This window comes from Erpetoichthys calabaricus, chromosome 9, assembly GCF_900747795.2.
Source record: "Erpetoichthys calabaricus chromosome 9, fErpCal1.3, whole genome shotgun sequence".
Taxonomy (NCBI): domain Eukaryota; kingdom Metazoa; phylum Chordata; class Cladistia; order Polypteriformes; family Polypteridae; genus Erpetoichthys; species Erpetoichthys calabaricus.
Window position 1 is genome coordinate 191,637,282 of NC_041402.2, and position 72,089 is coordinate 191,709,370.

Here is a 72,089-nt window from a genome sequence, read left to right on the forward strand (position 1 = left end):
CGCCAGCCTCCGTTCGAGTCGCTCTTCCTGTCGCCACGTGTTGGAGCGCACCTTCCCTCAGCTTAGCTAGCGATACCTGTTTGTTCAGCAGACATTATCATCTACAGATTGTGAAGGAGTAACGTTTAACGTTTTTGAGAGAGAGATGTGTGTTTCTGAGGGTAGCTGCTCATTGGCAGAGATGTCACGGCCACCTGCTCTTCTCTGGGGGCGGCATTATTGGCCAAAAGGCTCAGTACAATTTATGTGTAAGCAGCGGGGTTCAGAAAAATATCACTCATGAATGAAAAAAGTAAAATTCTCTGATTTTTATCCACAAATGCTTCAAAAATAATTTTCAGACAGTCCTTCTGTGACGTCATCAGGCGCAGCAGTTGAAATTTATGAGGCAATAACAAAAATAAACCTAAACATTACACCGATAAGAATTTCTAGGAAGATAAACAACTCATTTGCAATTTATAATTTCGTTCCGTTATCAATCCGAATGCGTTCTTGCTCTGAGCAGAAAACATCCCCACCTATCACTTGTACACTATACTAGTTCTGGTTTTCGCAGCGTAATTATATTAAACTAATAATGAGAAAACGGCTTATTACTGCATCTATACCATATTCTTGTGTAGTTGATGCTTATAAATAATTATATGTGAAGAGGTATTGCTGTTTCTCTATATATGAATAAATCTATGCAGAATCTATCTTAATTTTTCTCTATACGTCATTTTAATTTTCTATTTAAATAGGTTAACATATTCAGATATGTTGGAGGGCGGCAAATTGAAGTCCCGCCCCGCCTCGAGCGACACAAACTCGAGCTACGCCGCTGGCTCTTCTCCCCACGCGGGGACCGCTCTCCCGTCAGAGCTGAACACGATCAGCTACAGTGGCAACGCTTGACGTGGGAGCGTACCTACCGTCTGCATGACCAGAAGTACATTTCTTTATTGATTTTTAAAGTTTGTCCTGTTTCACTACTAAATGTGCAGCTAGTATTATATAATAATAATAAATAATAATAATAATAATAATAATACTGTATGTCCTTCCTTCTTATTTCACGTTGTGAGGTTCCGAGCCTTTCCTGGTAGGCAGGAATCACCCCTGATGGGAGGAGGCCAGTTCTTGGCATCGACACAACAGAACAGAATTACAAACAGGATGGCACGATGGCGCCGTGCTCAGCATGTCTGTGGTTCAAACTGCATGACTGACTACTCTCTAAATGGTGTGTTTTTTCTCTCAGTCTCTCCACATTTTGAATTGGCCTTCCGAGACTGTGAATCCGAGTCTGGTGGGGTACGAGAGTCGCTCTCGCAGCCCACAATCCTGAACAACATTGATGACTTGGTTTGAGAAAACTATAAGATCATAACACGTATTTGTACATAAAAACAGAAAACAGAAGTTTCTAGGGAGTTGCTGCAGACTGTTCTTAACATTATGACAAAACAGACTGAAAATAATCAAGAATTAGCACACTGCAAATGACCAAAAAACACAATCAAAGTCTTAAGGATCGGCTGCTGCATCCGCTTTGCTGCCACAGAAAATATGCAATATGTGTTCATAATTTTATAAATTGTAGTGAACCTCCCTGTAGGCATCACAGCAGGCGGCTGATAGCAACTCGACTCCCCTGAGTGACGCCTCAAAGATTTAGAGCATCGGCCGTCATCGGATATCACGGCAGACTGTGGCGTGAGCATGAAATTTAAAAGTGTCCTGTCAAAGCGAAATGAAAGAGAGAGATACTGAGAGACCCAGAGGGACAGGAGAAATACGGAGGAACCACAAAGTGAACGGCCATCAAACTGGGGGTGTGAAGGGAGAAACGAGACAAATCATAAACAGACAGATAGATAGATAGATAGATAGATAGATAGATAGATAGATAGATAGATAGATAGATAGATAGATAGATAGATAGATATGAAAGGCACTAGATAGATAGATAGATAGATAGATAGATAGATAGATAGATAGATAGATAGATATGAAAGGCACTATATAATAGATAGATAGATAGATAGATAGATAGATAGATAGATAGATAGATATGAAAGGCACTATATAATAGATAGATAGATAGATAGATAGATAGATAGATAGATAGATAGATAGATAGATATGAAAGGCACTACATAATAGATAGATAGATATGAAAGGCACTATATAATATAGATAGATAGATAGATAGATAGATAGATAGATATGAAAGGCACTATATAATCTAGATAGATAGATAGATAGATAGATAGATAGATAGATAGATAGATAGATAGATAGATAGATAGATATGAAAGGCACTAGATAGATAGATAGATAGATAGATAGATAGATAGATAGATAGATAGATAGATAGATAGATAGATATGAAAGGCACTATATAATAGATAGATAGATAGATAGATAGATAGATAGATAGATATGAAAGGCACTATATAATAGATAGATAGATAGATAGATAGATAGATAGATAGATAGATAGATAGATAGATAGATAGATATGAAAGGCACTACATAATAGATAGATAGATATGAAAGGCACTATATAATATAGATAGATAGATAGATAGATAGATAGATAGATAGATAGATAGATAGATAGATATGAAAGGCACTATATAATCTAGATAGATAGATAGATAGATAGATAGATAGATAGATAGATAGATAGATAGATAGATAGATAGATAGATAGATAGATAGAAAAGGCACTATATAATAGATAGATAGATAGATAGATAGATAGATAGATAGATAGATAGATAGATAGATAGATAGATAGCACCTTTCACTCTGTCTATCTATCTATCTATGTAATAAATAGGTAGATAGATAAATACATAGATATGCGAGGCACTATGTAATAGATAGATAGATAGATACGAAAGGCACTATATAATATAGATAGATAGATAGATAGATAGATAGATAGATAGATAGATAGATAGATATGAAAGGCACTATATAATCTAGATAGATAGATAGATAGATAGATAGATAGATAGATAGATAGATAGATAGATAGATAGATAGAAAAGGCACTATATAATAGATAGATAGATAGATAGATAGATAGATAGATAGATAGATAGATAGATAGATAGATAGATAGCACCTTTCACTCTGTCTATCTATCTATCTATGTAATAAATAGGTAGATAGATAAATACATAGATATGCGAGGCACTATGTAATAGATAGATAGATAGATATGAAAGACGCTATATCACTCATACATAGATAGATACGAAAGTTATTGGAGATGTCCGTCAGTCTCACAGGGTGACCGGAGCTATGAGGGTTACATAAACTCCCTTAAAATGCTCTCCATGGCCTCCTATTGATCCGGGTGTCCTGGCACTTGTTGTTTTATAAGACTGGACGTGCTCAGGCTGGCAAACGCGTTGGTGACGTTTCAAGTCCTGTCGGGCGCGTCTTGTTTTTCAGTTGTATCGCCTGCAGTTAAACAACCGGCTGGTAGCAGGAAGCCCAGTAGCGGCACTCAAGATGAAAAACTAAAGAGACTCCTAACGTAATTATCTGCTTTTTTAAGCCACACAAGGTGGGCCAGATGCCCAGAGTCAGAGGCTCTGCCAGGTATGAAGGGATTCCCCAGGATTTCCAGTGTGCCGTCTCGTGTGAAGCTCAGCCTTCCTGCTAGATATCATAAATTAAAGCCTTGGAGACCTCAATCCGTCCTGACCTGCTAATTATGCCTCATTAAGTGTAGCAGAGCATAACGCCTGGGGATCTACAGTGCAGTAGCTGGGGGTGCACTTAAATCTGCAGGCAGCTGTTCACATCTCGGCCTGTCAGAAACTTCTTCCAAATGTTTTTTCAGGTCCAGACATCTGCTTCTGTGGCATGCAGAGCCTTGTGAACCTCACGCTGTGTCATTCTCCCCACTGATGGACCCTCAGACCGCCATGCCACTTCTCTCTTCTTCTTTTAATGAATGCTGGCTATCCCTGGATGTGGTATGAAGGGCACTATATAATGTGCATGTGCAGCTCGGGACTGCAGTGCTCACTGACTGCAGGGTTCAAAAGACTGAAACAGTAGGCCTGGCATTATTGACAGCACTTGGGAAAAAGTATTTGCCCCCCCCATTTGACATTCTGCTGTATGTCGTCAGATGCCACACTCTACTTGTGTCTGGGTGAGCTTTCCTCCCACATCCTTTAAGATTTTTGCGTTTATGATATGTTAATAAATGGGCACCAGTGTAAGTGAATGTTGGGGGGGGGGGGGGGGGGTTTAGGAACCCTCTCCTGGATGGTTTCCCACTTCAGGATAGATTTTGTCCCCCAAACGTCATCCTTAACTGCATAAAATGGATCAGTAAATGTGTGTTCGATCAGAAAATTTAAAAAGAAAACAACACCAAATGAGTTAGGAAATTTCTTAAAAGCACAACGTCCAGGTGGTTATGGGGGCTCTGTGACCAGATTTAAAATTTGGAACATTTTCTAAACTTACCTTATGAGGAAGTCACATTTTTATTTATTAAAATATTTTTGCAACAATGAGTCATATTTTAAAAAAATAATAATAGCAACAATGGAATGCAATTCTGTGCATTAGCAGAACGACTTCGACTCAATAATCCATCCATCCATTTTCCCAACCCGCTTATCCAGGGTTAGGGTGATGGGGAAGATGGAGCCAACCCCAGCGTGCTCCTCATATACTTTAATACATTTCTGACTCCCTACCTTGACAGGCTCCTAATCGCGAAGCAGCAAGAAGCAGACAATTTAGTCCACCTCATGGACGCCTAACAAAACTGGACGGTGTAATGAAGACGTCTACATGCCATACGTCGTCATCATCATCATCATCAGTAGCAGCAGCCATAAGAGCTGCACTTCAGAGCAGGTCATCCACCATAAGCTAAGCATGTTCAGGTCTGGCCAGTACTTGGATGGGAGGAAAAGCTTGAATCGCTTCTGGAAGAGGTGTTGGTGACCCCAGCAGGGGGCGTATACCCTGTGGCCTGAGTGTGGACCCCAATACCCCAGTGCTGTAAAAACTGGCGCCATCCCTTGGATGAGATGTAAAACAGACGTCCGGACTCTCTGCGGCCTTAATAGATCCCCAGGCATCCTTCACGTAGAGTTGGGTGTATCCCGATGTCCAGGCTAAATTGCCCACCGCCACTTCTGGCAATTCTGGCTCCCTAATCATCCCCCTTTCCATCTTTCTCAATAATAATAGCTAATGTGTAGAGAGTCTACTGGTCCAAGAATGGCTTCCGTCACATCATCCTCTCCTACTGTCAATGTAAAGTGATTTGGGTGTCTAGAAAGGCGCTATATAAATGTAACTATTTACCTCTCTATCAAGTATTGAGCACAACACAAGGCAGGAAATACCTCTGGACAGGGTGCCAGTCCATCACAGGTAGCACACACACACACACACACACACACCAGGGCCAGTTTAGCAACACCAGTTCACCTAACCTGCTTGTGTTTGTGGTTGGGCCGTTTCTGGGCCACAGAGTGTGTTGCTGAGGCGCACGACATAAACATTTTTCTTTGTGTTCCCGTCCGGACTCATTTTTCGAAACAAAATAAAGATAGGAATCTCAACATGGGGCTGCAGTGATGCGGCCTGACCACTAGAGGGCGCCATAGACATTTGAATAGACCGCCTGTTCTCAGAAACGGCCCCGTGCCCACTGACCTGTAACAGGTGGGCTGGGATTTTTCCAGTTGAGCAAGATAAGCCTCCATGCTCGTAGTGTGGTGTGGGCAATTACAATCAATTTGTCCTTCTGCACTCTAAGCCCACCTGAGAGTTCACCAAACGCCAAAGGCATTCAAAGCTTTTTATCCAGAATGATGTTAATTTGGTGCACGTCCAAAACCTGTGGCCCAGTGAAGCTGGAGATAGAAAAAGAAGATAATTTACAATACAATTTTACAATACCGTGCAGCGGCTGAAACTACTTTCACAGACAGCAGAATCCTTCTCAGGTTCTCTGAAGATTCCCGTGCTGTTGTTACTTGCTGGATGCGGAGAGTCTACAGCTAACTGGACTTCACGATTTTTAAATACAGAATCATTTTCTGAAAGACATGCTGAGATCACAGGCTAACTTTTGCTGGCTGCATCTGAACATTGTGTAGTTTTACTAAATTTCTGAGTCAGAGAAATCCGGAATTATTATACAGTCGTGTAATTGTTACGTAATTTAGCCGTGAACTTGTTTTTAGTGTAACCGAAAGACTAAGGACACGTTTAATCACCAAGAGTATCACCGAGCCGTCTTTCACACCTTTCAACATAAATTAAATTGCTTTTATTTATTTATTTGCCATTAAAAACGTGAACATCATGTCACTTACCCACTCTGATCTTCAAAGAGTAGTAGAAGCGCGCGACCGCGACGAGCAACTTCACAGTAGACGCTTCGTGCTGCGCAGCCGCAGAGAAGAGCGCGGGATGCGAGTGCGGCAGAAGCAGACAGATAACGAGACCCAGCGCTGCATTCTGGGATGGTAAGGGACAGCATTTCCCTTCAAATAAAAGAATGGATGAATTAACAATATAATTAAAATAAATAAATAAATAGACTGTCAGTAAAATATGGACTCATTCTGATCAGCAGGTGCAGGGGATTCCGTGTGTATTCAGACCTCTTCACCTTCTGCACACTTCATTGTTTTTCAGACTTCATTTTAAATGGACGAATTTGTCATTTTTGAACATCAGTCTTCATTCAATAACCTGTAATCGAAAAGTGAAACAATGTCTTCGGAAAGGGTTACTTATTTATTGAAATTCTAGGGCTGCATGTTAGGCTTTTGACTCTGTCTCTCCTACTCATTCATTGGTGAAGAGTCCTGTCGTTAATTTGACAACTCAGACCCGCCTGACCTGCATTGTCTGATTTTTTTTTTGATGTGTGTTGATTTTTCCAGAAGCAAGTTTTAACAATATTTTATTAAAAAAATGCATGTTTTGAGCATACACATGAATAAATGTTAAGCGATTTATGCAACACACATAAGGTGAGTTTTTTATTTTCTTTTTGCCATACATGTTTTTCATATACAGTATTTTGCTGTTGTACACCACTGGTCACCATTGACTTTTAGTATATTATGAACTTTTTATCTTCATTAATTGAGATTAAAAATTTGGACATGAGCGTCAGTAGGCTTTGTGCCCCTAGTAACCAAGTTACCCAAACTGTTCTATAAGATTTCAATAATTATTTACCACTGTTGATCCTTCCGATCATAAAAAGTAGGTCATTACGATAGCCATTGACGAGAAGAATTCCTAATTCATAGCAGAATTACGGTATTTGAGGGTTCCTCTCGTGGGCCTCTTTCTGTTGCACGATTTGGCTTCAATCAGCACATCGTCATCTCATAACAGGGTGAAGTTTAAAGTTTTGGTATTTCCAGTCCAACCATTTTAGTTCTAGACCGTCCTCAAGAAACTGTGACACACAGAAACACACTCATACACCCTTCATCGAGATATCGAGGTTTTCGGTATCGGGGACCCTTAAACGCCGAGATCCGTCGAGACCAGAGATCGAAATTTGTGATGAATCTAAAGTTTTGGCTCATCCCCCATCAAACGGTAGGTTATGGTTTGGGGGGGGGAGGTGTGTGGGGGGCAAAGAACGTTTCTCGATCAACACTACAAAGCAGCTGGGTAAGTAACATGTTAGAAAAATGATTTGTGATTGAAGATCAAATTCTACATTTTACTTCCATTTGGCAAAACTGGCACATTAATTGAACCCACGGTCACTCAGGCGGTGCGATCAGACACTGACTTTGGAGTTCAGCTTGGAAGTCATCCTTGGCTTTTGGTCTGCCGTCCTCACTGTCCTTACGCCCACTCTGCGGTTGTGCTGGGCAGGACGGACTTTGAAGTTGAACAGAAGACTCTTGACAATCGTGCTGGGAGACTTGTTTTATTTTTATGGGCCTTCGACAGAAACGGCCATCGGAGTTTTCATGTTTTTTTTTACTTTCTCGCAAACGAAGTATTGGAATCCTCCAAAAAATCCACTTCGAGATTTTGATGAATCTCGACGTTTTAGACCTTCGAGTCCGAAAATACAATTTTTGGAATTGTGTGTGTGTGTGGCGGCACGGTGGCGCAGTGGCTAGCGCTGCTGCCTCGCAGTTAGGATCGCTTCCCAGGTCCTCCCTGTGTGGAGTTTGCATGTTCTCCCTGTGTCTGGTGCTCCGGTTTCCTCCCACAGTCCAAAGACATGCAGGTTAGGTGCATTGGCGATTCTAAATTGTCCCAGTGTGTGTTTGGTGTGTGGGTGTGCCCTGCGGTGGGCTGGCGCCCTGTCCGGGGTTTGTTCCCTGCCTTGCGCCCTGTGTTGGCTGGGATTGGCTCCAGCAGACCCCCGTGACCCTGTAGTTAAGGATATAGCGGGCTGGATAATGTTTGGTTGGTTTAATCTGCTGATAAGATGTCCTCGTCTAATGCGGTTTATGGCCACAAAAGTGGCTTTCCTTGGTAAATAACACAGAAAAAGGTTTCTGCTACAGAAGCGAACGTCAGTTAAGCTAACACTGTAAAACTGCTTTTGCATTATTTCTATTTCACACACACACACATTTACTTATTTCTTTAATTACACACACTCAGTTTATCTTATAATTGGGAAAGAGGAGTGTAGAAGCTGCATCTGTCTATGGGTGGCCTTCTGGAGTTTTTATTTCTTGGTTATGCTCAATTATAATTGTTGATTTTGGACACTGAAAGGGTTAATTTTGCGATTGTAATATTTAGAATGTCATTTGGGAACGGAAGAAAATGTAAGTTTAAAGGTTAAGTTCTACATTTGACTAGTAATCCTGCTGGCGGACTGTGGCCACGTGTTATACCTTCTTCTTCTTCCCGCTGCTCCCATTAGGGGTTGCCACAGCGGATCATCTGCCCGCATATTGATTTGGCAAAATTTTACCTTCCTGACGTAACCCTCCCCATTTATCCGGGCTTGGGACCGGCACAAAGAAACACACTGGTTTGTGCATCCCCTGTGGCTGGGTTGTGGCTACATGTCAGGCCCGGCCTTAGGCATAGGCAAAGTAGGCGACCGCCTAGGGCCCCGGCGTCCGGGGGGCCCCGGATCAACGGCAGCCAGGCCCCCGGCCCGCCCCTCCCTTCGCAATGCATTCCAAAAGTTTCAAATATCCCAAAAAATGAAAAAGTACAAAAAAACTAAAAAAAGAAAAAATACAAAAAAACTAAGCTGGGCTTAGCTACATACCGCCACGTGGTGCCCAGTGGAAACAGTTCAAACTGGCTAAATTGTAGCAGCTAACTACTCCAGGCGAAAAAGGGACGCAGGGTGATGACCTCGTAACGTTACAAGAAAACGTCTCCTTGGTCTAATTTTCACGCATTTCGCAGAGCTTCCAGGGGGCCCCTGGACCCCTCTTTCGCCTAGGGCCCCATAATACCTAAGACCGGGCCTGCACATGTTATATATACTGGTCAGAAATTCAAATGAGAACTTTGCGGTATTCTGCTGTTTATGGAAGTATGTTTGAACTTGAGCATTTGCATTGTTAAAAGATTTGGCAACACAAACACCACTCTAAGGCAAATAAAGCCGCGTTTGAAGGGAAACAGAAAAAAGCAAAAAAAAAAAAAAAAAAAAGAATAAAAGAAAAAAAAGTTACGGTGAGGTTCTGGCGCCATCTAGTGTCCGACAAAAGAAAAGACGCTTTGGAAGAGGCTGCTCAAGTTGGGTTCCGAAGGGCCACAGCGGTTTGAGCGTTTTGTTCTGATCCAGTTTAAATCATTGCAGGTCACAGGATTCATTTTTCTTTCATTCCTTATATTGTAGATGTTCCATGTCTTAGGGATATCATATCAAAGATGTGAGGCCCCTGAGCAAGATAGTCACTCTCAGGTCCTCACTTTCTTCTGCCTTTCTAAATTAGACGGACAATTCTTGATAAACACTTAACAGGCGTAAAAATGACTCAAGTAATATGGCAAGCGGCTGACTCCTTTCTCATTTGCATCTCATTGTTAATTGGCAGTTGGCTAAGAAAAGAACAGCCAATTAATACTGAGAATGAGACTGTTTAGGACTAAAGGAAGGAATTAGAAGGTGTGAATTTTAACAAGTCAGTTAACTAAAAAAAATCACAAAATTACTGCTTGAGCGGTAAATGGCTTTGAAAGATGAAGTTACTTGTCTTGTGCAGTCATTAGAATGAAAGTCTAACCTGCAGGTCTACTCAGAAGTAGAACAACAATCTCATTTGATAATAGATAGATAGATAGATAGATAGATAGATAGATAGATAGATAGATAGATAGATAGATAGATAGATAGATAGATAGATAGATAGATAGATAGATAGATACTTTATTAATCCCAATGGGAAATTCACATATTCACAATGATGGACGGGCCACCAATGTCTCTGTGAAAACATTACTCGTATTCTTGTGAATACTTCTTTGAAAGCAACTCGGGTTGCTTGTCGTTAGGATTTAGCGACCCAACGTCACTCTGTACGTTATTTGCTTTGTTGTAATTGAAATGCCCAATTTTAACTCCATTCCAGTAAAAATAAGAACAAAAAAAATCGTCACAATAAAGAACTGAACTTCGCTGACCAATCATATTATATCATCATTCTTTTCCACTAAGCCACCAAAGCCAAACAGACCAATCAGATTGCTCAGAGGAGCCGGACACACACACACACACACACACACACACACACATATCACTGGCATTTTATTGTATAGATAGATAGATAGATAGATACTTTATTAATCCCAATGGGAAATTCACATTCTTCAGCAGCAGCATACTGATACAATAAATAATATTAAATTAAAGAATGATAATAATACAGGTGAAAAAAACAGACAATAACTATGTATAATGTTAAATATTAACGTTTACCCCCCCTGGTGGAATTAAAGAGTCGCATAGTTTGGGGGAGGAACGATCTCCTCAATCTGTCTGTGGAGCAGGACAGTGACAGCAGTCTGTATACTGAGGTCTGTCTTTAAGATAGTCCACGATCCATGCCACTATATAGTATATATATATATATATATATATATATATATATATATATATATATATATATATATATATATATAGTATAGTACAGTACATAGATTTTACTTAGTCCGAATATGAAGCACGCCATAAATATGCATGTGATTTGTAAGCCCCGGCTTTTGTGACCCTAACCCTCAACTATATATTCTTTAGTAACCCTCAAGGTTTGAACACAATGACAAAATTTTTTTGAAACAATCAAGCAGTATTATTTAACGATGTACATACAAATTACGTCAAATGACGCGGTGCACCAAAGGTGCTAAAAGAGAAATACGCCTTCATCACACCGTTCACGATTCTGACACGGAGTTCGCCTGCAAAAAATCCCTGCCGCCTGGGCATGGAAAGCGAACTGAATGTGAAAGTTCCTCCGCCACCCTCATCAATGCCTACGCTGGGCACTACAGCCCGACTGCGCACGCGCGCCCTGCCGCGCACGCGTTTGTTTACAAGCGCGACCCACGCGGCGGCGTCATGACGTCACGGTTTCCGGGTGAAGTCTAGCGGCGGCAGGGAAGAGCTGGCAAGTGGGCAGCTGGGTCCTTCGTCTTGCGCTCTGGCTGTCGCCCGAAGAATTGAGCCGTCGGCGAGTTGGGGGAGAACTGTCCTTCGGCATAGCGCAGGTGAGAAGGAAGATCGGCTCGTATCCGACTGTACTTTCCTGTGCCCTGCATTAGAGTGCCGTCCGCTCCGGGCCTCCCACACCAGGGAATGTGCTACGCGTGGGGGGGAGGGAGCGCAACCCGCAAGGCGAAGGAGGCTGACTGCTCGGGGGACGTTTGGGGGGGACGGCGAGATTCATCATCTCCGCTCCGATTTTGTTTTAGGGTAGCTGATCTAAAATATCGCTGACCTGAAAATGAATCCTCTCAAGTCACTAGCCCAGCGCTTGAAAGGACCACAGCTGTCATGGCAAGAGAACGAGAGAGCCCGTGTCACTCGAAGGAGGCAAAGTGTAACGGTAACTGCCGTAATGGAGTGACGGGAGACTCTGGAGCGCTTTATTCAGCAGGGCTTGATTGTCATTAGGCAACTGTGGTGAGGTGAAATATGATCTGACAGATTAATGTGGCACATCAAAAGATGACAGTGACCTCCTCTGATGGACTAAAGACAAGCAGTAACTGGTCCTCTTGTAGCGGCGATGGATACTGCACTAGTCTGGCAGGTCAGAGTGTAGGGCACTGATTGTATTAATGAAGACATTACATAGTATTAATAATGTGATGCTTTTAAGAAATAAGGGGTGGTCACTAGAATGCCATGAGGGGCACACCAAATGTGAAGGTGTACATCTCTGATGGAGATAATGTAGTTACTAAATATTATTAATATGGCAATAACAGATATGGGTCTATTCAAATGGTTCAGTAGGGCAAAGTGTGACACGAAATGGCATTGTGGCATAATAGAGAGTTCAGCAGTTTTCAGTGGGGTGAGGGTCTGCACAATGCACTGTGCATAGTGGTAGCACTGCCATCTCTCAATAAGGAGATCTCCGCTCACATCCCGGGTCTTTCCCTCATGGAATTTGGATGTTCTCCCCATGTCTGTGGATGCGCCAGTTTCCTCCCACAGTCCAAAGACATACATGTTAACTGGACTGGCGATTCTAAATCAGCCCTGATGTTTGTGTGGACTGCGGTGGGCTGGCACCCTGCCCAGGGTTTGTTTCCTGCCTTGCGCCCTGTGTTGGCTGGGATTGGCTCCAGCAGACCCCCATGACCCTGTAGTTAGGATATAGCGGGTTGGATAATGGATGGATGTTTGTGTGGATATGTTTGTCCTGTGATGGACTAGTGTGCCCAGTCCAGGGATTTGTTTCCTACCTTACACCCGAAACTTGCTGGCATAGGCGCCCCAAGATATGGCAAGTTTAGAAAATGGATGGATGATTGAATTGAATGAGACATTAAACCATCCCGATGAGTCCAAGTGGGATACTGGACAGCTTAGTGCAGAGAAAGACAGAAACTGCACTCATCTTCCTCATTATTGGGTTTAATGTCCATTTTCAGATCTAACACAGTTAGACACAAATCCTTTTCCTTCAACTCTGGGCGATCGTGGGTATCCTTTTGGTGGGGGGGAATTTATCTTTTCATATTATGTAACACCACCTCCAGCCATGTCTTCTTTGACCACATTCCATCCACCCCTTTAGTTTTGCATCTCATCACTTGGCCGTTCTGCACCATAGTCTGTTTCTCCTCATCACAACACCAATCACCTCCACACCAAGTCAGATAGGAATTGCAGTGACAGAGAAAAAAAAAGCACAGGTCAGGTCAGGTGACAGTGGGGGGCACGCACTGGTACAGTTCGTTGGCACACTCGCCACAAGACAGAACGGCTTGGGATTACACTTTGCAACCTCCAGGAAGACACGCGCTTCAGGCCCACTCCCTGGAAATGACCATCTATCTGCTGCAGCCAGGGGTTACGTGGGGTCCCCTTGACCTGATCCAGCCGCACGGGTCCTCAACAATGAGGGTCCTGCGAGCCGGATCACCCTCAGGTAATCGTGCCACATGGCCGTAGTGCCGTAACTGATTTTCCATCACAATGCAGGTCATGTGCCTCATTCGGGACTCTGTGAGCAACACAAAGTCACACCAACGGTACCCAAGGATTCTCTGTAGAGATCCACATGAAGGAGTCCAGTCTTCATCTCAGGTCACTGGATGGTGTCCATGTCTCACAAACAGGAAGCACCAGGACTCTAAAGATTTGGACCTTCGTCCTTTTACAGAGATATCAGGAGCGCCACACACCAATATCCTTCAATAAGGACGCGCATTCGCCGCGCTTAATTGAGGTCGCCCTTTTGAAGCTCGCCTTTTTGTGTGCGCCCTTATTGAATAGAGCCCCACACACCCCTTTCCAGCGACCTCCTGACCCCCCCATGCTCTCCTAATCCGTCCACTGACTTCATAGAAAGAGTCACCAGAGATATGAATGCCACTGCCAAGGTAAGTAAACCTCTTGATAAGGTCGACACTCTCTCCGCAGACACTGCTGATGGCCTGCCTAAGAGGTCATTAAAGGTCTGGTTCTTGGTTTTTATCAGGACCCTCGCAAGCCCAGACACTCAGACCCCTCACTCAGTCTCTCTCGAGAGCCCCCATCAGAGCCTCCATTGAAGACCACAGCGTTGACAGCAAAGTCAAGATCGGTAAATCTCTCTTCGCCAACAGATGCCCCCCAGCCGCTGGACCCCATGACCCTGTCCAACACTCTCTCAGTCCATTGAACAGAGTAGGAGAAGAACAGACCCCTGAGTAACCCCAGAAAACACAGAGGTCCTACTTCCACTCCGCACAGTACTCACAGCACCAGTGTGCAGGCCCGCCATGACATCCCACAACCTTTATTTCACTAGTGAGGAGGTCCCTGCCCCGCTGCGTGTCTCTCGAATTCGTGCAAATAATCGGTACTGCAAGCGAACTCTGATACTTAGCGTGATGAGAGAAGTCGCAAAATCAACCGGAATGTTCAAGCAAATTCTAGAAATAAACCCGATCTAAATCCGTTAAGTAGTTCTTTATTGAAAAGCAGACAGATGTTGGATTTTATATATATATATATATATATATATATATATATACAGTGGGTACGGAAAGTATTCAGACCCCCTTCAATTTTTCACTCTTTGTTATATTGCAGCCATTTGCTAAAATCATTTAAATTAATTTTTTTCCTCATTAATGTACACACAGCACCCCATATTGACAGACAAAAAAAAGAATTTCTGAAATTGTTGCAGATTTATTAAAAAAGAAAAACTGAAATATCACATGGTCCTAAGTATTCAGACCCTTTGCTGTGACACTCATATATTTAACTCCGGTGCTTTCCATTTCTTCTGATCATCCTTGAGATCACCTTCATTTGAGTCCAGCTGTGTTTGATGATACTGATTGGACTTGATTAGGAAAGCCACACACCTGTCTATATAAGACCTTACAGCTCACAATGCATGTCAGAGCAAATGAGAATCATGAGGTCAAAGGAACTACCTGAAGAGCTCAGAGATAGAATTGTGGCAAGGCACAGATCTGGCCAAGGTTACAGAAAAATTTTTGCTGCACTTAAGGTTCCCAAGAGCACAGTGGCCTCCATAATCCTTAAATGGAAGACGTTTGGGACGACCAGAACCCTTCCTAGAGCTGGCCGTCCGGCCAAGCTGAGCTACTGGGGGAGAAGAGCCTTGGTGAGAGAGGTAAAGAAGAACCCAAAGATCACTTTGGCTGAGCTCCAAAGATGCAGTCAGGAGATGGGAGAAAGTTGTAGAAAGTCAACCATCACTGCAGCCCTCCACCAGTCAGGGCTTTATGGCAGAGTGGCCTGTCGGAAGCCTCTCCTCAGTGCAAGACACATGACGGCCCGCATGGAGTTTGCTAAAAGACACCTGAAGGACTCTGAGATGGTGAGAAATAAGATTCTCTGGTCTGATGAGACCAAGATAGAACTTTTTGGCGTTAATTCTAAGCGGTATGTGTGGAGGCAACCAGGCACTGCTCATCACTTGTCCAATACAGTCCCCACAGTGAAGCATGGCGGTGGCAGCATCGTGCTGTGGGGGTGTTTTTCAGCTGCAGGGACAGGACGACTGGTTGCAATCGAGGGAAAGATAAATGCGGCCAAGTACAGGGATATCCTGGACAAAAACCTTCTCCAGAGTGCTAAGGACCTCAGACTGGGCCGAAGGTTTACCTTCCAACAAGACAATGACCCTAAGCACACAGCTAAAATAACGAAGGAGTGGCTTCACAACAACTCTGTGACTGTTCTTGAATGGCCCAGCCAGAGCCCTGACTTAAACCCAATTGAGCATCTCTGGAGAGACCTAAAAATGGCTGTCCACCAACGTTTACCATCCAACCTGACAGAACTAGAGAGGATCTGCAAGGAGGAATGGCAGAGGATCCCCAAATCCAGGTGTGAAAAACTTGTTGCATCTTTCCCAAGAAGACTCCTGGCTGTATTAGCTCAAAAGGGGGCTTCTACTAAATACTGAGCAAAGGGTCTGAATACTTAGGACCATGTGATATTTCAGTTTTTCTTTTTTAATAAATCTGCAACAATTTCAAAAATTCTTTTTTTTGTCTGTCAATATGGGGTGCTGTGTGTACATTAATGAGGAAAAAAATTAATTTAAATGATTTTAGCAAATGGCTGCAATATGACAAAGAGTGAAAACTTGAAGGGGGTCTGAATACTTTCCGTACCCACTGTATATACTGTATATATATATATATATATATATATATATATAAAGATTATTTTATTTCAGTTAGTCTTTCCAGCTACTTTAATAGTTTTGTTTAGTTTTAGTTTTTCATTTTGGTTTTGTTAATTATTTTATTTCAGTTTACGAAAATGTTTTTTTATTAATAGTTTCAGGTTTGATGTTAGTTTTCGTTGGGGTGGGTGGCTTTAATTACCTTCGAAATTCCATTTTGGTTTCCCGTTTAGGCACAGGGGGTATCAAACATGTCTCAATAGACGGAGGCCACGTCTCCTGTTTGCCCCCCACATTGCTGCCAGTGTTCAGTAATTTGATTCAATGGACGCGATTGGGTGGGTGAAAGCTGTTTGTTTTTTGACTCTCTTTCTTTTTCTTCTCCGCTTGTAGGTTTCCAACACAATGGAACCAGAGACAAACGCTTTCCATGTGGAATTCCCAAACTTCTCCGGAAGCATCTTGCAGAAACTGAACCAGCAACGACAGCAGGGCCAGCTGTGCGACATCACTGTGGTGGTTCAGGGCCACCGCTTCCGCGCTCACAAGGCGGTCTTGGCTGCCAGCTCTCCGTATTTCTGTGACCAGGTCCTTCTCAAGAACAGCATGCGGGTGATCCTGCCGGACGTCATGCACCCGCGGGTGTTTGAAAGCATCCTGCAGTCGTGTTATACGGGGAAACTGTTACTGCCTGCTGCCGAGATTGTGGGCTTCCTTACGGCGGCCAGCTTCCTTCAGATGTGGCACGTGGTGGACAAGTGCACTGAACTCCTCGAGGGGAACCCATCAGTGTTGTGTCAGAAGTCCAGCCGCAGTAGTGAGCACCAGTCTCCCAGCAGCAGTTGCTATAACCACGTGGGTGAAGGTGCCGAATCTAATGGGGGGCCACCAGACATGACCAAGGCTCAGGAAGCCACTGACCCGAGAGAGACCAGATTTCCTCTCCACACCAATAATCAGGGCCATCTGCACAACACATCCCCGGCAGATCAAGACCACTTTGGCTCAGAAATGACCAGCCAAGACGAGGAGGGGGGGACGAGTGACGGCGCCGATTATCCGTACTCAAGGCCGGTGTACATTCAGCCCAGCATCATGTATCACAAGAGATGGGTCCACGTCAAGAGAGAGAGGTATGAACAGGACGACTACGACGCCTTGACGGTGACCCCGGTGACCGAGGACCCCCAGATCTCTGACTCGGAGCAGACCATCAAGGGCGAGGTGGAGAGCATGTCCTCCAACATTGACAGCTGTAACGCTGACCCTGTTAAAGTGGGCGAAGAATTTGAGGAGAATCCAGTGGTCAACCACTCCTACGACGAGCAAGTGGACTTCTATGGGGCGTCGATGGAAGAGTTTGCCGGTGAACGAACCCAGGAACCCCTCGGCAGTCACACGGAGGACTTGGTCGCCCAGAGTAGCGGCGACAGCACGGAAATCCTGGGTGACCTGCAAGAGGGGTCTCCGCACTCTGGCTTCTCGGCGGGGGTTTATGAACTGTACCCCTGTCAGTGCGGCAAGAGCTTCACGCATAAGAGCCAGCGGGACCGGCACATGAGCATGCACTTGGGACTGCGGCCGTACGGCTGCGGCGTGTGCGGTAAGAAGTTTAAAATGAAGCACCACCTCGTCGGCCACATGAAGATCCACACCGGCATTAAGCCGTACGAGTGCAACATCTGCAGCAAGAGGTTCATGTGGAGGGACAGCTTCCACCGCCACGTGTCCTCCTGCACCAAGGCCCACCAAGCCAAGAATGCCGAGCTTGTGGAGGACGTCTCCTGAAAATTGAACTCTTTGGGGGGGGGGCCCCCTCTCTATGTGTGCGCAGATGAAACTTTTTTGTCATTTGTCATTTGTCTGAAACGTGGAATTATCTGTGGGTCATTCGGGACCCACTAAGCTTTGGGGGAAACTGGACATCCCCAGCGGTGACCGAAATACTCCCACATTTGTGACCGCCCAGTGTTTCAGTGTGAAATCGGTAAGGAGGATCGGCCGTTCGTCTGCCAGGACGCCCCCCCGTGAATGAGCCACGGCGTGCAGGTGCTGTGGAACTTGAGGAACGGAGAGGGCCGGGAAAGCCCACCCACATTGGCGGGGAATGGGCATCCTCCACCCGCCCTGTCTCCGTTTTACATCCCCCATGTGCCAGTCACGTGCTCCGAAATGATTCTGTGGACGTCATTTCTGAAACGGGTAAGGACTTTTTGGCTCAGACGGCGTGGTGGAGGCGCGTGGCACAAAGGCCAGAAGTGGAGACCCTCACCACGGGACAAATACTTGAAGACTGGGGCTACTTGGTGCCAGCCTGTTGTTGTGCTGTTTCTCTTTTTTTTTTTTGTCTGGGTGTATTTAAATGTTATTATTATAAGAAAAATGGAATTAAGAAAAGTGGCAAAAGGAGTACGGCGCGGTGTGAAAATACTTGAAGTGATCCCGACCTTTGAGCTCTTCAAGTGCCACAGAGCATCCCAAAATGGGTGGCTTTCTGGAAGACATTTATTTAAGGAAACCACGATGAGATTATATAAATAGATAGATTTCTATATATATATATATATATATATATACAGTATATATTTTTATTGTGTGTTATCGCACACCTGGTACATTAACTCTCAATTGACTGCACTTCAGGATATCGTTAATTTATGTTGTTACGAGTTTAATAAAGAAAAACATTCATCCCAATGCGATGTTGATTCACGTTTCGGCTAAGGAGTCATTTGATGCGTCTGCAGTGGAGGAATTAATTATAATTCTTTTAATTTAATAATTCTTTTGCATTTATATAGCACTTTTCTCACTACTCAAAACGCTCAGCAATTGCAGGTTAAGGGCCCAACAGAGCAGAGTCCCTATTGGCATTTACAGGATTCGAACCGGCAACCTTCCGATTGCCAGTGCAGATCCCTAATTCTCAGAAAAAATCACTCCGGAGGAAACGTAAAGCAAACTCGTGATTAGCTGAGGAACAGGAGGAAGAGGGCAAGGGTGAGCCAAAGGAGATTTTATGTTCGCTTATTTAGTCACTTATTATTGGCTGACATCTTTATCCAGGGTGACTTCCAATATCTGACGTTCAATTGGTGACATTTCTTTGGTTATGCAGCTGCCACACAGGCAGGTGAGGTGACCTGCTCAGGGTCACACAGGTGCCAGCTGGAATAAGTGCTCCACAGTGCCCACTAGAGGACATTGTCAGGCCCTCAGGCCACCCTCATGAAGTCTGTTTCTGAATGTTTGAGATGTCAGAGACAGTCACACCAGTGGCCTGCCTGCCTGCCTGCTGGAGGTCATTTTGTAGGCTCTGCCAGTGCTCATCCTGTTCCTCGTTGTCCAAAGGAGCAGATACCGGTGGGTCCTGCTGATGGGTTAAGGACCTTCTACGAGGGGTCCTGTCCAGCTCTCCTAGAGGAACTGGTTGTCTCCTAGAATCTCCTCCATGCCCTTGAGACTGTACTGGGAGACACGGCAAACCTTCTGGCAATGACACATAGCTGGAGAAGTTGGACTACCTGTGCCACCAAACTCAGTAGGGTCAGGTATCGCCTCATGCTACCAGTAGTGACACGTAGCCAAATGCAAAATGAATGACAAAACAGATGAGGAGGGAAAAATGTCAGTGGCCTCCCGCCACCTGTTAAACCATTCATTCCTCTTTTGGGGGTCATCTCATTGTTGCCCCTCTAGTGCCCCAAAGCAAAAAAAAAACTGATGAACAAGCCCCTCTGCTACTTAACTGATCAGATCAATAGCCCAGAAGTCTCATTGACTTGATGCTCCACTCTCATTACAAAGTAGTCCTTTCATTTTTTTCGAGCCGTATATACAGGGTGGCCCATATTTATGTATCTGATTGAAAAGACATCATTGTCAGGAAACTACCGATGTTATTATTAAGTAACATAATGGAACATGAACATTAAGAACCTTGAATGTTTTTTCATCCCCTGTTCTCCATGGCGTGGTCCACCAATGCGCCATCCAGATCGATACACGCCTGAAGACGAAAAGCGACATTCTCACAGGCGGCTTGGGCACATCTCTACTGGTATCCTCTAAAATTCTTCTGTGTTAGCAGCACATAGCTCAGCCACATTGTGGATGTGATGTTGGTACACCTTATCTTTTAGGTAACCCCACAGGTTACCTAAAGTCTGGTGGGGTTAAATTGGGAGACCGAGCCGGCTGATCCAGCGTTGATGGAATGTTTCGTTCAACCACTGTCGCACTGGTACGGCGGAGTGTGGCGGTGATGCCATTTTTCAATTTCGTGCAGCTGTTAAAATGTTACAGCCTGTGAATCTACCGATGTTATTATCAAGTAACATATTGGAACTTGAACATTAAGAACCTTAAATGTTTTTCTTAAAAATATTAATTTCTTGATGAGGGCTTTTGGGGCGGCACGGTGGCGCAGTGGGTAGCGCTGCTGCCTCGCAGTTGGGAGATCTGGGGACCTGGGTTCGCTTCCCGTGTCCAACCTGCGTTGAGTTTGCATGTTCTCCCCGTGTCTGTGTGGGTTTCCTCCGGGCGCTCCGGTTTCCTGCCACAGTCCAAAGACATGCAGGTTAGGTGGATTGGCGATTCTAAACTGGCCCGAGTGTGTGCTTGGTGTGTGGGTGTGTTTGTGTGTGTGTGTCCTGTGGTGGGTTGGCACCCTGCCCGGGATTGGTTCCTGTGTTGGCTGGGATTGGCTCCAGCAGACCCCCGTGACCCTGTGTTCGGATTCAGCGGGTTGGAAAATGGATGGATAGATGATGAGGGCTTTGTTTTTCTTTGGATGAACTTGTTTCAATTAAAAATCAGATGTTTCTCGTTTTTTGAGTGCAAGATGATGCGTCTTCTGCAAACAGGGAGGTTTTATCTAACTCTTCTTACAAATCAAGATTATTATAGTTTTGCCTTGTTATATTTGTTTTTATTTCTATATTTTCTCTGATCTTACTTGGAAATTCAGTTTAGTTTTAGTTTTCTTCATCATGTATTTTTAGTTTAGTTTTTATTTTACAAAGACATTTCTGTTTTATTTATATATATATATATATATATATATATATAATCTTATACAGTGCATCTGGAAAGTATTCCCAGCGCTTCATCACTGTTTCCAAATTTTGTTATGTTACATCCTTATTCCAAAATGGATTCAATTAATTTTTTTCCTCAGAATTCTACACACAACACCCCATAATGACAACATGAAAAAAGTTTACTTGAGGTTTTTGCAAATTTATTAAAAATCAAAAAACTGAGAAATCCCATGTCCATAAGTATTCACAGCCTTTGCTCAATACTTTGTCGATGCCCCTTTGGCAGCAATTCCAGCCTCAAGTCTTGTTGAATATGATGCCACAAGCTTGGCACACCTATCCTTGGCCAGTTTCGCCAATTCCTCTTTGCAGCACCTCTCAAGCTCCATCAGGTTGGATGTGAAGCGTCGGTGCACAGCCATTTTAAGATCTCTCCAGAGATGTTCAATCAGATTCAAGTCTGGGCTCTGGCTGGGCCACTCAAGGACATTCACAGAGTTGTCCTGAAGCCACTCCTTTGATATCTTGGCTGTGTGCTTAGGGTCGTTGTCCTGCTGAAAGATGAACCATCGCCCCAGTCTGAGGTTAAGAGCGCTCTGGAGCAGGTTTTCATCCAGGATGTCTCTGTACATTGCTGCAGTCATCTTTCCCTTTATCCTGACTAGTCTCCCAGTCCCCACAGCATGATGCTGCCACCACCATGCTTCACTGTAGGGATGGTATTGGCCTGGTGATGAGCGGTGCCTGGTTTTCTCCAAACATGACGCCTGGCATTCACACCAGAGAGTTCAATCTTTGTCTCACCAGACCAGAGAATTTTCTTTCTCATGGTCTGAGAGTCCTTCAGGTGCCTTTTGGCAAACTCCAGGTGGGCTGCCATGTGCCTTTTACTAAGGAGTGGCTTCCGTCTGGCCACTCTACCATACAGGCCTGATTGGTGGATTGCTGCAGAGATGGTTGTCCTTCTGGAAGGTTCTCCTCTCTCCACAGAGGACCTCTGGAGATCTGACAAATTGACCATCGGGTTCTTGGTCACTTCCCAGACTATGGCCCTTCTCCCCCTGATCGCTCAGTTTAGACGGCTGGCCAGATCTAGAAAGAGTTCTGGTGGTTTCGAACTTCTTCCACTTACGGATGATGGAGGCCACTGTGCTCATTGAGACCTTCAAAGCAGCAGAAATTTTTCTGTAACCTTCCCCAGATTTGTGCCTGGAGACAATCCTGTCTCGGAGGTCTACAGACAATTCCTTTGACTTCATGCTTGGTTTGTGCTCTGACATGAACTATCAACTGTGGGACCTTCTATAGACAGGTGTGTGCCTTTCCAAATCATGTCCAGTCAACTGAATTTACCACAGGTGGACTCCAATGAAGCTGCAGAAACATCTCAAGGATGATCAGGAGAAACAGGATGGACCTGAGCTCAATTTGGAGCTTCATGGCAAAGGCAGTGAATACTTATGTACATGGGATTTCTCAGTTTTTTGATTTTTAATAAATTTGCAAAAACCTCAAGTAAACTTTTTTCACGTTGTCATTATGGGGTGTTGTGTGTAGAATTCTGAGAAAAAAATGAATTGAATCTATTTTGGAATAAGGCTGTAACATAACAAAATGTGGAGAAAGTGATGTGCTGTGAATACTTTCTGGATGCACTGTATATTTGTACTCTCTATATATAAAATCCTAAGCCCAAAAGTGCAACGATTTTATGTCACGCTTTAAATCAGGTTTATTTTAAAACCTACATATATATGTTTGGTATTCTTTTCAGAATTTATCGAACTTTAATGTGATGTTATTAGATTTCTAGATTCTTATTCTGTTTTTAAATTATAAACTAAAAAATATCAAGAACTTGCGTCCCGCGAGATGAGACTTTGTGCCAAGAGATTTAACCACACCCGGTGCCGGAAATAAAAGACAGAGTAGATGACAAAGTAGAATGTCATAAAGAAATCAAAAATGTTGGTGTGATACACATGCAGGACAGGTTAGAGATAATAGAAGTAGGAAAATTCAAAAGTCTCAAGAAAATGATAGTAAAGATTGCATTTGCGCAAACAAACAGAAATTATTACTCAGTGAAATAAAGGAACAGCGGAAAGATCAAATATATTATTTGGATTTAAACTTTAATTCTGAGACTTGTAGATCCTCTAATTCATGTTGCCATCAAGAAATGTAGTGTTTCTTCACAATGAAGAGGCATATCCGTGAGAATTAAAAGTTTTGTTGTTTGGTGAACGTGAAATCCCGCGAGACAAGATTTTATACAAAGAGATTTGAAAAAAGTCCCTCCCACATCTAAAACATTTACAACCACGCACACAGATCAATCATTTCTCATTTGTGTGAATGCTATTGTCAGGTACAGATCGTGTAGAGAGAAAGAAACGATATTCACTCACGGGCAGTTATACAGTGCATCCGTAAAGTATTCACAGTGCGTCACTTTGTCCACATTTTCTTATGTTACAGCCTTATTCCAAAATGGATTCAATTTATTTTTTTCCTCAGAATTCTACACACAACACCCCATAATGACAACATGAGAAAAGTTTACTTGAAATTTTTGCAAATTTATTAAAGATAAAAACAACTGAGAAATCCCATGTCCATAAGTATTCACAGCCTTTGCTCAATACTTTGTCGATGCCCCTTTGGCACCAATTCCAGCCTCAAGTCTTTTTGAATATGATGCCACAAGCTTGGCACACCTATCCTTGGCCAGTTTGGCCCATTCCTCTTTGCAGCACCTCTCAAGCTCCATCAGGTTGGATGGGAAGCGTCGGTGCACAGCCATTTTAAGATCTCTCCAGAGATGTTCAATGGGATTCAAGTCTGGGCTCTGGCTGGGCCACTCAAGGACATTCACAGAGTTGTCCTGAAGCCACTCCTTTGATATCTTGGCTGTGTGCTTAGGGTCGTTGTCCTGCTGAAAGATGAACCGTCGCCCCAGTCTGAGGTCAAGAGCACTCTGGAGCAGGTTTTCATCCAGGATGTCTCTGTACATTGCTGCAGTCATCTTTCCCTTTATCCTGACTAGTCTCCCAGTCCCACAGCATGATGCTGCCACCACCATGCTTCACTGTAGGGATGGTATTGGCCTGTTGATGAGCGGTGCCTGGTTTCCTCCAAACGTGACGCCTGGCATTCACACCAGAGAGTTCATCAGATCAGAGAATTTTCTTTCTCATGGTCTGAGAGTCCTTCAGGTGCCTTTTGGCAAACTCCAGGCGAGCTGCCATGTGCCTTTTACTAAGGAGTGGCTTCCGTCTGGCCACTCTACCATACAGGCCTGATTGGTGGATTGCTGCAGAGACGGTTGTCCTTCTGGAAGGTCCTCCTCTCTCCACAGAGGACCTCTGGAGCTCTGAAAGAGTGACCATCGGGTTCTTGGTCACCTCCCTGACTAAGGCCGTTCTCCCCTGATCGCTCAGTTTAGATGGCCAGCCAGCTCTAGGAAGAGTCCTGGTGGTTTCAAACTTCTTCCACTTACGGATGATGGAGGCCACTGTGCTCATTGGGACCTTCAAAGCAGCAGAAATTTTTCTGTAACCTTCCCCAGATTTGTGCCTTGAGACAATCCTGTCTCGGAGGTCTACAGACAATTCCTTTGACTTCATGCTTGGTTTGTGCTCTGACATGAACTGTCAACTGTGGGACCTTCTATAGACAGGTGTGTGCCTTTCCAAATCATGTCCAGTCAACTGAATTTACCACAGGTGGACTCCAATGAAGCTGCAGAAACATCTCAAGGAGGATCAGGGGAAACAGGATGGACCTGAGCTCAATTTGGAGCTTCATGGCAAAAGCTGTGAATACTTATGGACATGGGATTTCTCAATTTTTTTTATGTTTAATAAATTTGTAAAAACCTCAAGTAAACTTTTTTCACGTTGTCATTATGGGGTGTTGTGTGTGGAATTCTGAGGAAAAAAATGAATTGAATCCATTTGGGAATAAGGGTGTAAGATAACAAAATGTGGAAAAAGGGATGTGCTGTGAATACTTTCTGGACGCACTGTACGTTGCGTTGTCACAATGTATTTCCAAACACAGGATCAAAATTCAATGCGATATTGATGAAAAGGTAAAAGTGAAAAGAGAGCGAATATATGGACACAGGTGATATGCCAGAAGTCTGTAGATATTGTTTGGCTTTAAACAGACTTGTAGATCCTCTAATTCGTGTTGCCATCATTGAGAAGTTGTGTTTCTTCCCAATGAAGAGGCCTATCTGTGAGAAATTAAAGATCTTCTGTTTGGTGAAAGTGAAATTCACTGACGTGAAGTTGCTGGCGTGTAGCGCAGTCCATGGGGTTGGCGAGCGAAGCAAGCAGGTGTTTATGAGAAGCTTGGAATTATGAGAAGCATTTTATTTTATTTATTCATATGTATTACGAATAAATATTTTTGTACATATTTTATTATTATGTATTTTAAGGAAATTTGATTTATTTTACTATTTTTATCTTCAATGAGCAATAAGCCTACAGAAATTAATTTTGTTAAAACCTGTGGTCCATAGTTTAATTACATAAACACACTTTAAAATAGGACATAAAGCTTCTCTGCATCTGATCATGTAGATTAGTGCAAAAGAAATTTTTTCACGGGATAAAGGGTAGAAAAAAAGAATTCGATATTAGAATCAGCTGATCAAGTAACATGAAGTCGGTGTCGACCTGATCGGCGCATGCCCGCTGTCCCACGTTGCACGATTTCAAACCTGTCCCACTGCTCCTCGACTGTCTCCACACTTCACAGCTTATACCGGTCCGTTCTACTTAGACCTTTGCTGCATCTGCTCAAAAATCTGCCCTACCAAAGTTAAACTTAACAGTTTTAGTCTTTGCAGCCACGCTCTTCCAAAGCACTACACATTGTATTATATTGTAATCACGTGACCCAAGTGGTCCAGTCACCATGACACCCTCAATTCTATCCTGATTATTACAAAATACTAAACCCAGAAAGGCCTCACACAACACCCCCACCGCGTTGATGCTTTAACATACTGTGTTGAGAAACAATCTAAAAAATGCTGCTCTTGTGCTCCATTGTTTACAACGTTATTCCTGTTAATATTTGGGTAGTCAAAGTCCCCCGTGACTATAATATCCCCCTGTAAACTTGCCTTAACATTACTAAAAAGATGTGTGTTGAACTGTCTGTCTGCATTGGACGGTCTGTAACACACTCCTAAATTAAGGCCTCTTTCCCCAGATGAATCCAGACGTCCTCACTAAGACGGGGCTCACTGAGAGTACACATTCTAATAGCCGCCCCTAACCCAAATAAGCATCCCCAGGGGCTGAAGCCTACCCTTGCAGCGAGAGGTTGTGGTACAGCGGGTTCACAGCTCAGATGATAATCGATAATTGGCACAAAAAGAGGGGGTCGTGGTAGTGTGGCCGGAGCGGTTCCTGGATTCTACGTGAGCTTATGTGTGCAAGTGAGGAGTCGTCCGCATCCATAATTGATGCAGGGAGCTGCCAATCGCCACACCTGAGCCACGTCCCCATTATATGTAGTAGAAGCACGAGTGTGGATGGGGGAGAAAAAAGAAAGTGAATGGAGGTTAAGGGAGAAGAAGGTGGCAGGAAGAACAAAGCCAGTGCATGCAAAAGCGAGTGGGTGAAGGCAGGCTCGCTAGTGAGATCAGGCAGCTGGAAGGAGAGCCCCCCTGGAAAGGGTGTTTGGCTGATACTCGGTGGGGCTGATGGAAGCTGTCGCTCCAGCCGAGCGATCAAGGAGCTGGATTGACCCAGAAGGTGGTAGGCTTGCCGCATGGGAGTCTCGGACTGGGGAAGTGAAAGCCCAAGCATGAGTGCCCTGGTCACTTGGGAGCCCACCAGAGCCAGGGTCCAGGAAGGCAAACAGACCAGCAGGAACAGAAGGACAGTTGCAGGTAGGGCGACTCCCCTGGTGCATAGCCTGGATGGGAGAAGCGGGGGCGTCGCCAGTTAAAGAAGGCACCGGGTTTTGTTTTAAAGGATTGCTTCCTGCCATTATTTTAACCCCGTTTTAACTGGATCTACAGTGGGTATAGTAAAGAATCCCCCCCCCCCTTTCGAAATATTCCCATTTTTTTTCTTTTACAGCCTTAAATGAAAATGCACACAAACCAATATTTCTTGCCAGCTTTACTTACTCAATGCAACCTCTAACATCCAAGTGAAAGATATCACAGCTACAGTTCAGAGGAATTACAAAAATTCAAAAACAAGAAATACTGAGATGAATTAAGGATCAGCCCCCCCAATGTCAGTGTCATTTTGTTGACCCACCTTTTGCTTTAATGACGGCCTTGAGTCTGTTGGGATTCTTCTCTATCAGCTTTGCACATCTAGACTGAGTAATATTTGCCCACTCTTCGTTACAGAACCGTTCATGTTCGGTCGAATTGGATGGTGAGCGTTGGTGGGCTGCTATCTTCAAATCCTTCCACAGATTTTCAGTGGGATTTAGTTCTGAGCTCTGACCGGCCACACCAGGACATTCACTTTTCTCTCCTTAAGCCACTGGGTTGTCCATTTTGCTGTGTGCTTCGGGTCGTTTGTCGTGTTGAAAAGTGAACATTCTGCCCATCTTCAACTTTCTGGCAGAGGGTAGCAGGTTTTCCTCCAGAATTTGATGGGATTTTTCCTTCTATCCTAATGAGAGACACACCCCCCCCCTTTCACAACAGGATGCTGCCCCCTCCATGCTTTACTGTAGGTATGGTGTGTTGTGGATGGTGAGCTGCATTGGTGTACCGTTTGGTGTTGAGGCCAAGTAGTTTTATTTCGGTCTCATCTGACCCAAAGACCTTTTTCCACTTGGCATCAGAATCTTCAAGGTGCGTTCTGGCAAAGCTCAAACAAGCCTTAATGTGGCCTTTCTTGAGAAGTGCAACCCTCCTGAACAAGCCACCATTGTGGCGTGCTTGTCAAATTGTACATCATTAATGACCACTCTTTGCCATCAGATATTGGGACTCCTTCAAAGTGGTCATTGGCCTCTTGGTAGCCTCTCTTACCAGTTTCCTCCTTGCTCATTTCATCCAGTTTGGAGGATCCAGGGAGGGTTCTAGTAGTATCAAACTCTTCTTTATGATGGACTTTACTGAGCTCCTTGGAACTGATGAAGCCTTTGAGATTTTTTTGTCTCCATCTCCTGCCTTATGTCTGTCCACAACTCTATCCTTGAGATCTTTTGAAAGTGGCTTGCCACCCATAGTCAGTTGTTTGCTGTCAGTTGCACTACCAAGCGAGGGAATGAATGGACCAGGAACAGCTTCACTAATCAATGTCAATGTCAATTTATTTATATAGCACATTTAAACGAACATAGTAATGCTGGGGCGTAGCGCTGCTGCCTCGAAGTTAGGAGACCCGGGTTCACTTCCCGGGTCCTCCCTGCGTGGAGTTTGCATGTTCTCCCCGTGTCTGTGTGGGTTTCCTCCCACAGTCCAAAGACATGCAGGTTAGGTGGATTGGCGATTCTAACTTGGCCCTAGTGTGTGCTTGGTGTGTGGGTGTGTTTGTGTGTGTCCTGCGGTGGGTTGGCACCCTGCCCAGGATTGGTTCCTGCCTTGTGCCCTGTGTTGGCTGGGATTGGCTCCAGCAGACCCCCGTGACCCTGTGTTCGGATTCAGCGGGTTGGAAAATGGATGGATAGTAATGCTGTGGCCAAAGTGCTTTACAAAAATAGAACAAATTAACACACAAACACACCCACACACCAAGCACACACTAGGGCCAATTTAGGATCGCCAATCCACCTAACCTGCATGTCTTTGGACTGTGAGAGGAAACCCACACAGACACGGGGAGAACATGCAAACTCCACGCAGGGAGGACCCGGGAAACAAACCCAGGTCCTCAGGTCTCCCAACTGCGAGGCAGCAGCGCTACCAACTGCGCCACCGTGCCGCCTAGAAATAAAATATATGAACATAAAATAAAATACATAATAAATAGAAGTAATGTAATATAATCATAAAGAGGAAGCCATCAGTATTACTGAAGGTAACTGAATGCAAGTGAATAGAAATGAGTTTTTAATCTCATTTTAAACAGTTCAATTGTAGACAACTCCTTTATATGATGAGGTAAAGAGTTCCACAGGTGAGGAGCAGCAGCTGCACAGGTCCTGTCCCCCTTAGTTTTACACTTGGTACGAGGGACAACCAGAGACAGATGACTAGAAGATCTAAGCACTCTAGATGGCTGATGTAAAACACACAGTTCAGATAAATAGGCAGGAGCAAGCCCATGGAAAGATTTAAAAACTAGCAGCCGGATTTTAAAATCAATTCGAAAATTGACAGGCAGCCAGTGTAAAGAAGCTAAAATAGGAGAGACAGAGTCAGACTTTCTTGCCCCAACCAGAAAGTGAGCGGCAGCATTTTGGACCAGCTGTAACCTGTGTATCAAGGATTTGTTAATCCCAGAATACAGCGAGTTGCAGTAATCGAGGCGAGAAAAAGTAAACGCATGAGTAGCTATCTCAAGATCCCTAGAAGATAAAAAAGGCTTTATCTTACCTAATAGACAAAGTTGGAAAAAGCAACTCTTGACTACAGAATTTACTTGTTTCTCAAAAGAGAGGTTACTGTCAAAGGTAACACCAAGATTGCGGACTTGAGGTTTGGAAAAGACAGAGAAAGAGCCAAGAAGTCCAAGACCAATTTGGGCTTTAGCTGATGGCCCCACTATAAGCACCTCCGTTTTATTTTGATTTAGGTCAAGAAAATTATTAGCCATCCAGGTTCTTAGTTCAGACAGACAGTTGTGGAGTTGATTTGTTGTAGAGTTGCAGACAGGAATATAAACCTGAGTATCATCGGCATAGCAGTGAAAAGTAATGTTAAATTTCCTAAAAATTGCTCCAATGGGGTGAAGGTATATGGAGAATAAAATAGGACCCAAAATGGATCCCTGAGGAACACCATATTTAAGAGGAGCAGTAGATGAAGAAGAGGAATTAAAAGTCACTGAAAGTGTCTACCAGTTAAATATGACCTGAACCAGTTAAGAGCTGCATCAGCAATATCTCATGGTCAATGGTGTCAAAGGCAGCGGACAAGTCAAGGAAGAGAAGGAGACTGCCGCATCACCTGAGTCAGTAATAAGAGAGATGTCGTTGAACACTTTCAAGAGGGCCGTATCAACACTATGATAACGCCTAAAGCCAGATTGGTAGATCTCAAATAAATTATTGGAGTCAAGGTGATCAACCAATTGATTATAAATAATTCTTTCTAGAATTTTAGCCAGAGATGGCAGTTGGGAAATTGGACGAAAATTGGCTAAAACTCCAGGGTCTAATTCTGCCTTTTTAAGACAGGGGTGGACTGCAGCATGTTTAAAAAATGAGGGCACAACTCCCGAACTAATAGAATCATTGATGATGGCTAATAAGGGTGGGCCCAACACATCAAAGGCTTCCACTAAGAGACGTGGTGGTACAATATCCAGAGAACTGGGGGCTGGTTTAAGGGTGTCAATAGTCCCACTCATTACAATTGATCACAGGTGGAGGGAAGCCAGTAATTACAATGGGAATGGTGGGCACTGACACCTGATTGAGTTGGGGGGGGGGGGGGGGGTCCTTTATTAATCTCAGGATTTCTTGTTTTTGATTTTTTATAATTCGTCTGAACTGTAGCTGTGATATCTTTCACTTGGATGTTACAGATTGCATTGAGTAAGTAAAGCTAGGAAAAAATAATTGTGTGTTTGCATTTAAGACTGTAAAGCAAAAAAATGGGAATATTTTGAGGGGGGGGGATTCTTTTCTATACCCACTGTAGATCCAGTTAAAACGGGGTTAAAATAATGGCAGCAAGCAGTCCTTTAAAACAAAACCCGGTGCCTTCTTTAACTGGCGACTCCCCCGCTTCTCCCATCCAGGCTATGCACCAGGGGAGTCGCCAGGGGGGGGATTCTTTTCTATACCCACTGTATTTATCTGCGGTGGGCTGGTGCCCTGCCCGGGGTTTGTTCCTGCCTTGCGCCCGGTGGTGGCTGGGATTGGCTCCAGCAGACCCTGTGTTAGGATATAGTGGGTTGGAAAATGACAGACTGACTGACTGTATTTATAGGATTTTAAGGCCTCACACAACACCCCCACCGCGTTGATGCTTTAACATACCGTGTTGAGAAACAGTTTAAAAACTGCTGCTCTTGTGCTCCATTGTTTACAACGTTATTCCTGTTAATATTCGGGTAGTCAAAGTCCCCCGTGACTATAATATCCCCCTGTAAACTTGCCTTAACATTACTAAAAAGATGTGTGTTGAACTGTCTGTCTGCATTGGACGATCTGTAACACACTCCTAAATTAAGGCCTCTTTCCCCAGATGAATCCAGACGTCCTCACTAAGATGGGGCTCACTGAGAGTACACATTCTAATAGCCGCCCCTAACCCAAATAAGCATCCCCAGGGGCTGAAGCCTACCCTTGCAGCGAGAGGTTGTGGTACAGCGGGTTCACAGCTCAGATGATAATCGATAATTGGCACAAAAAGAGGGGGTCGTGGTAGTGTGGCCGGAGCGGTTCCTGGATTCTATGTGAGCTTATGTGTGCAAGTGAGGAGTCGTCCACATCCATAATTGATGCACTCCAGCCGAGTGATCAAGGATCAAGGAGTAAGTAAAGCTGGAAAAAATAATTGTTTGTGAGTTTGCATTTAAGGCTGTAAAGCAAAAAAATGGGAATATTTCGAAGGGGGGGGGGGGATTCTTTTCTATACCCACTGTAGATCCAGTTAAAACGGGGTTAAAATAATGGCAGCAAGCAGTCCTTTAAAACAAAACCCGGTGCCTTCTTTAACTGGCGACTCCCCCGCTTTTCCCATCCAGGCTATGCACCAGGGGAGTCGCCAGGGGGGGGGATTCTTTTCTATACCCACTGTATTTATCTGCGGTGGGCTGGTGCCCTGCCCGGGGTTTGTTCCTGCCTTGCGCCCGGTGGTGGCTGGGATTGGCTCCAGCAGACCCCCGTGACCCTGTAGTTAGGATATAGTGGGTTGGAAAATGACAGACTGACTGACTGTATTTACATTTTTCACTTGTTTTTAATGGATTGTTTATTTAATGATATTTTTAATGCACTTGCTATGATGTATAAAATCTACAAATTATCCTCTTTAATAAAACCTCTGTGTGCGTCCAGTGTCTGTGTGTGTGTGTGTGTCTTCTGGTGAAGTGCGCATGCGCGGGGTACAGTGCTTCAAAGCAGATGCTTCAAAGGCCGCCTGACGCGTCACACAAGGCAGAGAGGGCGGGACCTATAAAATATCGTGCGGCCGATCCAATCGGATTTCTGTAAATGAGGAAAGACTTAAAAGAAAAGGCACGAAAAATCCAATCAGGTACTGAGACGCGGAGACCAGCTTCCCCAAAGAGGTGGGATTAGTGTTTGTGGTTGTGCAAGTGTTCACTCTGAGGATGTCAGATTTGCGATTAAGAAGCCTGGCCCGGTAAAGTGTAAAGTGTCAGTCGTTGAAGGGGTTTTCCTAAATATACAAATTTTCATGATATTACAATAGGATGACTTTTAAAAGTAGATTTATTTTCGTGCACATAAAATCCGTTGCTGGGGAGACGCCACACATACAATAATCAGCTGCACGCCAGCACAGATTAAAATACTTGCTGGGGAACTGCACAGTACTTGCTGGAGAGACGCCACAAGCACGATTATCAACAGCACGCCACACATTACATCAGTTGCTGGGGAGAATCTGCTGATTGCCCACTGTTGTGACAGAAAATTAAATGCATATTACGGACATCAAAGCCAGTATTACTGTCAGAGAAAATTACAGGCATTTTACGTAAATACAAACCAGTATTACTGTGAGAGAAAATTAAAGGCACACAATACAGTGATGCATATTACAGCCACATACAAGCCAGTATTACTGTAACAGAAAATATTACGGATGTACAAGCCTATATTACTGTGACTATCTACTAACAACATCCATCCATCCATTTTCCAACCTGCTGAATCCGAACACAGGGTCACGGGGGTCTGCTGGAGCCAATCCCAGCCAACACAGGGCACAAGGCAGGAACCAATCCTGGGCAGGGTGCCAACCCACCGCAGGACACACACACACACACCCACACACCAAGCACACCCTAGGGCCAATTTAGAATCACCAATCCACCTAACCTGCATGTCTTTGGACTGTGGGAGGAAACCCAAGCAGACACGGGGAGAACATGCAAACTCCACGCAGGGAGCACCCGGGAAGTGAACCCAGGTCTCCCAACTGCGAGGCAGCAGCGCCACTGTGCCGCCCTACTAACAACATGCCACCCAAAAAAGAAGAAAAAGAAAATGAGCGTCAGAAAAACGGTAAAAGAGAAAGACTCAGAAGAGCAAACAGATCTATAGAGGAACAGGAAAATGAGCGTAAAAAAAAAATTCTCAAAGAGAATGCACTACTGTTCTAGCGCCTGTTATTGTAACAGGCTTAATGTCTAGTTCTCTATATTTTTCTTATTATATTTTGCTCAATCTGAACAAGATGAATTCAGATGTAGGAGGCATTACAGTGGAACCTCGGTTTGAAAGTATAATTTGTTCTGGAAACGTGCTCGTAGTCCAAAGCACTCGTATATCAAAGTGAATTTCCCCATAAGAAATAATGGAAACTCAGATGATTTGTTCCACAACCCAAAACTATTCATATAAAAATGATTAATACAAAATATAAAGTAAAAATACATAAAACAAATTAACTTGCACTTTACCTTTGAAAAAAATCATGGCTGGTGTGAGTGAGTTTCTAAACTCATGTGGGATTGCACCCAACGGGACAACACGCGGAAGAGCGTCCCAAAGCAATCGCAGTCTCCCCGCGCTGTAGCAGTTCTCCGTAAAAGCGAATCCGAAAAGATCACGGACATGCTATAAGTGCCTGCCGTCGATGGGTGATACAAGGAACAAGGAACATTATAAATGTGCAGGGCCCTGCCTGACTGCTGTGTCTGCGTATAAATAATCGCACTGTTGCTGTTTCAAGCTGAATAAAGCTTGTGTTGCTAAAGTACTGAGACTCAGCTTCGTGTTTTAGGGTGCAAGATGGGGACTCGCACATCACAACACACACACGCGTGCGCGCGAGCACACACACACACACACAAGAGCGCGCGCGAACATACATACACATACACACACGAGCGTGCGCGTGCACACACACACACACACGCGCACACACAGTCACAATGCTAAAGCTGTAGTAAACACTTTACACTCGTACGGATGTTGACTATATGAGTGAGGCACGCCGACTCAGATGGAGAATAGGAGACGATTGTCCAGAAGAGAAAAGAACCATCAGCTCAGTTGTGATCACATGACGCTCAGCAGACAAAGCGTATACAGTACATACTACTCGCACTGCAAGACCTTGCTCGTTTATCAAGTGAAAATTTATTAAAAATTTTTGCTCGTCTTGCAAAACACTCGTAAACCAAGTTACCCGCAAACCGAGGTTCCACTGTATAATAAAAAGGCATATCCTCTTCCCTTACACCTCAGTTTTATAGCAATTGTTCACAGCATAGTGCTAAAATTGGTATTACAGCCTGGGAAAGGAAGACTGAGCCATACCTCAGGCTATTGATTACTTTATGGATGGACATCTGGAACAACAATTTGGTTTCCAGCCTGGGAAAGGAGGACATGAGGCAATATCAAAAAACTTTATTATCTGGGAAAAGATAGATTAAAAAGTTTGAGCAAAATTCATTCATCATATTGACAGCCAGCCAATCAGGTTCATGGAACATTGATGTGTTGTGAAACCATGGCAAGAAACTTTAGAATAAATATGCCTCGTCTGAGGAGTGAGTAGGGAAGTAAGGAAGGAGGGAGGAAGAAGAACGGACAAAGATGGCACCGGTCGTCAGAAAAGCATCATGAACGTTGACTGCTAAATCAAACGCCGCCCTGGGACATTCATCCTTATCAACTTTTTCTAAAGACTATATATATCCAGACTTTCCTATCAGTACCTATTTTTTATTATTCTTTGTTCCAGTTGTATTATTATTATTCTTGTAATAAATACCATGCTGCTTTTAACTTTCTATGCTTTGTCTTAATGTCTATAGAGTGATTGAAGTAATAAGTTAAGATTTCTTTGAGCACCTGGTGCAGCCGGAGATTTGCCATACGCTCTGTGCTGTTAGGTTTATTAAGGCTGAGAGTGAGAGCTCCACTCAATAGTAGGGAACAGGATGTAAAGAAGGTATTCTTGGCTGATAAATGGCCTATAGTCAAGAGTGCTGAGTCTTTGTATGTTTAAATGTATTCTTGTAGACCAAAAGTAATATTTAGGTCCGAGATATCATTAAAACATTGTATGTTGTTCGTGCCGATACTAAGTAAGTCTCTTGAAGTGCTGAGTGACAGGCCGTGTTATACCTAAAGCACTCGTGTGGTTTAAAGTGCTAAGGGTTAATCGCGTGTGTGTGTGTGTCATTCATGGGGCACTGTTGTGGTGAGGGTCTGTGTGTGTGCGTATAGCTCTGTCTGTGTGTGTTCATCTTAGAGTGCAACAGTAGACCAACCTGATAACGAACTTGACGAGTACACTTACTTTTGAGGGAAAACAGGTAAAGGGCAAGTAGAGGGAAATACCACGATAATACAGCACTGCACTATTTCTTTAGACACTATTTTGATTTTGTTGTTTTTAATAAAAGCACTTTGCACCTTTCTGCACTGTCCCCCTTGCTTCATGATGTCCTCACTGTCCAGCTCATCCGGTGACATTACTGACGGTGTCGGGTTCAAGAGCCCCCAAAACAGAGATGGGAACATGGAGCAGAACCCGCATCGTCACAGGGGTGCAAGGCAGGAAACAAACCCGGACACGGCTCACTGACATGCAGCTCTGTAGAATCGGCGCTTAGCTAAACCCGCATGTCTTTGGGGTGTGGCAGGAGAACCAAAGTCCAGGGGGAACATGCAAACTCCACAAAGACAGACAGAATGGAGATGAGGAGAAGCCGCAGTGCTGTGCTGTGCTGTGCTGTCTTAGTAATTTCCATCCATCCATTATCCAACCCGCTATATCCTAACTACAGGGTCACGGGGGTCTGCTGGAGCCAATCCCAGCCAACACAGGGCGCCAGGCAGGAAACAAACCCCGGGCAGAGCGCCAGCCCAACGCAGTCTTAGTAATTTTATTTTATTTTTTAATATTACTGTCTGATATTGTGCATGGACTTTAAAAGTTGGCCTATCCTTAAATTCCTAACCACACACTCCACCCATTTGTTAGGAACAGAACATCTTGAGCTGAACATTTGGCTGAAATGATCTGATAATTATGTCAGTGTGTGTGAGTTTGAGGACTTTTACAAATGACACACACTGTCGTTCTCATGTTGTAAGTTTAAATTGATGAACTGATGTCTCCGCTGTGGTCGACTGGACACACAATTGTCACATTATGGTCACTGATTTGAAGTGGCCAGTTTACTACGTGTTGGACCTCCTGTGTATTGCTGTGTCTGCACATGGCGTCATTATTGTTATTATTACGTTTGTGACAGTCACCTGAGCCTGCGCTCAATGAAGAGCACTTAAGAAAAATAAAACTACTTGAATGCTTCATCTATATGGGGTTCACCAAATCAAATTCCCCGTGCTCGACACTGGCAGGGCATTTGAGTTTTTACTTACGTATGTCCCTTTCCTTTGTCTGCACCATTTACTAAGCAGACATTTAGTCCAAAGTGACTTACAAATGAGAATGATTTACACTGTGGCAGATTTAGATAGATAGATAGATAGATAGATAGATAGATAGATAGATAGATAGATAGATAGATAGATAGATAGATAGATAGATAGATAGATAGATATGAAAGGCACTATATGACAGATAGATAGATAGATAGATAGATAGATAGATAGATAGATAGATAGATAGATAGATAGATAGATATGAAAGGCACTATATAACATAGATAGATAGATAGATAGATAGATAGATAGATAGATAGATAGATAGATAGATAGATAGATAGATAGATAGATAGATATGAAAGGCACTATATGACAGATAGATAGATAGATAGATAGATAGATAGATAGATAGATAGATAGATAGATATGAAAGGCACTATATAACATAGATAGATAGATAGATAGATAGATAGATAGATAGATAGATAGATAGATAGATAGATAGATAGATATGAAAGGCACTATATGACAGATAGATAGATAGATAGATAGATAGATAGATAGATAGATAGATAGATATGAAAGGCACTATATAACATAGATAGATAGATAGATAGATAGATAGATAGATAGATAGATAGATAGATAGATAGATAGATAGATAGATAGATATGGAAGGCACTATATAAGATAGATAGATAGATAGATAGATAGATAGATAGATAGATAGATAGATAGATAGATATGAAAGGCACTATATGACAGATAGATAGATAGATAGATAGATAGATAGATAGATAGATAGATAGATAGATAGATAGATAGATAGATAGATAGATAGATATGAAAGGCACTATATGACAGATAGATAGATAGATAGATAGATAGATAGATAGATAGATAGATAGATAGATATGAAAGGCACTATATAACATAGATAGATAGATAGATAGATATGAAAGGCACTATATAACATAGATAGATAGATAGATAGATAGATAGATAGATAGATAGATAGATAGATAGATAGATAGATAGATAGATATGAAAGGCACTATATAACATAGATAGATAGATAGATAGATAGATAGATAGATAGATAGATAGATAGATAGATAGATAGATAGATAGATATGAAAGGCACTATATAACATAGATAGATAGATAGATAGATAGATAGATAGATAGATAGATAGATAGATAGATAGATAGATAGATAGATGAAAGGCACTATAGAACATAGATAGATAGATAGATAGATAGATAGATAGATAGATAGATAGATAGATAGATAGATAGATAGATAGATAGATAGATAGATAGATAGATACTTTATTAATCCCAAGGGGAAATTCACATACTCCAGCAGCACCTTACTGATACAAAAAACAATATTAAATTAAAGATTGATAATAATGCAAGTAAAAACAGACAATAACTTTATATAATGTTTAGGTACGGGTGACATGGACAGCCGTCTAGGGTGGCATCTTGCATGGGGCACCCGAACCAAAAATAAATTAGTTAAAGGGCACATGTACACAGAGGGGTGCCACTAAGCACCATTCATGTAACTGCAGGGGAGGATGCATCGGACACTGAGGGGGACCCCCGACCCAATGGTCGTCTGAGTCTAATAATATAGACTTCCTGCTATGGACATCGAGGAAGACCCTCATACCCATGGGCCGTCTATGTCTAATAATACAGATTGAATGCTGTGGCTGTGGGAGACCTCTAACCCAACAGTTGTCTAACAATACATATGGACATCAAGGGAGACCTCCAATTCCATAGTTGTCTAATAACATAGACTGCCTGCTATGAACATCAAGGACCCCCAACCCCAAAGTCGTCTAAGTCTAATAATACAGACTGCCTTTTATGGACTTTGATTGAGACCCCTGAACCAACAGTCATTGAAGTCTAATGATACAGACTCCTGGTATGTAGATTGAGGGAGACCCCCGACTGCAACGGTTGTCTAAGTCTAATAATACAGATGACCCACTATGGGTATCAAGGGAGACCTCAAATCCACAGTTGTCTAAGTCTAATAACACAGACTGCCTGCTATGAACATCTAGGGGACCCTCGACCCCAAAGTCATCTAAGTCTAATAAAAACAGACTGCCTTCTATGGACTTTGAGGGAGACCCCTGACCAAATAGTCAATCTAAGTCTAATAACACAGACTCCCGCTATGTAGATTGAGGGAGACCCCTGACCGCCACGGTTGTCTAAAGTCTAATAAAACAGATGGCCAGCTATGGACATCAAAGGAGACTTCCAACCCCAGGGTCATCTTAGTCTGATAATACAGACTGCTCACTATGGACACCGAGGGGTCCGTCTCTCCCCCCATCCCCATCCCCAGCTCCAAATGGGCTTCGGCCGGCTCCGGTTTTATGCATTTTCTTCTTCAACTGGAGCGCCGGTAATTGAAGCCACTGCTGTGAGTTGTCAGTTGCGGGTATTAAACGAACCGTCTTGTGGGCGCCAGTACAGGGTATGAGCCACCAGGTGGCACCATTTCACAGAGTTTCACTTGACACTGACGTGCTGGTGCGGCACCCACACTTGGTTTCTGCCCTGCAGCTGATGTTGCATAATTTTGTACAATGTTGCTAAGAGTAACACAGTAAATCAACAGATTTGTGTTTTTTAAGGCAGCTTCTCGGTCCGCCGGGCCACACTACCTGCGTACTTAACACGTTTAACAGGCTATGGGACAGAAGGGGATACGAGTTTCCCCACCGTGAAGCCTTCAAAGTGAGAGCTCTCGGTGGGTGAACATACAGAAAACAACGCTGCCAGAATCAGCCACGCTATGATGTGGTGCTGAGCTTTCATCTCAGTAACAAATAATAATAATAATAATAATAATAATAATAATAAAAGTGAGTGATCCAATAGTGACATTTTTGCGGTCAAACTTACTGACGCATTTAATATGGCCTTTATTTTCATAAAAACTTGGCTTTAAATGTTTTTTGCAAGGACAAAGCAGAAAATCAATACAATATCTACAATAGAGCAGCGTTCGCACGTTTCTCCAAGAAAGTTTGATTGGAAATTCAGGTGAAAATAACGAAGCAGGACGGTGAATGAGGCATAAAATACATCATCAGAGTGGCGGATGTATAACGGAGAATTAAAGCAGATAAAAAAGAAATTGGGTATTGACAGACACTATGAGGGGCTCAGAAAATGACAGACATCAAGAAGAGAAAGTAACGCGCAATGTGAAGGTGGGGGGGGTCGTTATGATGGGGGACCATGTAGGAAAAGTGTTATCATTTGTACATGGTGGGACCGAAATGTATACAAATGACATTTAAATGAAAGTCTGAAATGTACACTTTAATCACGTCGTATTTTAAAATTTTAAAACGTGGCGCAGAAGGGAAAGTCAAAGAAAAATGAGTCTTTGTCAAAAACAGTATGGAGGGCACTGTAGACATGAGAGACACTAAAAGATAGATCTAATCGAGATAAATAAATGAAAGGCGCTATACAATAGTTAGATGTGCAAGGCGCTATACAATAGATAAATATATGAAATGCACTATACAATAGATAGATATGAAAGGGGCTATACAATAAATAGATAAATATATGAAAGGCACTATACAATAGATAGATGTGAAAGGTGCTAAACAATAGATAGATAAATATATGAAAGGCACTATACCAGGGTGTCCAACTCTGGTCCTGGTGGGTCGCAGTGGCTGCAGGGTTTTCATTGTAACCTTCTTCTATGTGTGTCTTTGTCAAAAACAGTATGGAGGGCACTGTAGATATGAAAGGCACTAAAAGATAGATCTAATCGAGATAAATATATGAAAGGCACTACACAATAGATAGATGTGAAAGGTGCTATACAATAGACAAATAAATATATGAAAGGCGCTATACAATAGACGTGAAAGACGATATACAATAGATAGACATGAAAGGCGCTATACAATAAATTGATAAATATATGAAAGGCGCTTTACAATACATAGACTGAAAGGTGCTATGCATTAAATATATGAAAGGCACTATACAATAGATAGATAGATAGATAGATAGATAGATAGATAGATAGATAGATAGATAGATAGATAGATAGATAGATAGATAGATAGATAGATACTTTATTAATCCCAATGGGAAATTCACATACTCCATACTCCAGCAGCAGCATACTGATAAAAACAATATTAAATTAAAGAGTGATAACAATGCAGGTATACAGACAGACAATAACTTTGAATAATGTTAACGTTTACCCCCCCCCCCCAGGTGGAACTGTAGAGTCTCATAGTGTGGTGGAGGAACGATCTCCTCAGTCTGTCAGTGGCGCAGGACGGTGACAGCAGTCTGTCGCTGAAGCTGCTCCTCTGTCTGGAGATGATCCTGTTCAGTGGATGCAGTGGATTCTCCATGATTGACAGGAGTCTGCTCAGTGCCCGTTGCTCCGCCATGGATGTCAAACTGTTCAGCTCCGTGCCTACAATAGAGTCTGCCTTCCTCACCAGTTTGTCCATGCGTGAGGCATCCTTCTTCTTTATGCTGTCTTCCCAGCCTAGAAGAGGGCGCTTGCCACAACCGTCTGATAGAACATCTGCAGCATCTTATTGCAGATGTTGAAGGACGCCAGCCTTCTAATGAAGTATAGTCGGCTCTGTCCTCTCTTACACAGATCATCAGTATTGGCAGTCCAGTCCAATTTATCGTCCAGCTGCACTCCCAGGTATTTATAGGTCTGTACCCTCTGCACACAGTCACCTCTGATGATCAAGGGGTCCAGGAGGGGCCTGGTCCTCCTAAAATCCACCACCAGCTCCTTGGTTTTGCTGGTGTTCAGTTGTAGGTGGTTTGAGTCGCACCATTTAACAAAGTCATTGATTAGGTTCCTATACTCCTCCTCCTGCCCACTCCTGATGCAGCCCACCATAGCAGTGTCGCCAGTGAACTTTTGCACATGGCAGGACTCCGAGTTGTATTGGAAGTCCGATGTACTGTATATAGGCTGAACAGGACCGGAGAAAGCACAGTCCCCTGCAGCGCTCCTGTTTATATGAAATATATGAAAGGCACTATACCAGGGGTGTCCAACTCTGGTCCTGGTGGGTCACAGTGGCTGCAGGTTTTCATTCTAACCTTATTCTTAATCAGTGAGTTGTTTTTGCTGCTGATTAACTTTTTTTGCTTTAGTTTTAATTGACGTGACTCAGACCCCTTAAGTTGTTTCTTTTTCCTTGATGAGTAGCCAAACAATAACGAAACACAAAACATGACCAGCCCACCTGAAAATAAAGAAAGGTGAAGATCTCAGTCATGTGGGTCTGCACAGGTCACCAAAACATCTTGATGGTGGTCTTAGAAAAAAAAAACAGAAAATCAACAGTCTGCTGTGGCAGAATGAGAGCAGTCCTAATATTCAATAATGGCTTTAATTAACAACAAGAATCGGCTTCTCATTAAGAGACTGGTTGGAGTTTGAAGCCCCAATTTAGCTGGTCATCTGTCGGCTCGTTTCACGTCTCATTTCTGTTTGGCTGTCATTTAATGAAGAAACAAATCAATTCAGAGGACTGAATCCTTAAAACAGGGTCTTTAAAATGAAGGGAGAAGGAGTTAATCAGCAGTGAAAACTGATTAGGAAAAGCGTCAGAATGAAAACCTGCAGCCACTGCGGCCCACCAGGACCAGAGCTGGAAACTCATGCACTATATAATTGAACGATGGATAAATATATGAAAGGTGCTACATAACAGATAGATAGGAATGGCACCGTATGATAGATAGAACTTTATTTGTCTCCAGGGAGAAATGTGGCCATAAACAGAATCTCTTTAAATAAATAAATGGGTAGATAAATATATATATATATATATATATATATATATATATATATATATATATATATATATAGTACATCACAGCGGTAATGCTATTGCCTCATAGTAAAGAAATCATGGTTGTCCGTCCCGGGTCCTCCCTCTGTGGTGCACTGAGAAAAGTGCTATATAAATGTAATCAGTTATTATTATTATTGCATACACATAATATGGTCTGAACACACACCAGCATAACTGAAAGGAGGATTAAAAAAAAGAAACAAAAGCGCCCAGTCCCAGTAAGGTGATATAAAGACGTATTGATGTTGGTATAAAGGAGCCCCCTGCTTCCCCAGTCCCCCGGGTCGCGTCTCTTGACACATTTCTCCTGAATAATTTGTTGTCTGGAAGTCCTCCATGCTGGTGTGTCACAGAGAGGATGTGCAGTGTTGTTCATAACGGCACTCAGCTTTGTCTTCATTCTCTCCTCCTCTTGACAATTGTTAAGGTCGAGGTCTCATTTGATAAGACACGCTACGGTCAGATGCGGAGAGAGGAGAGTAAAACAAAGACACAAGCTTAGGTAGGGATGATGATGAAAAATCTGTACGGGTTCCAAGCCCATGCGGCCATGCCAGCACATCTGAGTGTTCTACGGTAATTAAACACAATGAATTCATATTATCTCCATATGAAGACAAGTCCACTGTGGTTTGATACTGCAGGTATCATCACAGTAGCACCAGCCAATCTTCACTACATCAGCTGTTGATTACTTTGACCAAGTGGCAGTGGGTCTGAGTGCAATCAAAGACCACCACAAATACTTTCATCCTGCCATAAGATACTGTGACAGCACATTATACTGACTGTCATACACGTGGGCACAGGGGACAGAGTAAGGGCACAGGTGATGGGAATTTCCCGTCGCTCTAGGGGTTGGTACTGTGCCTTTCCTTTTCCTCCTTGTGCAGACCAGAGGTCTGATGCCTTTAACACGAATGGCATCACTTCCAGTATGTGACACCCCCTGGACCCAACTCTTCCTGCCAGAGATCTGCCATGTTAGGTAGTTGACATTGTCACACACGTGGGAGGCAGCTAAAAGGACCAAATGAAGGTAATTCCACGACATGCCAGTGGGTGGTGGGGTGCGCTAACCCTTTCTCTGTTATCCCTGCAGACCAAACACGGGAAATTCTGCCCGATTCCGGCTATGAAGACGTCACTTCCGGTTCTGGCCACCCTGACATCACTTCCGGGTCTGGCCATGAAGATTTCACTTCCTGTTCCGTTCACCCTGACGTCACATTCGGTTCCGTGCCTTAAAACCCAGACCACTTCCTATGTTTCCTCAGTTCAACGGGGGACTCAAGTCTGTACACATCAGTGCAACTAATTTTGCCTTTTGCAGCCTGGGCTCAAGTACATGGGTGGCTGCCCCAAACCTTCTTCTATGTGCCAAGGCTATTTATTTCACAACATTTAGCCTCCATTCTGAAAGGAAAGGTTTACAGTGCTGTTCTGTACACCAGATGCGAGGGTCCTGATCAGAATTGGCTACTGTAAAGAATGGGGGTCAGTACTGGGGCCACTGTTATTTTTTAATATTCATAAATGATTTGGACAGGAATAGAAATAACAAGCTGGTGATGTTTCCCAATGACACCAGACTGGGTGGATTGGTAGATAACCAAGAATCCATTGAACCATCACAGAGGGAACTGGATTATCAAGACAGGCTTGGGCTGATTTGTGGACATTGAAATTTAAAGTAAGTAAAGAAAGTAAAAATAAAGCACACAAGGGTGCAAGATGTAACTTAAGTAGCCCCCCATTTGGCTCTATTTAAAGTGACCCTCACGAGCAGGTCACAGCGTCAGAGCTCAGTGCAGTCCGGGTCCAAATGAGTCATCGACGTTCAGGGGTGTCGGCCTCTTATAGCTCTCAGCCTGGAAGGGGCGGGGTTAGTCATCCTCAAAGGGCAAAATAAAAAGAGGACCCTGTTAGCGGCAGTGCCCCCTTTCACCATGGAGGGGTACTGCGCCCATCTGACTTGCACATGAGCCAACAGTAATGGGGATATGGGTCCATAGCTGAAAAAAAAAAAAAAAAAAGCCGTAAAACTTAGCCGCAAAGGTTTCAATTGAAGAAAACTCGCCTTCTGCATTCATGAGGCATCCGTGTGGTAACGAAAGGAAAACTGAACTCATCACTTCATCATCACAGGTAAGAAGGCATTTCTTGTTCGCTGGACTGGTCACAGCCACCATCACGAGGGGAATTTTGACTCATTTTCAGAGTTATATTCTTTGTATTATGTGACGTTTGCCTCTGCCATTTTTGTTTCTTCAATGGTGATGTTCATCCGTGGCTTGTAACAAATCAGTCGATTCTTTTTTTTTTTTTTATTCCTTAATGGCTCTGCCTTTCCGGCCATTGTATTCTGTGTTGTTATATTTTACACGGCCTGCAGAGCGAGACACAAAGTGCCAGCACAGTGAAAAGAGCCGAGTGTCATTGCACTTTGTACACAGAAGAATAAATCTGAACGGAGCTTATTACACTGTGTCATATCTATATATATAAAAACTCTATGTGCGTCCAGGTGTCCGTGCGTGGGTGTCTTCTGGTGAAGTGCGCATGTGTGGGGCACGGTGCGATGCGCGATATTACTGTCAGAGAAAGTTAGAGGCGTTTTACGGAAATACAAACCAGTATTACTGCGAGAGGAAATTAAAGGCATATTACCGAGGTGCACGCCTGTATTACCGCCAGAGAAAATTAAAGGTATATTACAGACGTACAAGCCAGCGGACGTACAAGACGGTATCCTTCAATAAGGGCACGCACAAAAAGGCGAGCCTCAAAAGGGCGACCTCAATTGGGCGCAGTGAATAAAGGCGCGCGTAAATAAAGATCTGCACCTTTGTTGCTCTTCACATATTCCAGAGCCATTTGAACTAAATTATCTACGAACGCCTTTATTCGCCGCGCTCAATTGAGGTCACCCTTTTGATGCTCGCCTTTTTGTGCGCGCCCTTATTGAACAGAGCCGTACAAGACACTATTACTGTCACAGAAAATTAAAGACACACAATACACGGCGGCAGCCCATGAAGAACGGTCAGCTCAGCAAGCAAACATCAACAAAAGAAAGGGTGAAAGACAAAGAAAAATACGACCAATAAAAAGAATGAGGTCAAGGTCCCTTGCCATTTAATATAGACTGTTCCTACTAATGTTTATGCACTACTGTTCTAGCGCCCGTTATTGAAACGGGCTAAATGACTAATTTCTAATAAAAGCCTCTGATTATTTTGAAAGAGCCAAGCCACCCTTTCTAAGGAGCTACGAATGAGTGGGGGGCTTCGGCCTGGCAGAGGCGTCACTCTTGCTGAGGATATGATAAGAGTGTTTAAATGAGTAAACTCCCCCGCACTCGCTCATACCAACCAATGTGCAAATACACAGGCAGGACATGCAAAACGTACATTGAAACAGAAATATTGAACTTATTAAACTTCTACCTGATTAAATGTAGATGAATTGGAACTGCTACATTGACCCCAGGCTCTGTATGTGTGTGTATGTGTGTGTGTGTGTGTGAAGTCACCCAGAAGTGGTCCGATTACCAGTCCAGGCATCACTCCTACCTTGTGCTTTCCCTGCAATCCTGCTCTGGTGAATAATAATAATAATTCATTATATTTATATAGCGCTTTTCTCAGTACTCAAAGCTCTGTCCACACAGGGAGGAATCGAGAAGCGAACCCACAATCTTCCACGGTCTCCTTACTGCAAAGCAGCAGCACTACCACTGCGCCACCTGTGAACAGATGGATGCTCACACACCTCTGCTTCGGAAACCGCTGGGAGGCCATCTCTCTGTGTGCGAGTCACAAAATGGATGCTGTAAGGGATGTGGCTAATGAACTAAGGAATATAAAAGGCTCTGCTGTGTGATTTTGACCACAAGTTAAATGAACTGGTTAAAAAATAAATACTGCATCCGATTACCTGTTTTTACATTCTGCTAATTACATTCAAACAAAGTTGTAACGCTGTCCAGTTTGGCGAGTCAGGTTTATCATAGCGCATCTTTTCAGGTACGGGCAAGCCACGATTGTGTGCCACATTATGCCACACGCTACATGCTTGCACAACGTGACACAGCACATTAATAGAGTGGAAACATTTTCTATTCACATAAGCAAATTCATTCTTTGTTGGCGTCTTTATAGTGTAGCGTTGACGCTGAGCGCCACAACGGATCGATTCTCTGCTCTTCAAAGTGACTCGCTATCCTTAAAAGGACTGTTTGCCTTTTGCCACACTCGTTGGAAAAAAGCACCTGTGACTGTGTGGGGTTACCTGCTCTAGATGATGCAATGTAAATGAATTTTGGTGATTCATCCCTGGCTGATGTAACTTGTCCGGTAATGTGCATGCAGCTGACCGCTCCGATTACATTTAGGAAATCTGACGTTGCTGTGAATTGTGCTTTAATGTTTGCCAGTTCAACCACAGTGTAAGGAAATCTTATCTAGCTGGATGACAAGAGGATAATCCCATCCTATGGAGCTGGCATGCCGCGACTCGGTGATGACTGTGAAATACCCAATCGGTTATCAAGTTCATGTTGAAAAGCTCCTGTGGCTAAAAACCCGAGAGTGGAGAGAACTTGCGAAGGAGCTGGTAGAGTGCAATTCCTCAAAGTCTGCCTTTGTAAAGCTGGCGCCAGTTCAGCACACAGTGCCAAGAGGAGAGTTCTTGTAAATCGAACTCGACTTAGAAGCCAATCATCATCATCTCTAAATATGCGCTCTCTTCTAATTCTTCCATTTGCAATGTCTTCTAAAAAACGCTAAAGCAGCCATGGTAGTTGGAATAGCTTGGCCATTCCTTGCACCGTTATATTGTTACAGAATGATTACAATCAAGTGAATTACATTTGGAAATGATATGGAATTAATTTTGGTGTATTTGATACATCCTGCTTCATTGAGGCGAATCTGAAAAAAAAGGGAGACCATACAGAAACAGTAGTACTGCTTTGACGCTGGCTGACACCAGTTTGCAAAACCGAGCAGAACAGTGCGTACGCATGGTGTGAGGCTGCCGTGAAAATGTGTGTGGTGTCACAAATGACCGGGGTCCTTGTACAGCTGGGATGCCTCTTTACAGAGAGGACCGGGGGAGCAAGCATGGGCAGAACAGGAACAGCACTTCCCCCGGGGTGTTAAATAGCAGCCTCCATGGGTTGCAGTGGTGCCTCAGTTTCCAGCAGGGCTTCATGGGAGTTGGAGTTATCTACAGCCCTGTTGGGATCTGGGGGTACTGCCAGGGGGTGCTACAACAGCTGCTGAGCCCACTTGGGCGGGTTTTAGGTCAACGAGCACCTGGAGCACTTCTGGGGGTGTTATAAAAGGAGCCAGTAGTCATTACTCCGGGAGCCAAAGTCAGGAGGAGGGAGAAAAAGCTTTGCCGGAGAGGAGTGGAGGAGAAAGAATAAGAAACAAAGAGAAAGTAAATAGTATTAAGTATTGTGCTTGAGACTGTGTTGTGTGCCTGTGGGAAACGAGGTGAAGAAAATAAAAACATTTATTTGTTTAATCAGTGTGCCTCCTGCATCTGTCTGCGTCGGGCTGAGCGCTGGTATGGCGCCATCTACTGTCACAGTGGTTTTACGGCAAGTTTAGTTTTGATACATCTCAAAGTGAGAGTGGAAGCTGGCGTACACAACATTTTTGTGCGTACGCACTGTTTACACATAAGGTCCCTGGTCTGCAAAGGGAGGAAGAGCTAAGGTGTCAGATAACAGCGCCCTCTTGTGTTCCGGCGGAAAATTACCATTATCTGAGCATTTAAGCTGCACCCAATGCGCATACGTGTGACGACAGAAAACTTGCTAAATAATGAAAATGGGTGGCTGGATGAAATAAGCTTCCGTATAGTGAAAGCATACAAGCAATCATAATGTGTGACTTTCTGAGTTATTATTATCTAGCTGTCTACTCTATAGGTCTGCACATCAGCTGTCAATAGCATCAGTAAGAGGGCTTGGCGATTATTTTCCAAGGTGAATCAACGCCCCTCGGACTGAAACGTCGCCACAGAGGTGGACGAAGTAAAGTGAAGTGCACAGCCAATCTCCTTTTAAAAATGTCTCAATATCACAACATGGCCAGATTATAGTGTGCAGACCAAAAGATCCAAAGCAGACCACCTCATCTTGGGGGTGTTATAGATTGGGCATGTGTAGCTGCCTCGGGTCCTGGCACACTTCTCTTTATTGATAATGGAACTGCTGATGAACTCTTGAGGTGTACAGAAACATCTTATCTGCTCAAATTCCACCTCACTGGACACCGCTTCATCCTACAAGATAAGGACCCAAACATACTGCTGAGGCAACACAAGAGTTTATCAGACCGAAAAAAATGGCCAAGCTAGTCACCAAATTTAAATCCAATTGAGCAGGCCTGTCATATGCTGAAGAGAAAACTTAAGGGGACAAGACTCTGAAAGAAGCAAGAGCTGAAGACGACTGCATTAGAGACTTGGCAGAGCCTCACCAGAGAAGATGGACATCACCAGGTGCTGAGTTATGAATTGCAGATTTCAAGCAGTCACTGCATACAAGGGATAAGAGACAAAGAACTAAATATGACCGCTTTTAATAGACCTGCCATTGTGGTGTCCCAAACATTCTAATACCCTGAAATGGGGGGGCCGTGTATAAAAAGTGTAATTTCTATAGGATGGGACTGAAATGTATGCCAATCCCCTTCATTGAAAGTCTGCAATGTGCACTTTATTCACGTCTGAATTGTTTTGCATTTTTAAAATCTGTGGAGCGGGGGAGTGTATCACAGAAAAACATTCCTTTCTTCCCAAACATTATGGAGGGCACTTTAGACGATTTGGCAAGCGGGTGTCAGAAGGCAATGGCCAAAACACCAGACATCATCACAGCTGCTGACATGCACCCATTACACACACGACTTAACTTCATTAAATCAGGGATGGCAATCGCTTCAAAAAGCCCACACAAAGCTCTCCAGAAATGCTTTTCTTCCCAGTTAGTACACGTCTATTAAATAAAGAATATCAGAGATAATAAAGATTTCCAGAAGTGCAAAAGTTTTCCTATGCATCTTGTGATTATTTTGGTTGAAAACACGCTATCCAACTGTCACAAGTGGTAAGCACATGACCTTTTTTCATACGACATAAATAGTTTAAAATTTCCATGTACATTTTTAACCTGGTCCTGCGGTGGGTTGGCATCCTGCCCAGGATTGGTTCCTGCCTTGTGCCCTGTGTTGGCTGGAATTGGCTCCAGCAGACCCCCGTGACCCTGTGTTCGGATTCAGCGGGTTAGAAAATGGATGGATGGATTTTTAACCTGTCTTATGTTTTTTTTTTTTATTTTATTTTGGCAACTGGATGCAACCGAGAAGGCTTTTTTTTTTGGTGTGTGTGTGTGTAAATATGACTAAATAAAAACCTTGATCCTTGAACCCCCTAAATCAGGGGTCTCCAACAGGGCTGTCTTAACGCATAGGCACACTGGGCAGTTGCCCGGGGGCTCCATGCTAATCTCTGTATATTGTGAATTGATGTGTGGTTGTGTAGGTAGGGGCCCCAGTGCACTGCTGTGCCCGGGGGCCTATAATGCGGGTCTCCAACTCCCATCCTAGAGGGCTGCTGTGGCTGTGGGTTTTTGTTCTGACCCTTTTCGTAACTGGTGACCAGTTTGTATTGATCACTATCCCTAACGAACTTTTTCTGCCTTCATTTCAACTGACTTACTTTTTAAGACTGTGAATCCCCTAATTATTTCCTTTTTTCTTAATTAGCAGCCAAACAATAACAAGATACAAAAAGAGCCAACAAACACAACCATCTAACCATCACACAATATCTGAAAATAAAGACAGGTGAAGGTCTCAGTGATGTTGATCTGTTCTGGTCCACAAGACATCTTGCTGGTGGTCTTAGGAAAAAAAAAAAAAAAGAAAGCCCACAGTTTGAGAAATAATAAATAATAATAATACACTTTATTTAATAGGAGCCTTTCTTAACACTCAAGGTCACCTTACAATGAAATTAAACAACAGTAATAAGATACAAAAACAAAGAGGATGATAAAATCAAACAGCAATAAGGTACAGACGTAACAGTAAACATCAAAGGTAACAGGCAGTAACAGTTCTCACATATCTGTGCATGGGAGGCAGCTAAAAGGACCAAATGAAGGTAATTCTATGCCATGCCAGGGGGTGGCAGGGTGCACTAACCCTTTTTCTCTGTTATTCCTGCACACCAAACATGGGAAATTCAGCCTGATTTCAGCTATGAAGACGTCACGTTCGGTTCCAGCCACCCAGACATCATTTCCAGGTCTGGCCATGAAGATGTCACTTCTGGGTCCAGCTACGAAGACATTCACGTCTGGGTCTGGCCACGATGACATCACTTCCAGTTCCCTGCCTTAAAACCCAGACCACTTACTATGTTTCCTCAGTTTAATGGCGGACTCAAATCTGTATGCATCAGTGCAACTAACTTTGCCTTTTGCAGCCAGGGCTCAAGTACATGGGTGGCTGCCCCAAACCTCCTTCTGTGTGTCGAGGCTATTTATTTCACAGTGTTAAATTCATAATTGGTATGCCAGTTTGAAGAGTAGAAGAAGAGTTTGAAGACAGGGTAGTTTTAAAATGTGTTACTGAGTCTAGTTGATGGATATTAGAGGGAAGATAATTCCAGAGTTGAGGAGCACTATGAGAGAATACTCGAGCTCCCAAAGAACAGAGTTGGATGTGTGGTACAGAAAGTAAAGCTGCAGATGAGGATCTGAGGGAGCGAGAGGGGAGTGTAAGTCTGTAGGAGATCAATAAGATAGGGAGGAGCAAGGTTGTAGATGTTAAGAAAAGTATTTTGTATTGTATTTGGTAGTAAACAGGGAGCCAGTGAAATTGGGAGAGAATCGGTATAATATGTTTAGTGGATTTAGAACAGGATATTATCCTAGCAGCAGAATATTGAATAAGTTGTAAGCAATGAATACGTTTTTTGTGGGATGCCAGATAGAATATCATTCATAGATAGATAGATAGATAGATAGATAGATAGATAGATAGATAGATAGATAGATAGGGGCGGAACAGTGGCATAGTGAGTAGCGCTGCTGCCTCGCAGTTGGGAGACCTGGGGACCTGGGTTCGCTTCCCGGGTCCTCCCTGCGTGGAGTTTGCATGTTCTCCCCGTGTCTGCCTGGGTTTCCTCCGGGCGCTCCGGTTTCCTCCCACAGTCCAAAGACATGCAGGTTAGGTGGAATGGCGATTCTAAATTGGCCCTAGTGTGTGCTTGGTGTGTGGGTGTGTTTGTGTGTGTCCTGCGGTGGGTTGGCACCCTGCCCGGGATTGGTTCCTGCTGGGATTGGCTCCAGCAGACCCCCGTGACCCTGTGTTCGGATTCAGCGGGTTGGAAAATGGATGGATGGATAGATACTTCATTAATCCCAAGGGGAAATTCACATACTCCAGCAGCAGCATACCGATACAAAAAACAATATTAAAGATTGATAATAATGCAGGTAAAAACAGACAATAACTTTGTATAATGTTAACGTTTACCCCCCCGGGTGGAATTGAAGAGTCGCATAGTTTGGGGGAGGAACGATCTTCTCAGTCTGTCAGTGGAGCAGGACGGTGACAGCAGTCTGTCGCTGAAGCTGCTCTTCTGTCTGGAGATGACACTGTTCAGTGGATGCAGTGGATTCTCCATAATTGATAGGAGCCTGCTTAGCGCCCGTCGCTCTGCCACAGTAATAGTCGCTCTGCTCATTACAGTAATATATCCTTGATGTGATTAGGGCATTACCCAATACTTCAGTACTGTGTCGTGTAAAAACAGGACGAAGTCTAGAAATGTTTCGGTAATGGAAGAAGACAGTCTGAGAAACATTACTTATATATGAAGAAAAAGAAAGAGTACACTATTGAATTAAAACATTGTGGTCGTGCGGTGAAAGGACAGACGGAACAGTCGGAATGTTGGGACATCAACCAGGTCGTCCCTTTTAATCATTGCGAGACGAACAAAATATAAACAAAAAGCGCTGTCCCGAACAGGGACCTCTTTCACAACAATCAGTCCTTTCGAGAGTCACATGCTCTGCCATGAGGCTCATTCCGGTCTCCCGGCAAAAGCCATCTTTCTCTTTGCTGGTGCTTCCTTTATAGCGGTATTTCCAGCAGGGGCAGGGTTAAGTGCTCTTGCCGGGTGGCTTCTCGGAGCTGTGAGGGAAGAAGACTAGGACAAAATCAGCGGTAGCCCCCCCCCCTGCCCCCAGTCTCGGCGGGTTATTTTGCACCTTTCCCCGGCCCTTAGAGGAGTCCTCAGACGCCCATGTGTGACAACATAAATGCTGTCAAAACAAAACAATGCAATTCCAAATACACAGATATGACTTCTTCATTTGTCATTTTGTTCCCCGTCACTGTTTCACTTTATTCACATGTCCAGTTGCATGTGTGATGTGTTTTTTAGTTAGTCAGATGACTGGCACTGCATGGAGTCAACAAGAGAGGTGTATGGTGGAGTGTAGCCACTTAGGTTCACCCTTATGGAGTCAATTAAATGTTCATCTGTCATCTGTTATTCTGAACTTTGATTTCATGATATTCATGTCAGAAAAGGCAGACTCACAGAGGTGTATAGACCCAAACAAAGCAGACATTTTCAGAGCTGCTTGGTGAAGATTCTTATAGTTATCTGGCTCCACTAAGCTCCAGAAATGCTGAGAATGCTGTTGAGACTTTAACTGCACATTACTTTGAAGGTTTACTAATACATAATATATAAAATCTAATGTCTGTCTGCTTTTCACGAGAGAACTACTTAATGGATTTAGATCGTGTTTATTTCTATAATTTGCTTGAACATTCCGGTTGATTTTGCAACTTCTCTCATTTCACTATGTATCATAGTTTGCTTGTGGTACCGATTTATTTGCACAAATCCGAGAAACAGGCAGTGGGCCAAGGGGACGGGCTGTCCTCACTCGCCAGCTTCGGGGCATGTTCCTTAACTCTGCCTAGATAGTGAACGAGAGAACAATTTGAATTCAATTTTGTTTTATATTTAAAATAAAGTGTTACTTAGGTCTTGATGAGTTTGAGTCTGGATATTCTCTTAAGTGTATGCCACATTGAAAAGAGAGATTGCAATTCAGATTGTGGATCGTGATATGATTTTTTTGGACAAATTGCACATCCCTAATTTGACTAATCACATTTTCAAATTTATGTAGGATTCATTAACCCTTTGGCGAGCTACTTGGAAAGGGGTTGTCAGCTACCGGTAGCTCACAAGCAACGTGTTGGAGACCCCTTGTCTAGAATGAAGTCCAGGCTCTTAACCTGGGAAGAGATGTTTGCATTAATGTTGTTAATTAAAATGGAAGGATGGTTTACCTTAGCAAACGTAGATTTAGAACCAGTTTTACTGCTATTTAATTGGAGAAAATTGGGAGTCACCCATGACTTTATAGATAGATACTTTATTAGTCCCCAAGGGGAAATTCACATACTCCAGCAGCAGCATACTGATAAAAAACAATATTAAATTAAAGAGAGATAAAAATGCAGGTATAACAGACAGTAACTTTGTATTGGAGACATGCCATACGAGTATTTGGAGGGAAAACATAAGCGTATTTAGTGGATAAGCTGTGTGTCATCAGCAAAAGGACAGAATTTAATATTAACTATTGGGAAGAAGTAAGGGCGGCACGGTGGTGCAGTGGGTAGCGCTGCTGCCTCGCAGTTGGGAGACCTGGGTTCGCTTCCCGGGTCCTCCCTGCGTGGAGTTTGCATGTTCTCCCTGTGTCTGCGTGGGTTTCCTCCGGGCGCTCCGGTTTCCTCCCACAGTCCAAAGACATGCAGGTTAGGTGCATTGGCGATTCTAAATTGGCCCTAGTGTGTGCTTGGTGTGTGGATTGTGTTTGTGTGTGTCCTGCGGTGGGTTGGCACCCTGCCCGGGATTGGTTCCTGCCTTGTGCCCTGTGTTGGCTGGGATTTTTTTTTTTTTTTTAACACAATGGCAACAAGCCATTGAATAAATCCACAGGTTTAATGAACAACAATCAGCTTCTAACTAAGAAACTGGTTGGAGTTTATGGGTCCAACTTAGATGGCTCACCTCATATAGCAATTTTGTTTCCCGATTAAGGAAAAGAATGAAGCGATTCAGAGGACTGAATCTTAAAAAAAAACCAAGTAATTTAAAATGAAGTTAATTAGCAATAAAAAAAAAATGTTCAACAATCACGAAAAAAGTTAGAAAGAAAACCTGCAGCCACTGCGGTCCCCCAGGATCGGCGTTGGAGACCCCTGCCTTAAATCGCTTTCAGCGGTCGCATCCAGTTTTCCAGACAGAAGAGTAGCTTCAGCGACAGACTGCTGTCACCGTCCTGCTCCACTGACAGACTGAGGAGATCGTTCCTCCCCCAAACTATGCGACTCTTCAATTCCACCCGGGGGGGGTAAATGTTAACATTATACATAGTTATTGTCTGTTTTTACCTGTATTGTTATCAATCTTTAATTTAATATTGTTTTTTGTAGCAGTATGCTGCTGCTGGAGTATGGGAATTTCCCCTTGGGATTAATAAAGTATCTTTTTATCCATCTATCAGTAAAACGGTGTCTCCCCGACACGGACTGGGGTTTGGGGGTCAAGAACCCTAACATGCATGTCTTTAGGTACATAAAAATTGCTGAACATTGCTGATTAAGTGTTACCGACTAACCTGCTAACTGACAAAAAGGAAAATGAAACTCCTTCGGCATCGGATTCGTGGAAGTGCTGTCGATGAACGCCGAGACTTTCCGAAAGCGCTCGGGTATTCGCCTAGGGTTACCGGTACTTCCCGCAATGGCCGAACCTCTCCGCAGTTCCCAACGCTGTCGCCTCATCGGGCAGACCCGACAGTAACGATCTCGAAATATTCCAAAACATCACCCCATCGCCCGGAGCCTCGAACTCGCCCTTAAGTTCCCTCGTCTCGATACCCGAGCGCCGCCGACCCGGAAGTCTGCGCTCACGGGAATTGACACATTCACTTCCGGCTGGGGATGAGCGCTGCGAGAGCAAGAGGCCTGAGAGCCGAAACGCTGCGGGGGGCGATGGGCGAAATTTAACAGAGCAAAGGAAAAAAAAAGAAAGCAAGAAAAGAAAACCGTCAACATTCGCCAAACAACAAAAGCCACGACAGCGAGCACTGAAGACAAAAGCAGGTAACTGAGCGAGTCGCTCTCTCTCTCTCTCTATGGCAGAGAAGAGAAGGGTGGGGGAAGGAGGCGGGAAACGCAGAAGAGAGGCGCTCGGGGTGAGGGTGTGGGGTCGCCCCCGCGTCGTCTCCGGTAGTTCCACTGGCCAAAACGTCAGCAACTCCTAGCCTAAGCCTTCCGCGGGACAACTTCATGTGAAACAAGAATCAAACGCGTCACGAGCGCCCAAAGCGAACAGGCACTCCGACTGGGAAACAACTTCTTCCACCTTTCCAGGGAGCAAGAGCTGCTTTCGCGGTAGGCTATCGAAACGTCTTGCCTTTTTTTTTTTTTTTTTTTAAATATTTGACTAGCTGGCAGAAAACTGCAGTTCCTCGATGCAAAGAATGCGCGTGTTGGAGTGTGTGTGTGGGGGGGTCATCAGTAGTTTATATTATGCCCCCCTCGGGGGTTCGGGGTGTCCTCTTTTTGACTGTCTACGTCTGTTTGGCATGACACTCATTGTGTATGCGCGTATTTTAGCGACACCCAAGGGGCTTTTAGGAGCGTGGAGAATTTTGTTTTTCCTCGATCGCTGGACAGGATTGGAAAGGCCTTGCGAGGTTGGTGCAGGAATTTGCGATCGGGACTGTTGCCTTGAAATCGACCCCCAAAGCGACGTAAAATGGAGTGGGGAGGGGGGGGGTGGGGGTGGGGTCAGCTGTCATGTTCGGTTAGATAGAAAAAAAAGCAACATTAACAACAACAACCAAAAAAAAAAAAAGAGAGATAGAGACGCGTCCCGTGATGGGCTTTTGAGGTGAATGTGATTTTGAATTCTTGTATGCCACATAGTTGCAAGCACGTAAGCACATCTGCTCTTCCCGTGCGTTCATATTGACTTCATTTCTGTACGAAGCAATGTGTGGGTACTGTACGGTGTGTGTGGAGACGATGTGCTGCTCATAATTTTTCAGTCTTTGCTTAATACATTCATGTGCGATCGATTCTGACGTTGTAGCCTTCTCAGCGGGACGCATTGTCAAATACAGGCATTTCAAGAATGGTTGAGTTCAATTAAGGGAGCACACCCTTTTAAGATAAAAGAATGCAAGATGGTGTGGCATAGTGGTTAAAGCTTTGGATTTTAGTTCCTAAGGTTGGTAGTTCAAATGCCAACACTGTGGGACTATGAGGGAAACCAAAAGAAATGTAACCTATTGTAACCCACATGCTGTAGGTTGCTTTGGATAAAGACATTAGCCAAGTAATTAATAATAATATAATATTACTCATTCAAAAATGAACAAGAGTTGAATCAGCATGGGTTAGGGGTAGTTCACTTTCTCCATGCCTTTTTTTACCATGTCAGTTAAGATTCCCCTGTTGGTGTTTTTAATTGGAGGTCCCCTTGATGATTTTTTTTTTTATGATAATTTTTTTGAAGGAGAAGCAGTATGGCATAGTAGTTAAGGCTTTGAACTTTAAATCCCAAAGATTGTGAATTTAAATCCTGCTGATGTCATTGTGTGACCATGAACAAGTCATTTTACCTGCCTGAGCTCCTGTTCGGGGGTATGGGATGGGGTTTGTAACCAATTGTACCTCAAATGTAGTCAGTTGTCGTAGATAAACAAGTCAGACAAACACGAGTAATGATGATGAGACCATATTGCAGACCGGTAGTGTGGCGTAGTGGTTAATGCTTTAATGCTTTGCGCTTCAGTCCCTAAGGTTGTGAATGCAAATCCCACTGTTGATATTGTGTGACCATGAGGAAGTCACTTCACCTGCCTGTGCGCCAATATGAAAACTAAAAGAAATGTAATCTATTGTATCTGAGATGCTGTAAGTGGGATAGGCTCCAGCAGACCCCCCATGACCCTGTAGTTAGGATATAGAGGGTTGGATAATGGATGGATAATAATTTAGTAATAATTTTTGTCAGCTGACGCAGTGTGGCATAGTGGTTAAGGCTTTGGACTTGAATTCACAACCTTTGAAATTTAAAATCCCACTGCTGACATTGTGTGACCAAGAGCAAGTCATTTTTGCCTGCCTGAGCTGTAAGTTGCTTTGAATAAAGATGTCCGCCAGGTAATTAGTAATTTTTTGCAGGCGACGCAGTGTGGTGCAGTGTTTAAGGCTTTGCGCTTCAGTCCCTAAGGTTGTGAATTCAAATCCCACTGCTGATATTTTGTGACCATGAGGAAGTCACTTCAGCTGCTAGTGCTCCAATGGGAAAACCAAAAGAAATGCAATCTGTTGTGTCTCAGTTGCTTTGGATAAAGACGTCGGCCCAGTAATTAGTACTGATGATAATTTTTTGAAGGTGAAGCAGTATGGCATAGTGGTTAAGGCGTTGGACTTTAAATCCCAAAGGTTGTGAATTTAAAATCCATTGCTGACATTGTGTGACCGTGAGCAAGTCATTTTACCTGCCTGAGCTCTTGTTGTATATGGGGGGGCCTGTGCGGGATGTAACCAATTGTACCTCAAATGTAATAAGTTGTCGTGGATAACCATGCCAGCCAAAAAACAAGTGATGATAATGAGAATATTTTGCAGACAGGCAGTGTGGCATAGTGATTAATGCTTTGCGTTTCAAATCCCACTGTTGACATTGTGTGACCATGAGGAAGTCACTTCACCTGCCAGTGCGCCAATGGGAAAACCAAAAGAAATGTAATGTATTGCATCTGAGATGCTGTAAGTTGCCTTGGATAAATGTAAATTTGTTTTATATAGCTTCTTTCACAGTCCACATTTTGCATTGCAAATCAGATAGGGATACCCTTCAAAACAGAAAGTTGAACTATTTAGAATTCAGCATTTTTGTCTATGTGTAAAACCACAGGAAAGTAAACATTTGGAAAACCATTCAAAAATTGAATTGGCTTAGGCTTAGGGATTGTTAACTTTTTTCCTTATTTTATGCCTTTTTTTTACCATGTCAGTTAAGATTCCCCTGTTGGTGTTTTTAATTGGAGGTCCCCTTGGTGATTTTTTTTTTTTTTTCTTCAAAGTTTGTTTAATTATGTCAAATGAATATTGTTTATCACAGCCTTATTCAAAGTGTGCTGAAACTATTCACTGCACTTGTTGTTTTATTTTTCTGCTTTCTTCCCCAAATTATCTGCCCATGTATTTGTTAGGCAAGCCCACTTCCAATCTGTCTATCAATCTAGCACTCTGTCTGTCTGTATATTTACAGTATAGACAAATATAGCAGGCAGTGTGGTATAGTGGTTAAGACTTCAAACCCTGAGGTTGTGAGTTCAAATGTCACCACTGACACTGTGTGACCCTGAGTAAGTGACTTTACCTGTCAGCGTGCTAATGTGAAAACTAAAAGAAATGGAGAAAAATTGCATCTCAGATGATTTAAGGTGGGTTGGATAAAGGTGTCAGCCAAGTAATAAGTAATGGTGATAAAAATAATGTTTTGCAGGCAGGCAGTTTGGTGTAGTGGTTAAGGCTTTGGACTTCAAACCCTGAGGTTGTGAGTTCACATCACACTACTGATGCTGTTTGACGGTGAGCAGATCACTTCAACTGCATGTGCTCCAAATGGGGGAAAAAAACAATTGTACCTCAGATGTTTAAAGTTGCCAAATAAGTAATCAGTAGCATACATTACCAAATTCAGGCACATTTTAGATAATGGTTATGTTAATAATGCCACACACCTTGCTGAAAAAAAAACTGCAAGACGATCTTATTTTTATGGTGCTTCTTTCACAGGCCACAGTTTGCATTGCACCTTTCAAATCAGATGTGGATACCATTCGAAACCGTAAGATCATAATACTGAATTCTGAATAATTCAAATAAGAGTAAAACCACTCAGTCAGCATTTGGAAAGGCCTTCAAAACTTAACAAGAATTGATTCTGCATAGATTGTGTTTTGCAATGACCACCAACAAAAGCCAAGTCACTAGGAAAAGCAAAACTGATCTACAGCAGGAATGTTTTACTCGCGTGCCATTGTATGTAGCATGTTCAAGAGTGAGGAGCTTCAGTGAACTAATGCTGTTGGCCCCATGGGGGGAAAATCTTGCATACAGAATATCCTCACAGGTGGCGCAGTGGTAGTGCTGCTGCTTTGCAGTAAGGAGACTGTGGGTTCACATCCCGGGTCCCCCCTGTGTGGAGAGCACTTTGAGTATTGAGAAAAGCGCTATATAAATGTAAAGAATCATTATTATTATTATTACAGAAATGTACTCCATTACATACTGTACAGTACGTAGTGCTTCTGATACATCTAATCAGCCCTCTACTCTATGTGTAACCGGGGCATTTTCTATTAGGAATTTTCCAGGGGTAAGCTGGGTAACACAGCTAGTGAAATACGCAAAGTTGAATGTGTCTTTGTTCAGTATGCAAAATACACACTATTGAACCTGTTTCAACCAAAAATTGCACAGTTTCCTTTTGTACAGGGGGAAGACAATGGGCTATGTTTTTAACATTTTTTTCACTTGAGGATCTTTTTATTAGGTAAAGTCCCTAGGAGGCATTTTAGGGACTTGGCACAGCTATGCAAAGTTCCACGGTGGGTTTAGCCAGTGAGGTTTTGGTTTGGGGCTGACATTTTCCCCTTGAGTAGTTTCACTGACTTGCATTTTATTCCACTCGGGGCAGCATGGGGACCTCCTTCTATTATAAAATAAATGCACATCTTAATACACGAGAATCAATAATCAAGAATGTGTAATGTGAATGTTACATTTTCTTAGAACAATGTGGGATAATCAGTTTTTTCTATAGTAAGATGTCATTTTATGTAATAGACAGTATATATTTGTTTTTTGACATTACTTAATTATTCTTCTGCATATGATTTTGTATATAAAACATAAATTTAGATCAATATTTAAAAGAAAAAAGATACAGGAAAGACCTGAACTACAGTGTCGCTGACCTGCAGCTGGACATGCCGCCAACTTCACTATTCTGCAGCCTCCATAGACAAGCTGTGAGGTATCAGAATTGCGATTTTTGAAAGCAGCTGGCTGACGCCTTGAGAGAGTGTCACATAAGACTGGCCTCACTGTTCACATCCAGGCTTTCTCTGACCACCAAAGAGCTTACAGAGAAGTGCTAACTGCTGCCAAAAACACCCATTATGGCAGAATAATAGAAAATGGCCACGATAACCCAAGGGTTTTGTTTTCTGTAGTTAATAAACTACTCGAACCCACATCTGGCCCAACTACCTCTTCTACTGAAGTTTGTGAGGAATTCCTCCACTTCTTCCGTAACAAAATTTAAAGATCTAAATAATTCAACTAACATAAACACATCATCTGTTTATATCTCTCCCTGTTTTCCCACTCCATCCAGCTCCTTCTCTAAGTTCTTACCAGTCACATTTGCATTTGTTAATAACCTGCTTTGTAAGATGAGGCCGACTACTTGTGTACTGGACCCCATCCCCAGCACACTACTTAAATCCTGCTTTTGTGCCATAATCCCGACTGTTACAACAATAATAAACTCATCCCTTGACACTGGCTCTGTACCGCTCACTTTTAAAATCGCTTCTGTAACCCCAATGTTAAAAAAAGTCTGGCCTTGATGCTGACAATCTTAACAAATTTAGGCCTATCGCCCACTTACCTTTTTTGTCAAAAGTTCATGAGTGTGTTGTAGCATCCCAACTTGGCAATTACTTAACCTCTAATAATTTGATGGAAACCTTTCAGTCTGGTTACAGGGTGCAGCACAGCTGTGAAACTGTTCTGTTACGGGTATCCAATGATTTACTTATGGCAGCAGACTCTGGATAAACCAGCATATTAATTCTATTAGACCTCAGTGCAGCATTTGACACTCCGGTCAGACATGACATTCTACTGTCCAGAATGGAGAACATGCTGGGTATCTCTGGCACTGCCCTCCAGTGATTCAAGTCCTATCTGCCTGATAGGCAAGAGTTTGTTAGTCTTGGCAACAGCAGGTCCAGCACAGTGCCAGTCACACAAGGAGTTCCTCAAGGCTCTGTCCTTGACCCTCTTCTCTTCTGTATTTATATGCTTCCCCTTGGCCATATTATTTGTAGCTTTGGACTGGGTTATCATTTTTATGCAGATGATACTCAACTCTATTTCAGTGTTAAAAGTGGAACCTCATCAGAGCTCTCTCAGCTCACAACATGCCTCAGTGACATTAATACCTGGATGGAGCGGAACTCTTTAAAAATAAATTGCAACAAAACTGAACTCCTGCAAATTGGGACTAAAGTGCAACGTAATAAAATGAGCTCTTTTCCAGTCCATCTTGGCAGTGATCTCATCAGACCTGCCTCTACTGCAAAGAATCTTGGTGTCATTTTTGATTCCCCTCTTTCTTATTCCGCCCACATAAATCACATTAAGAAACCTTCTTACTTTCACCTCCATAACATATCCTGTGTTCGCTCCTTCCTCTCCTTTTCTAATGCTGAGAAACTTGTCCCTGCTTTTATCACATCCCGCATCAATTATTGTAACTCGCAGCTGGCAGGTGCCCCTTCTAATCTTATATCACAGCTCCAGCTTACTCAAAACTCAGCTGCAAGAGTCCTTACTCGAACCAGCAGCAGTGAGCACATCACACCCATCCTGCTCCGCCTTCTCTGGCTCTGTGTCTTACAGAATCGAATATAAAATCCTACTAATAACCTACAAAGCTTTAAATGGCCTTGCACCGGACTGCATCCGTGACCTTCTCCATCACTAAGTGCCTGTCCGCCCACTAAGGTCCTCTGATTCTGGAAATCTTGTTGTGCCCCACACTAACCTACACTCCATGGGTGACAGCAGGGCCTTCAGCTGTATAGCGCCCAGACTCTGGAATGACCTACCGAAATTAATCGGGTCAGCTGACTCCATGAATTCTTTTAAAAACAACTCAAACCTCATCTGTTCAGGAAGGCTTTTAGCTCTACTTGACTTTATTACCCTTCTCGCAGTTTACCTCTATGTCAAGATGCTCATGTAACCTGTGTGTGTGTGTGTGTGTGTGTGTGTGTGTGTGTTTGTGTGTGTGTGCGCTAGACCATCAAGTTATGTTGTCTGTTAGGTTATTTTCTCTGAATTTACTGACTTAATCTTCTTTACTTATTTATCTGGTTTGTACAATGCTATATACTGTATACCTTGCCGTTCGTTCTTAAATTCTTTTGAAGTGCCTTGAGCATGGGAAAGGCGCTATATAAATAAAATGTATTATTATTATTATCCCCTGCTGACTATTAAATTGGTATCATGGTGTTGTCTATTTTTGCTCAGTTAAGTTTAGGTTTCTGTGAAGTTGGATTTTTCTGGACCATGAGACTGATCCTTTAGTGAAAACTGTTTTCCAACTTTGGTCTGCAAATAACTAGCCAAAAGTTGTTTTTGTGAGACAGTCAGTGATTTATATATAAATACGTGTGTTTATGTGTGCGCCTGTATATATACAAAAAATGTATATATATACAGGGGTGGGCAAAAGTAGGCTTGCAGTTGTTCATATGGAAAAAGGTTGTGATTGCTACACTCAAGCACACTTTAATAAGAATATGACAAACAAATAATACAATAGTAAATTATTAATAATACAAGAATAAACTGTTTCATGTACTTACAACTATAAGCCTACTTTTGCCCACCGCTGTGTATATATAATGTGTGTGTGTGTATTTATATGTATGTGTATGCGTGTGTGTATATCTAATATCTATATATATCTATATATGTTTTTAGTGGAAGTTCAGCCCTCGAACAGAGACAGACAGACACCAGATTTCCAAAAGCACACACGTTTATTACTTTTCTGTAATGTACAACACCACACAATGCTCAAACCAGCCAAATACTCGGTCCCTTCTTTCTCTGTGTCGCTCTTCTTCTCTTTGTGCTACCCTCACTCCTCCATACACAAGCTCCGTCCTCTTCCTCCCGACTCTGGCTCACTAATGGAGTGAGGCGGCCCCTTTTATAATGCCCTGGATAGTCCAGGTGCTTTGTGACACTCTTCCGGCGGCACTTCCTGGTGTGGTGGAAGTGCCGCATGAGCACACAGAAGCACTTCGCGTATGCCTGGAATTTCTTCCAGCAGCACTTCCAGGTGTGGCAGAAGTGCTTCAATCCAAGGCTCTATAATCCTCCGGGCGCCCCCTGCCGGTGACCATGGGCCCCAACAGGGTTGAACTTCTAAGCTCTGATACTGTGGCCCTGATGCAGACCAGGGCGGCTTCCCTCTCGTGGTCCAGGGCAGGTATTGTCCCTCTCACGGTCCTTCCAGGCGTCCACCACAATAAATAAATAAATAAAATATATATGCATATAAGCAGGAAAGGACTGTTTCTAGTGATTAATAAGAAGCAGGCTCCCATGTTCTGCTTTTTCCCGTAGAAGAAAGGAAAAAAAACACACACTTATCTGGTTGAGGGTTGCAGTTTGGCAGTTTGCACAAAAATATGCAGTATTTTACATTTAAAAAAAAAAAAGAAAAAAACTGTGCTCAAATAAGTGATGTGAATGGGGCCATAGATTGTCAGCAATTTTAATGGTGTATTGTGGATTACCTGCGTTACATAGTTACAGAAATACCACAGATATGTACAGAAGTACGGACAAGGGCATAATGTCTTTTGAGAGACCCTGACTATCCTGTTGCCCTCCAGTACAAAACTGACAAGGGACTATCAGCTGACCACCCGCAGTTTATGGTAAAAACTGAAATGTGATTTATTCTTTAAACAGAGACATCAAATTATTTAATAAAAACTAATAATGTACCTGTTTATAATATATTTGAGTGTGTTTACATCGGTTAACAAAAAAGAATAAAGATAAATCCTTGTTCTTACACATTTTTCTGCATACTTTATTCACCCTAGTTTGCCAGCTAATGTGCACCTTTATGTCCTGATGTAAGAGTAATAAAGGCAGCACTGCTGTTCAGTTCATAGAAGCAAATACAATATAAATGAGTGAGGATATTCGAGAATGATTAGATGATTACATTTATTGCTAAAAGAAGTTAGAAAAATTACAAAAAAAGTTTACTGCATACATTTTTATTTAAAGACATGTATTTGAAACTTTTTTTGTGTAAAAGAAACAGTGCCATAGCTGACTAAAGCTAGCGATGTTGAAAATATTTTACAAGGGAAGAGCAGTAGTGGATAGAAATGTTGACAGATTATAGAAATGTTTGTAGATCAGTTTGCTTTTTAGAACCTTCGCTTGAAAGATTTTTTTTTTCCCAAAATGTGAACTTTTACAGGCACTTGCAAAAGAATATTGGAAAGCGAGTTAAAACTTTGGGGCCTACGTTTGTGTTCCATGATTTACATAAAGTAAACCGGCCTTTAACATGCTGTTTTCACAATAAGTGAAATTTCTAGCTGTCATACTTAATGAACATTATGTTGTGCTCAATATCTATAAATATTCCATATTAAGTAAGTCCTTAAAAAGTTTACTTTATCTTATTTTTTTTTTTTTTTTTTTTGAGAAACTGTTCTTCATTTCCAGGCAGAGCATCATTGTTGGATTTTTCAAATCTTATAGGGTAAACACAGTACAGGGAAAGGCTTAAGTGCTTATGTTTTGTTTCTTTAACTTTAAATATGTGTGAACACTATAGTTCCGGGAAGAATGTAATAAGCGGCTCTTTAAATAATAAAAAAAACATCAGTTTCCAGAGTACTTAATGACTACTTTCCACCCCTCTTCATAGATACAGCTTTTCCAACCCTAGGAGTGGCTGGTATGGCTGAAAATCCAGATCACTGTACATTAAAAAATTCTGACAGTTTTGGTAGCTACTGGTATAATGTATTGCTACACATTTTCAGATGGAAATTTATTTATTTATTTTTTTTTTAACCTAGATTTGTTAATGATTGATTGGCATGCCTTTAATCTGTTGCGTGAATTTTGGGACACCCTCTATAAGCAACATTTGAATTTGGCGCCATTTGTGCAGTAAAGTGTTGTTAACGAAAAAAAGACAGCGTGACAGCTCACAGTTCAGGGTTATTAAAAATGGAGCGCTACACGAAAGAACAACGCGTTTTCATTGTTGAGCAATATTTTAAAAATAATGAAGGTTTGGCAGCTACAGTTCGCAATTTTCGTACAAAATATGGTCGGAATAGTGATTTAACTTCATCAACTGTGAAGAGATTAATTAAAAAATTCAGTGAGACTGGATCAATTAGTGATCTTAGACACTCTGGCCGTCCTTCAACAAGTCGTTCTTCACAAAACATTGAAGCAGTTCGTGAGAGTGTTGCTGAGAGTCCAGGAACATCAATTCGGCACCGTGGTCAAGAATTGAACATTTCCAGAAGCCTTCTACAGCGTATTCTCACGAAAGATTTGCATCTTCATGCTTACAAAGTTCAATTGAGTGAAGAACTGAAGCCTACTGAACACGCACAGTGAAAGAGTTCGTTGAATGGATTTTGGAACAACGACAAGTGAATGCCGATTTTTCAAACAAAATCATCTTCAGTGATGAGGCTCATTTTCATCTTGATGGCTTCGTTAATCATAAAAATTGTTGCATTTGGGGTTCAGAAAATCCACGAGTGATTGTTTAAAGTCTAAGGTTTATGCCATCAAGCCCACGACCACCCACGCTTTGAAGGAGGAAATTGAGCGTTGTATCAACGAAATTCAGCCACATTTATGCAAAACGGTCATGGAAAATTTCGACAAAAGAGTGCGTATGTGCCAGCAAAGCCGTGGAGGCCATTTACCCGATATGCTATTCCATACATAACCCTATACTGTATACTTAATGAATCAATTAAAAATTTACAATTTTTAATTAAAAACCTGTGTTCCCTATCAAAATTACTTCTTGCATGAATTTTGGGACACCCTTTTTATAATGCTCTGCTTATCAAATTGATTTGATACCTGGCATAACGTATGGAAGTACAGCTTCTTTCTCACTTCCTCACACAGCCTCCAAGCACACCATTTTTTTTCCACTGTCCTCTCTCCCTGCTTCACACCAGCAGCTTTAAACAAACCTACTCTGACAAGCCCCCTGCATCTAACACAAAATTTATGGTGGTCAAAGCCAACATCAGCTCTTCAGTCAGATTGTGCCTCTCATAACTCTGGGTAATACCCCTTGAAAGGGAAGGCTCACTTACACAAGTCCACACACCAAGATATTACTTTTAACACACTAGTACACTGACAGAAAATCACATTTCCCATTTCCTTTTTGCATGCCCAGATTTGCATGTTTTGTTGATGGGACGTTTTTTACATTTGATATGTTTGCAAGTTGTCTACTCATTTTTAGCACAGCGGTATAAATTTTTTTTCTAAATGTAAGTTCTGCCGGAATAGTTTAATCCGGTATACTTTATCAACTGGTTTATCACCCACTCCTAGCCAACCCTATCCACCAAATATTAACTGTGCTTTTTAGCCTGCTAGTTTACATATAACCTTGGAATTAACTGTATTATTAAGTTTCCTGTGATTTCCTTTAAAAGTGTGTTCTCCATTTGCTAATTTTTACTTCACTACGAATCACTCTGATGTGTTTTACACATGTTTTTGTCCGTTTCTTTGGATAAGGCTGTCTGCAAAATAGTATTTTTGAACACTCAAGGATTATTGGGACATTGTGTTAGGATATAGTGAGTTGGACAATGACTGACTGACTGAATCGTTCAAGTATTAAAGACATAACGAATTTCAGTGCCACTGTTCTTATAAAAGACAGCGACAGTTCCAGGTGTTTGGAAAGGCTCCAGCTTCCCGTGAACCTTAAATTTAATTAAGCTGATTTCATTAATAGAAGGATGACCACATTTGTAGTCTTTTAAAGCGTGAAGAGAAAAACAACTGTGCATGACATGTTTGACCGAACTGTCTGTACACTTGTGAGCAGGAAGTTACACGTCACAGACCCATGCACTGGCCAGCTATTAATATGATGTTCTAATGTAAGCTGCTCAAAAAACCCAGACATCACGATTTTGGCCTCATTATATTTCATTCGCTTTTGATATATAAAAGAAAAAAGTAAAAAAAAAAAAAATCAATTTGATGGCAAATGCAATGGAAATAACCCTGCATACGTCTGCCCTTGTTAAGTAAAATGCGAGACTTTCATTTCCCTTCTATGTAAGTGTTAGAGCATACATTATAGACAAAAGTCTGTGATTGCAGTTGTAATCATATGATGATCTCATGCTGTGGCCTGTCACTCGTAATGGCATTCTATCATTCTCAGCTATTTTGATCTGTTATTACTTTGTCATTTTAAACTTATAATGTACAGAATCGTGAGGACTAGAGTTTGACAGCGTTGAGCATGAAGAAAGATCTAATTATGGACACAGTACCAGTTAGTTGCATAATATTCTTGTACTTGGTCCAGCTGGGCCAATTTAAAGTCTCTAATTGACCTGATATTAATGCCTTTGCATTGTTTTGGGGACATTTAAACATTTAAAACCTACAGATGTTACATGGAGCAAGAACTGGGTGTGCAGCCGAGTTCTATTGCCCTTGAGGCAGTATGTCTAACTGCTGTGACATTGTACTGCTTTATGTTACACATCAGTCAGGTTTTATAGCTGATTTCACTACAAACATCATCATCCCAAAGTGCATGATAAAGCAACAAAGGTAACATCGAGGTGACATCTTCATTTGTAATTTAGAGATGGTTGCCTGTTCATTCTGCTTAGTTTGTAGCTGCTACAAAATGTGCTTTATAATATTTGGAAGGAGCATGATTGTTTTTGGCTTCACTTGCCAACCCCTGGGCCTGCGCTATGTGCAAGCCTCTTTGTGGATCTGCCGCTCGCGTATGGGGATATAGATGTACAATTTAAACAGATTTTTATTTTCATGGGAATTGTTAAATATGCATAATAGAACTAAATATTTTACATTACAGCAAGTAATTAACCATATTAAAAAATAGTAAAACATAATAATTTGAAAGTAAATTATGTTTCAGATTGTTGTAGAGTTATTCATTGAGTAATACGATTTTGTTTTGTTTGGCTTTGAAATTAACACACAAAAACTTTTTTTTAACTTTTCCTGTAAAACCTCAGCAAAAACAATTTTTTAATTAAATTTTCATCAATATCACTTTGAATTTTGATTCTGTGTTTGGACTTTTATCGTGACAACGCAACGTATAACTGCCCGTGGTTTAATTTTGTTTGTTTCTCTCTATTAAATAAAACAACTTTTTCGAATGTTTTTTTTCTCTGTTATTTGTTAATTGTCTTTGCAAAAGCTATTCTAACGGGAAACTGTTAACGTTTTAATATGAATGGCATATCAAGATCTTCTTTGTTGTGTAATGTTATCCCCTGAAGATGTACTACATTACCTTTCTTGGATACGTCCTTCTTTCTGCAGTAATTTGTGCAGTGGAAGGCCGGATGGTGTTAACGGCTGTAGATATTCTTCGGGATATTGTAAGTTGATGTCTTCATCTTCTGCACCATCACCACCACCAACTGTTTCATCATAGACTATTGATACTCATTTAACCAATTTGCCATGTAACTGATCAACATTTTTGGCATTAATCCGTTTGACTTCTTCGTTTCTCAGTGCTAGGATTGCTTGTGTACTCATTTTTTCTGTTCATAACCCTTCGTGATGGAATTCTTCAATAAGATTTGGGCATAATATGTCTTCTTTAATTGGGAACTTAAAGTGGGGAAAACGTAAAAATTTATAAGAGCTGCGAGAGCAGAAATTGTGTCTGACAAAAGCATTCACATGAATGAGAGGTGAGAGTTCCGTGGGCGTGGTTTAATCTGGTTGAGACGAGGGCGTGACTTGAAAAAATCTCATGGCCAGAGTCTCGTGGGACTTGAAGAAAATCTCTTCAAAAAAGTCTCGCCTCATCGCAGGATTTTTTTATATAATAGAGAGATCTAATATGATGATAGCTGTGTTTGAAAAGCACTCAGTATTGTAAATTGACCAGTATGGGAAATTTACATGTCCTCTGATGAGCTGAATTCCTTCACATAGTTGCTTCCTTTCTGAACCCATTCCTACAGGGTTAGGCCAGCATCACACTACATGACTATTCCTGTGATTTTCAGTAATACTCTTCATTTATATAATCTCTAGAAAATCTCAGTAAGTTCTAGACCATGTAACCTCACACACCTATACCGTTAACCATGTAATGACACCCTCAGTTTTTCAGTCTTAATGCTCTTATTAGTCCCCACAGTTCTGTCTCTGACTTGCTATGACATAAATCTCGTAGATACTCGCAAGTCATAGGAGTGAGCTTTTGGGGGTGTGAAATGGTCAATTGTCAGTTCTCTTTGTGTTCTCCATCCCTTCCATTTTTTTTTCTTTTTTTGTCTTCAACATGAATCCTGTGTCACTTTTCTCCCCTTGTCCTCCTCATTCGCATTTTGTCTTTGACCATACTTTCTCATCACTTGTAAAAACATTTGCCCCACTGCTTGCTCCCTTCAATTTAAGCCTTTTTGTTCTTAATTCAATATTGTGATTTATTATCCTCCATTGCTTTGTCTTGGAACACCATATTTTAAGAATATCACACTGTATTCAAGAAGCCCAGTCATCCGCTTACTCTGTTTAAATCTGTCCATCACTTGTATCTTGCTCCTCGTATAAACATTTTGCAGTTTATCCACTGATCCTCTTTATCACTTTTCTTTTTTAATGTTCTGCACCCTTCCTCTAAATGTCCCACTGTCTCTTCTTATTGGAGTAATGTGTCAAATTCTCTTTCTTCAATCCTGTTTGTCAAAACTCCACTCTCACCTCATATTTTATTTTCTCGTGGACCTTTCCTCATTCTCTGTCTCTCAGTGCAATCGAGCAGAGGTTGTTCTCTCTACATACCATTGCTGCCAAACTGACCCCGCATTGGAAAATCCATTTTCTTTTTCTGTTAACGCTTGAATGTTTTCTTTCTATAACCTGATACACATCTTCAAAGAATGGCTTTCTGTCACCAGGTTTATGGGTGATGGTGATTGGTTATCTAGTGGTTGTGATAGTGGTAGTCCATCCTCCTTGCTGCCTTTTCTTTTTCAGTTCAGGTATAGACTGCAACTCTTTTTCTTTATTAGTCACACAGGGTCCATTTAGTAATTTTCCTTTTTTTTTGTATGTTATTGCTGTTCAGAGGGTAGTTGTGGGGGTGTTTTTTTTATTTTGTAATTTCACACATCTTATTTCCTTATGTATTTAATGTGTCCTCTTCAATTAAAAAATTGTTCACCAAAAAAAACAAAAACAGCAGGCACTTAGACAGAAGTGCATTACCCACAAACAGTAAAGCACAGTGACTCAATGTTTCTCGCACATCGAAAATTTAGCAGCGTGTCGCTGTTGTAAAAGTTTCCACCACCGCTGCTGCTGCAAAATTATATAACAAATGAAAATCCATAACCATTTCCCAGGCAATGTGTGTTTCAAAATTCATGCCGTGAAAAATGCACGTATGCAGACGGCTGTTAGATGGATTACTGCTGCGCTCCTCAATACAGCTTGACTTCATGTTATAAAAGGAGACACAACTTGAAAGGGTTTGTGCACCACCCTGATGACACGTATAATTAAACATTTGCATAAAACACAAAAAAACATGCAATAAGTTGCAACAACGTCTTTTCAGACTCTGAACTAGCTCCAGGATGGCCGAACTGGTGGTCTTATGGCTTCCAGGCAGGAGGGTGAACAACGTTAACAGATGTCGGAGGTGGAGTGGCTGTCAGTCTTCAGTTCTGCAGAGGGAGGAGGAGAGAAGGCATTTGCAAACAGTGCTAACCGCTGGTTTGGCAGATAACTGCCATCAGCAGGGCCCTCAAGCTGACTCCCAAGTGAAGGCACGTGACAACG

At 42.6% G+C, this 72,089-nt stretch overlaps 2 protein-coding genes across 2 annotated transcripts in view; both read left to right on the forward strand.

Moving 5' to 3' along the window:
• The first annotated feature begins 11,569 nt into the window (after positions 1 to 11,569).
• zbtb43 (zinc finger and BTB domain containing 43) lies at positions 11,570 to 18,903 on the forward strand. The gene is made up of 2 exons (XM_028808684.2): positions 11,570 to 11,721; positions 16,737 to 18,903. Exon 2 carries the CDS (start codon positions 16,749 to 16,751, stop codon positions 18,129 to 18,131), a length of 1,383 nt encoding a protein of 460 aa, XP_028664517.1. The 5' UTR covers positions 11,570 to 11,721; positions 16,737 to 16,748; the 3' UTR covers positions 18,132 to 18,903.
• A 37,053-nt stretch (positions 18,904 to 55,956) lies between these two features.
• Positions 55,957 to 72,089, forward strand: part of zbtb34 (zinc finger and BTB domain containing 34) — a 66,324-nt gene continuing 50,191 nt past the window's right edge. The window contains exon 1 of the mRNA XM_028808685.2: positions 55,957 to 56,237. The gene's annotated coding sequence lies outside the window, so the exon portion shown is untranslated. The remainder of the gene's footprint in view (positions 56,238 to 72,089) is intronic.

Excerpts from the sequence above, each read along its gene's own strand:
- zbtb43 (XM_028808684.2), top strand. The coding sequence starts at position 16,749 with ATGGAACCAGAGACAAACGCTTTCCATGTGGAATTCCCAAACTTCTCC.